Source organism: Triticum aestivum, chromosome 7B (assembly GCF_018294505.1).
Source record: "Triticum aestivum cultivar Chinese Spring chromosome 7B, IWGSC CS RefSeq v2.1, whole genome shotgun sequence".
Classification (NCBI taxonomy): domain Eukaryota; kingdom Viridiplantae; phylum Streptophyta; class Magnoliopsida; order Poales; family Poaceae; genus Triticum; species Triticum aestivum.
This window is the reverse complement of record NC_057813.1, coordinates 741,169,713-741,240,418: the sequence shown is the minus strand read 5'-3', so window position 1 is coordinate 741,240,418 and position 70,706 is coordinate 741,169,713. Positions and strand designations below refer to the sequence as shown.

Genomic DNA, 70,706 nt, shown 5'->3' with positions numbered 1-70,706 from the left:
ACGGAGGGAGTACTTCATTAATACATGGCCCATCTCCCTCTCTCATAAAATGTCTTAGGAGTATGTGCTATAGCTGGCTGTTAGTTAGTAGCCCGCTTCTCTTCTCTCCCCTCTTCTCTCTCTACCAACTCAGCAATAATATATTATTTTAAGTCTTACAGCCCGCTCACGTCATCTTATTATACTTACTTTGAAAGAGAGTGTAGGGAGCAAAATAATTTTAGCCATGTCTTGGCAAACTACGGTAGGACGGGGGATCACACTGTGGTTTGGATTGGCTCCGGTCGGCAAACTACGTTAGGACCGAGGATCGCACTGTGGTTTGGATTGGCTCCGGTCGGCGAACTACATTCACTGGTGGAAAAAGGGCCTTTGGTCGCGGTTCGCAACTGCCATTAGTCGCGGTTGCGCAACCGCGACCGAACGGGCGCGACTAAAGGCCCCCCCCCTTTAGTCGCGGTTGCTTAAGAACCGCGACTAAAGGCCCGTCCACGTGGGCGCCAGGTGGCCGTCGGGGCGGAGGACCTTTAGTCGCGGTTCTTCTGGCCAACCGCGACTAAAGGCCGCCGCAGGTTTAGGGTTTTAGCCCCCCCCCCCCTTAAACCTGTTTTCTGTTTAATTTGTATTGTTTTATTTCTTTTGTGCTTTATTTTAATTTTGAAGGAGTTTCATATATTCTACGGTACTACATACATGCATATGAATGTACAATTTCAAATAAATTTGAAATTAGAACCAAAAAGAATTCAAGAGGAATATACAATATATATTCAATATCATCGGATGACCATATACAATTTTGAACAAGTTTCCATACATGATTTAATGCATATAAAGTTCTACGTCCTCGTAATAGTGTTCTCCTTTAGGATGGAGGACTTCCCTGCTGAACCATCCAGCTAGTTCCTCTTGAAGTGGTCGGAAGCGAGCTTCTGGACTAAGCATCCACCGGAGGTTATTCCTCTGAGCATTGGTATCACTCGGAACCCGCTCAGAGGTGTATCTCCGGATCATCTCACAGACATAGTATCCACATAGATTGGTCTCCGGTGGCTGAATATCCCCAGCATTCTTAGCCTTTAACATTTTGAATTCTAGCTCTTTTTTGAATTCACCGACCTTTGTATCTACGAACCGTCTCCAAACCCTACGAGGCAAAGAAAATTAAATGAACAAGAGAGTTATTAATTAGTTACTTGATATTAGGAAATGAACGAAATAGGCCGATCGATATAGAGCGCAAATGAATGAAAATAATTACTTCTGCAGCATTCTTCTCATGCCGCCCCAAAGCTTTGGATCCATATTCACAGAGTCGTGGACGAGACATTCTGAGGTGTTAACTTTAATTACTAGCAGAATCCAGTGGAACCTGCGGACACGATACATGCACAGTACGTCATGCATAACTCATCGATTAGCCGGCCACATACCATGCATGGAGTAAACAAAAGAGAATGTGCTCAAGACAGAAACACTCACTCAAAATGGTAAGGAAATAGAATATCACTTTTGAGTTCCTGCTTTGTAAGAAACTGCCACAGGTCTGCCTCCACGTCGGCGGGGTAACGCTCCAACACATGTCCATTAACGATGTGTGGGTCAATGAACCCAACATCATGGATGTTCCTTACTCTGCATTCCTTAATCTTCATTCTGCATGTATAATAGCGGACACAACAATATAGTTAGGACATATATATAGTGCAGGCAATATGAACGAGATGGGGTAGAAATTAATAAATCACTTACAGAACGTAGCAACTGATGATAGATTTATCGAGCTCGCGCAGATTGAAAAGCTGGAACAATTCACTCAGTTCAATTTGTACATAGTAATGTTTGAAGTGATGCTCATGTCTAACTTCCGCATAAATATATTCTTTGGCGTTTTTATTTTTTATGTAACCCTTGTACCATTTCAGCAGACCTTTCATTTGTGGAGGTAGATCCTTTTCCTGCGCAGGCTCGACGAGAGGCCCATTCTTGACATATGTAATTACTACCTCCTTCACTGGCGCCTCATCAAGGCCTAACAGTTCACGAAGAGTAATACCTAAGTTGGCCGCTTGTTCTCTGGCACTCGTTACAGTCAATCCCTGTGCTGCCGCAGCTTGTATGATCTCGGGGGCATCCGGACAGAAGGCTTCCACTATAAGCGGGGCAATCGATTGTTTACTTTGTTCCCCGAGCTGGGCAACTTGTTTCCCGCTTTTTTTACTTTCGGCCTTCTCCCGCTCTTTGTTCTCCTTGAACATGAGTGCCTGCCTGCGAAGTTCACGTGCATAGTCGTTAGGCAGATTCTTCGCGGCTTGGGACGGTGTGCTCAAAAATGACTTAGCCCACTTCTTTTGCTCATCAGAAAATACTGGCTTGGGCTCGGGCTCTCTTTTCTTCTTGCAGTCCGCCTTCCATTTCTCCAAATCAGCAGCCGCGGCCGCGTCGACTTCCTCGGCACTACGTTCCCAAGGCCTTGTGGGGAGAGGCTTCAGTGATGGCTCCGGTACCTTTGTGGTCTTAGGTACATAAGGGTCCGGGTTAATAATCCAGGACTGCTTCTGCTTCTTTGCCGGAGGTGGATTGGGGGGCGGCGTCTGATCACCCGCCGGACGAGGACTGGGGGGCGGCGGCTGATCACCCGCCGGACGTTGTGGACTGGGGGGCGGCGTCGGCTGACGTGACGGAGGTGTAGGTGAACCGCCACCACCACCACCACCACCACCACCGCCACCGCCACCACCACCACCGTAGGGGGGTGGACTTGTTGTCCTTGGCGCCTCGCCTGGAAACTTGATAAACTTCTTTTGCCATAGAATGAAATGGCGCTTGACATCTCCAAGTCTTTTCTCCCCTTCAGGTGTAGCAATGTCAATCTCCAGGTCCTCAAACCCTTGGACTATGTCCTCCACCGTGACACGAGCATAGCCATCTTGAATGGGGTTGTTGTGGTGGAGTGCTCCAGGTAAACATGGTAAAGCACTGCCGATGGCTACCTTCATGGACATGTTCCCGATAGGATAATACAGATGACATTCTTTCATCTCCTTTATATCGTCCACGGGGTAGCGAGGAGGCTCCGGTGAAGTAATTTCGACCACCAGAGGCTCCGGTGCAGTAATTTCGACCACCAGAGGCTCCGGTGCAGTAATTTCGATCGTCGGTGCATCTGCACCAGCCGGTGGGGCCTCCGTGGAAGCCACGCTGCTTCTCCGCTGCTGGCTTCCGAGATCCGCTGGATGATCTTCATGCTGCACCCGAGCTGCATCTCTTTCGGCTACTAGTACACTCATGGTTTTCTTCATCACATCCATTTCCGATGCCAACCGCGCCACAACATCTGCTTCCCGATCCATCTTTCTCTTACGGCTTCTGTAACCGTACGGGTCATCGTTCTGGGGGAACCCTATTTTCCACGGAATGTGCCCCATGCCTCGTACACGTCCTCCGTGTTCAGGATTCCCGAGGGCTTTTGTCAGCGCGTCGTTCTCTCTGTTGAACTTGATCTTCCCCTGTTGAGCATCCCTCATTGCGTTAATAAGGGCTTGGGTGGGTTTAATTAATTTGCCCCGGTAAACACACTCCCCTGTCTCCGGGTTCAGCGTTCCCCCATGCCCGTACCACCAGCTTTTGGCCCTTGGGTCCCATCCCTCCGTACCTGGACGGATTCCTCGCGCCCTCAGCTCGTTCTCCATCTTCTCCAACCTAGGCACCCAAATGCGATACCCTCCTGGCCCCATAACATGATTGTACTCCTTCTTAGCCGCATTTTCCTTATTTTTTTCGATATTTGAATGAACTGCTCCGATTTCTTTTGCTTCACAAATTCTGGCCAATCATGTTTCAGTTTCTCATATTGTCCTTTGAAATCCGGAGTCTTGTTCTGCTTGACAAAGTCATGGGCTAGATTTTGCTTGAATTTCCGGAATGCGTCGGCCATCTTATGAAGAGCGAACTGTTTGACTAGCCTCCTCCTCTCCTTGTTTTCCTCAATCTTGTTACCCTCCTCATCGAATTTGTTGTATTCCGGAGGTAGAACGAAATGTTCCATAAGCTTCTTGAAGCAATCTTTTTTTGTTCTCTTATCGACAAAAGTGAAACCATCAATTCGTGCCTTCTTTGGCTCATTCCACTCCTGGACGGTGATCGAGACGTTGTCTCTAACAATGGCTCCGCATTGGCTGACAAACTTGGTGGCGTTCTTGCGGGGCTCCAGCGGCCTGCCGGTTGCACTGTCGACAACCTCGATGGTGCATGTTTCTCCTTGTTTCATCGTCTTGGTTGCGCCACGCTTTGACGACGTACTCGATTGTTTCGACGATCCGGCCGAGGGCTAAAATAAGAAAGAGAGTCGCGCGCGTTAGTACACACATATTTATTCAAATCAGTTAGTTTGTATCACCAGAGGCTCAATGTATATATATACCTCGGCGCCGGAGGTGGTTGCTACTTCCATTTGAAGATCGTCGTTTATCGACGTTTGTTCGGCATCATCTTGCTGACGGCGCCCTTCATCTTCACCGTCAAGGTTCAGATAAGAAGAGATATCATCTTCTTCTTCTCCGGTCGGCACATATAGAATATCGCCGTTTATGATGCCGAACATATGTGCTTCACCGTCCGGATCATAGTTGTCCATAATCGGGTCAGCTCTATCGTCCGCCATTATGTCAGTCCTGAAAACATGTAGTAAAAACAAATTAATTAAGTGAAGAAGGGGGGCGGTGGCGGTGGCGGTGGCGAAAGGGCGGTGGCAAAAGGAGGGGGCGAGGAAGGGGTGGGAGAGGGTGTCGCGGTAGAGCGCGAGACGGGGCGGCAGACGACGGCGTCACGGAGAGGGAGGAAATTCCAATTTGTCATGTCGCGAACCCAAAATGGGCCGGCCCAGGTGAGCTACGTCCTGTGAGACGCGTCGACTTTTTGATGCAAAGAGCGTCACACAGGGCTGGATATGGCCGAGCCTGGGTCTTAGCCGGGCTGCAGTTGCAGCCTCCGCGGCTGTACTGCTGCTAATGCACCGGCCCGTTGTAGCCGACGCCGAAACAGTGATTAGGATACGTTGGAATTTCCTATATGACGATGTCTGCGTCAAACTGTCGAGCGAACGCACCTACGAGGGTTCCCAACCCTTTTTTTATTTTCATTTCTTTTCCTTTCTTTTTCTGTTTCGTTTTTCTTTTCTTTTTTTGTTTATTGTTCTTTTTCTTTTTCTTTTTCTTTTTAAAAAATGTTCTCCTTTGTTTATTTTCTTTTTCTTTTTCTTTTGTTTATTTTCATTTCTTTTCATTTCTTTTCCTTTCTTTTTCTTTTTCTTTTTCTCTCTCTCTCTCTCTCTGCTCTCTCTCTCTCTCTGCTCTCTCTCTCTCTCTGCTCTCTCTCTCTCTCTCACGATCAACGCCGGCGAGGCCGGCCGCCGGCGAGGGCGGCGAGGCCGGCCGCCGGCGTTGAGGGCAGCGAGGCGGCGCGGTGGTGGGCGAGGGAGGCCGTCGGGCGGCGTACTAGGGCGAAAGGGGGCGGCGGGCGCCGTACGTGGGCGAGAGGGGCGGCGGGCGACGGCGGGCGGCGTCGAGGGCGCGAGCGACGGTGGGCGGCGTCGACGGCGGGCGGCGTCGAGGGCGAGGGCGGCAGGCCTTCGGCGCGGCAGAGAACGAGCGGAGAAATGGAGGCGACGGGTCGGGCGCATGTATTTATAGCCCCCCCCCTTTAGTCGCGGTTGGGGAGGCAACCCGCGACTAAAGGGCCTTTAGTCGCGGTCGGGGAGGCGACCCGCGACTAAAGGGTAACCTTTAGTCGCGGTTGGGGAGGCGACCCGCGACTAAAGGACTTTTTCGTTCCCGCGCGCAACCACCTTTAGTCGCGGTTGGGCAGGCCAACCGCGACTAAAAGTATTTTCCAAATACTTTTTCTTTTTCAAAATGTTAAAAATACAAATAATATATCAAAAAATTCAGAAAAATAAAACTAATTCAATTCAAAATTGTAAAAATACAAATAATATATCAAAAAATTCAGAAAAATAAAACTAATTCAATTCAAAATTCTAAAAATACAAATAATATATCAAAAAATTAAGAAAAATAAAACTAATTCAATTCAAAATGTTAAAAATACAAATAATATATCAAAAAATTCAGAAAAATAAAACTAATTCAATTCAAAATTCTAAAAATACAAATAATATATCAAAAAATTCAGAAAAATAAAACTAATTCAATTCAAAATTCTAAAAATACAAATAATATATCAAAAAATTAAGAAAAATAAAACTAATTCAATTCAAAATGTTAAAAATACAAATAATATATCAAAAAATTCAGAAAAATAAAACTAATTCAATTCAAAATAATATACCAGAGGCCGGTCGTCGGCTATGGTGGTACGGCCGGACTCTGCAGAGCGTCATGGACTACATCACTCCAAATTTCATGTATCATTCGAAAATGGACACCAAACACATCACAGGTAATATAATTCACATGATCCATTCAACAAAGTTTGGTACAATAAATTATTACACATCATTTCTTCCCTTGTGTCCCTGCTTGCTTACGATTGTGCCGTATCCATGGAGCATCCTCATCATTTAACTTAATGCTTGGGTCGGTGTTCACTTTGAAGGGCGGAATTTCAGCAAACATATTATAATCTTCTGACATGTCTGTCTTGTCCTCCACTCCCACGATGTTTCTTTTCCCTGAAAGAACAATGTGGCGCTTTGGATCATCGCATGATGTACTGATCGTTTTCTTATCTTTCCGTTTCCTCGGTTTGCTACTCATGTCCTTCACATAGAAAACCTGAGCGACATCTTTCGCTAGGACGAATGGTTCGTTAAGGTAACCAAGATTGTTGAAATCCACCATTGTCATTCCGTATTGCTGGTCCACCTTTACCCCACCTCCTGTTAGCTTGAACCATTTGCACCGGAACAAAGGGACCTTAAAGGAGGGTCCATAGTCAAGTTCCCATATCTCCTCTATGTAACCATAATATGTGACCTTTTGCCCATTCTCGGTTGCTGCATCAAAGCGGACACCACTGTTTTGGTTGGTGCTCTTTTTATCTTGGGCGATCGTGTAAAATGTATTCCCATTTATCTCGTACCCTTGGAAAGTCGTTATAGTCGAAGATGGTGTCTTGGCCAACATGTACAGCTGATCTACAACATCATTGTCATTCATTAAATGTTTTCTCAACCAACTGCCGAAAGTCTCCATGTGGGCCTTCCTAATCCAGGATTCAGGCTTCCCCGGGTTGTCCGAGCGTAAAATATTCTTGTGTTTCTCAAAGTACGGAGCCACCAAGCTGGAATTGGTCAGTACAGTGTGGTGTGCTTCAGTCAGAGAATGGCCGTCCATACATATCGTTGATTTCCTTCCGATCGTGCCTTTTCCACTTAGTCTCCCCTCGTGCCGCGATCGAGGAAGACCAATCGGCTTAAGGTCAGGAACAAAGTCAACACAAAACTCAATTACCTCCTCATTTCCATAGCCCTTGGCGATGCTTCCTTCTGGCCTAGCACGGTTACGAACATATTTCTTTAATACTCCCATGAACCTCTCGAAGGGGAACATATTGTGTAGAAATACAGGACCGAGAACGAAAATCTCTTCGACTAGGTGAACCAGGAGGTGCGTCATAATATTGAAGAAGGATGGCGGGAACACCAACTCGAAACTGACAAGACATTGGATCACATCGTTCTGTAACCGTGGTAGAACTTCTGGATTGATTACCTTCTGAGAGATTGCATTGAGGAATGCACATAGCTTCACAATGGCTACTCGAACATTTTCCGGCAGGAGCCCCCTCAAAGCAATCGGAAGCAATTGCGTCATAATCACGTGGCAGTCGTGAGACTTCAGGTTTTGGAACTTTTTCTCCGCCATGTTTATTATTCCCTTTATATTGGACGAGAATCCAGACGGGACCTTCATACTGCTCAGGCATTCAAAAAAGATGACCTTCTCTTCTTTGGTCAGAGCGTAGCTGGCACGACCTTGAAACCATTCCGGATGCCGGTCATCAGGGTCTTTCAAACGTTGCTGGTCCTGCCGTGCTTCCTTTGTATCATTTGTCTTCCCATACACGCCCAAGAAGCTTAGGAGGTTCACGCAAATATTCTTCGTAACGTGCATCACGTCGATTGCAGAGCGGACATCTAGGACTTTCCAATATTCTAGCTCCCAGAATATAGATTTCTTCTTCCACATGGCTGCGTGCCCGTCAGCTCCCTTCGGAACTGATTGTCCGCCAGGACCCTTTCCAAAGATGACTTTCAAATCCTTGACCATATCAAATACCTCAGCACCAGTGCGTTCCGCAGGCTTCGGCCGGTGATCTGCCTTGCCGTTGTAATGCTTGCCTTTCTTTCTTACTGGATGAATTTTCGGAAGAAATCGACGATGCCCAAGGTACACGTTCTTCTTACAATTTGGCAAATGTACACTTTCAGTCTCATGTAAGCAGTGCGTGCATGCATTGTATCCCTTATTTGACAGTCCCGAAAGGTTACTAAGAGCAGGCCAATCGTTGATGGTTACGAAAAGCAACGCTCGTAGGTCAAATTCCTCTTGTTTGTGCTCATCCCACACACGGACACCACCCCACAGCTGTAAAAGTTCATCAACTAATGGCCTTAGGTACACATCGATGTCGTTGCCGGGTTGCTTCGGACCTTGGATGAGCACTGGCATCATAATGAACTTCCGCTTCATGCACAACCAAGGAGGAAGGTTGTAGATGCATAGAGTCACGGGCCAGGTGCTATGGCTGGAGCTCTGCTCGCCAAAAGGATTCATGCCATCCGTACTTAGAGCAAATCTTATGTTCCTTGCGTCAGCTGCAAAATCTTTGAACCATCTGTCGATCTTTCTCCATTGCGTTCCATCTGCGGTGTGTCTCAACTCCCGTCCGACTTACGGTCCTCTTTGTGCCATCGCAACAACTTGGCATGCTCTTTGTTCCTGAACAGACGTTTCAACCGTGGTATTATAGGAGCATACCACATCACCTTGGCGGGAACCCTCTTCCTGGGTTTCTGGCCCTCAACATCGTCACCAGGGTCATCGCCTCTGATCTTATAACGCAATGCAGTGCATACTGGGCATTCATTCAAATTCTCGTATTCACCGCGGTAGAGGATGCAGTCGTTGATGCATGCATGTATCTTCAGAACCTCTAAACCTAGAGGGCAGACAACCTTCTTTGCTTCGTACGTACTGGCGGGCAACTCGTTATCCTTTGGAAACATATTCTTCAACATTTTCAGCAAGTTTTCAAATGCCGAGTCAGCTACACCTGCCTCTGCCTTCCATTTCAGCAAATCCAGTGTGCAGCCCAGCTTTTTCAGACCATCATCGCATCCGGGGTACAGCGCCTTTCTGTGATCCTCTAACATGCGATCCAAATTCTCCCTCTCCTTTTCAGTTTCGCAACGTCTCCGTGCATCAGCAATGGTCCGACCAAGATCATCAACGGGATCATCACGTGCCTCTTCTTCACCTTCCCCTTCACCTTCAGCATCCTCCATGAAAGTATCACCGAAATGAGCAAGATAGCTTTCATCGATGAAATCATCCCCTTCTTCATCTTCTTCCATTATAACCCCTCTTTCTCCATGCTTGGTCCAACAATTATAGCTTGGCATGAAACCGTGCCGAAGCAGATGCATGTGAACATCTCTTGAGGAAGAGTAACCTTTCTGATTCTTACAGATAACACATGGACAGATAACAAAACCCCCCTGCTTGTTCGCATTAGCCACTACGAGGAAATCTTTCAAACCCGTAGTGAACTCGCCGGAGAGTCGGTTACCGTACATCCATTGCCGATTCATCTGCATTATTATAATATAAAATATATAATTAACCATCATGCATTTGTTAAACTAACTAGCTACAAACAATATAAATTAAACAATGAACTGCACACATGCATATTTTATCAATGACACATCAAAGGTTCATCAAGTTGCTAACCGCGATCGAGGAGTGTGGCTCCAACACTTCATGTCATGTTTGTTTCATACTCTTGGGGCATTTCATCAAACACCTTATGTGCATAAGAGGAACCAAAAGCAAACCTAGCTACACCCACTTGTGAAGAGAATGGCTCCAAATGGCTAAGTGTTGGCTGCTGGATGGGTATATATAGGGGAGGGGCTTTAGTTGCGGTTGGCCTGGCAAACCGCGACTAAAGGTGCCCGAAGGCCTTTAGTCGCGGTTGTCCTGGCCAACCGCGACTAAAGACCCTCACGTGCGCCAGCTAGCCACCGAGCGCCCTGGGCCCAGGCCTTTGGTCGCGGTTCACCTCCAGAACCGCGACTAAAGGTCCCATTAGTCGCGGTTCCTACAGCTTCGCGACTTATGGGGCTGGCCGGAAGCCTGTTTTTCCACCAGTGATTAGGACCGAGGATCGCACTGCGGTTTGGATTTGCTCCGGTCAATGTAATATCCCTAGTCTGTATAGGGAAGAATTCCTTTGCTCTTGAGTAATACAAACTACTTTACACCACAAAAAAAATTATCTGCGGAGGGCTATCTTCTTCCCAAAAGCAAAGACAGGATTTTCTCTACACGTCCGAAGTGTTTGTTTTACTAGTGTTTTATGGTCCACTACTTGACTACACATGTGGAATTTCACATTTTTGCTTGAAAGCTCCTCTCCCCTCACGCATTTCCCATTATTCTATCGGAATTTTCAACACGATGGACATGTGAACCATATGTTCTTACTCGCGATCCTCGGTTTACAAGAAAAAAAACTGTCATCATTTATAAGGCTCGTGCGTGTTCCCATGTCATCAATTTGACCAACGAAATACGAGCTATATGTCACAAAAGGTATGCCTTTAAATTTGTAGTCGAGAGAGGTTTTGAACGACATAGCTTTCATGAAATAACTTGAAGTATTATGTTGGTCAAATTGATAATTTAAAAATACGTGTATGCCTTATAAAGTTGAAGTATTACTATGATTTGTCCTCCATCATGAGTTTATTTGAACTAGTCTCAACCGCGAGTTGGTGAACCTGGATTAGGACGACGCGACACGGTCACAGTTGAGCCGTTTGGTGAGGCCGGAGACTTGTCCTAGGCGACAAGGCTAGTCTATTTATTTGTTTTTCCGTTGATGACCGACAAGGCTGGACAATGACTTTACACTAGTAGAAAAGAGGGCTTTGGTCCAGGCCGGGTTTGCCCATTAGTCCCGGTTCAATCCATAACCGGGACTAATGGGGGCATTAGTCCCGGTTCGTGAGCCTAGGGGGCCGACCGGGCCACGTGGGCCATTTGTCCCGATTCGTCTGGACCTTTTAGTCCCGGTTGGTGCCATGAACCGGGACTAAAGGGTGCGATGCCCATTAGTACCAGTTCGTGGCACCAACCGGGACTAAAGGTTAGACCTTTAGTCCTGGTTCGAGCCACGAACCGGTACTAATGGGGTTTGAGGCATTAGTACCGGTTCATGGCACGAACCGGTACTAAATGTCCCATTTTCAAACTCTACCCCCCTGGATCGCCTTTTCAGTTTTAAAAAAATAAAAAAAATGATGAAAATGTTGAAAAAATAAAAGAAAATAAGTTTTCCATGTGATATGTGGTCTAGTTGTTGGAAAAATTTACAAATATGAATTTCGACTTTATTTGCAAAATCTCTCTAGAATTTAGTAAAATGGGCATAACTTTTGCATACGAACTCGGATTAAAAAGTTTTTTATATAAAAGATCATCTACTCGAAAAGTTACATCCAAATTTAACGGGGGGGGGGGGGGGGGGGGGCGTTTAACGTTTTCAAAATCCTCAAAAGCCTAACAGAAAAAAGTTACGGGGCTTTTAAGATCTAGAGTGGAAAAAATCGAAAAAATTCCAAACTGTGGTCAAACAATGGTCAAACTAATTATTCTAGAATATTAGTGTTACTAAATAATTATTTCAGTTATTTTGAATTTTGGTCAAATCTAGTCAAACTGTGGTCAAACAATTGTCAAACTAATTATTCAAGAAATATTAGTGTTACTAAATAATTATTGTTTTTTAAAACAATAGTTTCAAACTCAAACATTGAAATGTGTCCCTTCATACTCAAGCAAAATTCCTAAGGGTTAACAGAATTGACATCTTACTATTGTCAGGAAAACAACAAGTGCAGACTTGGAAACGAGGGAGAATAGAACCCGTAAGTTAAGCGTACTCAGGCCGAGGGAGTGGGAGGATGGGTGACCGTTCGGGAAGTTAGATGATTTGAAATAATGAGGGGTGATTAGAGATTAGAGGATAAATTAAGCAGTGATGAGGGGTGCCGTCGCATGGAATTAATTGAATTGGGGTGCCGTCGCATGGCATGGACAGATGCAACTTGACAGTAGACGACTGAGGCAACTCGTTCTATCTCTCTCCCGGTAAAAGAAAAAGAAAGACTGGCTGGATCGTTCGGTCGGAGTTCCGCGCGGCACAGCTCGTCTTCGTCGTGGAAAACCCGGCAGCTATGGCCGCATGCACGACGCCGACGGCCGGACACGACGAATTTTAGTAGACCCGCCCAGCCGGCAGCCCGGAAGATCCACCGATGCCGCGACAGAGTCGACGGTTAACATGTTAACCGCATGCGGCATAATGCCAGGCCTTAATCAAGTGATGATTTTCTATTTATAAAATACATATTCATATACTATAAAAGTTCATTGAAAGTACAAGCCACCTCAAACATGACTAAAAATACATTGAGGTTCATGGATCATCGAACAACCACTATGACCATCAGAACGAGCTGCCGACAATAGATCACCCGCAAAAAAGAAAAGAACGAGTTGCCGACGTGTCGTCGCCACTCTCATACCGTAGTTGGCCTGACCTTGTCGACGACATTCGGAAAGTCCTTGTTCACATGCCTCAAGAACCGACGCCCTAGAGTCGTTGAACTCCTTGAATAGTTCTAAAGCGCCTGACAGTAGATCTCGTCGTCATGCACGCATGTACATGCTCCGTCGACTTCGTCCTGATTAAGCGATTTGAGGAGGATCGAAGCTCAGAGGACCAACACAAAGATGAAGCGTCATCATTAGTTCGAGCACCACCTCTGTGAGGACTATAAAACGCTACCTTGAACTACTAGGCAGAGCCGAGGCGCCGAGATTCTCCACCCTGCCACCAGCCTTCGGAGCGGCAGACGGAGTACAGGTGGAGCTTGGAGGGGAGGAGAACTTTGCCCTGGCCTCCTATACATGAGGGAAAAGAAAAGATCATTGATTTGTCCCTATGCAAACGCACCTGGATTGACCATAATATTTGTTTTCGCCCGCTTTTCAATCACTCAAACAGAGAGTCGATCAAGTTGAAAATGTATTTTAGAGACACCCGGAGCACGCGCTTATCCGTTAATCAAAGTGAGAGGTTGAGTTGAAAATTATATATCTTAATTTTTTTAAAAAAATTATGCTACTTCGTATTCTTCACGAGAGAAGAAACAAGAAGGTCGTTGAGCTAGCTTCCATACTGACATGGGTTTTTCAACGAAATCGATCAGCCGGGGGACACTTTTTTTCTTCTTCTTCTAAAAGTGCTAGTTCGGTTCCTTTCTCTTGGTTTTTATCATTTCTCATGACTTCAGCTTGATAATACACCCGGAATTCTACGAAGGTGCATTCAAACTTCTCACACCAACTCTTCTTTTTTCCTTCCTCTTTGACTATCCCCCCCCCCCCCCCCCCCCTCTCGCACATACCACACACTCAACCGCCGACGCACACACATACACACCGCACGTACACATGCACATATGTAGGTGTATCCTATGCTAGGGACCGAGAGCTTTGGCATGTATTGTCTTGGATAGCTTGTTCTTCAATAATTTGGTTGTTTGCATCCTTGAGCGGCGAAGAGGCCCGGAGTGAACTAATTCTTCCTTCACAAGATAACAGATATAACTCCCGAGCAAATGCCTACCAATTTCTTAACCAGTAAATGATGCAATCGAGAATCGAGTTGTGACCGAACTCAACCATGCTGCCTCCACCAGCGAAGAAAACACAAATCAAATCAACCAAACTGTCGTGGACCGCATAGAAATGCAGTTATTCGTTGTCTAGTCTACGAGAAAATACCGTTGAGCCGATAACCTTTTCTGACGAAATCATACGTACCCATGCGTCTCTCCTCCTTACGTCTCTCCTCCTTAGGAAAGGCGGCTAGGGTTTTTGGCCCTCGTTGGCCGCGCCACCGATCTGCCACGTCTCCTATAGCCTTATGTCTATGGGTGTGTGGTGGATCCCGGTCGTTGCCGGAGGGAGGGCTCCATTCTTAGGTACTTCTTCAAGTTTTGTTAGGGGTTGTGTCCTGCTCAGGAAAACGAGACGGTGGCGGCTCCTTGAAGATGCAATAAGGTTCTTCCCGCCTGGCCCATGCCCCGATGGTGCGTCTAGCATCGTCGGAGGGCGTGCGGAGGTGTGTCTTTGGTGGATCTGCTCGGGTTCGGTCTTTGTCCGTCTTTGTTCTTGCGTCTGCATGTTGGATCCTTCAGATCTAAACTTCTCTTCATCGGTGGCGGTTGCTATTCTGGTGCGTTGGTCCTATGGGGCCTTAGCACGACGACTTACCAATTGTCTACTACAACAAGTTGTGCCCGGCCCCGGCGAGGGACGGGCGATGACGGCGGTGCGCCTTCGGCTCACTTCAGTGCTTGTACTGCCATGATTGAAGATGAACACAAAAGTTTCCCGCAAAAAAATGAAAAAAATATTGTTGAATCAACTCCATATAAAACCTCTCGTAACCCCGTCTACAAGGCTATTAGGCTTTCCGCTCCTTCCATCGGCGCCACCATTGGTCCGCCTCTCCTTCGGTGGTCCTATGGGCCTTGGAGGCAGGGTGGAGCCTGATTCTCGCTGGTGGAAGGATTCATATTCCGGTTTTGTTAAGGTTTGTGTCGTGGTCGGGGTGGTGAGACGACGACGACAACCTAAAAGGTCGAAATAATGTCCTACCCGCCTAGTATGCACTTCGACAGAGGGCACATGGATGTTTGGTTCTGGTTAGATCCATCAGTTTCTTTGGGTGCACCGGGCACCGGTGTGCTTCCTCGAGTGGCAGTGATGGCGCTCTAGTTGGTGGTTCTAATATCGTTCTGGACGATGGTGGCTGCTTGGGTGATGATTAAAGTTTGATGTTTTGCCTCCCTTGTTTATCTTCAATGGGGGAGGGTGTTTGATTTGATAGCAGTGCTCGAGTCTCTGGGTCGGCATTCCCCTGTGATTTCGGCAACAACTTCGGTTTTTGGTATGTTGGCCCGGTAGAGCCAAAGTGCCGATAACTCCCTGTACGTGATGAACAAGGTTTGGCCAGCTCCAGTAGGGAACGTCGGGGCGCACCATCAACTCGGTTTGGTGGTCCAAGATGATGGACCCCTCATTTCTATTTTCCCCACAAGGAGGTTGAAACCCCCGGCATCTGCATCATTATGATGCACCTAACATTCTTGTTATTAGTAGAGTGCAAAACAAAGGCAACCGAGCCACTACAAGGTATGAAAAGATGACCAAGTCGACTTCTTTCATGGCAACACCTTCTAGGACTGATAACCACATTACAAGAGCGTGAGATATAAAAACAACGAAATCAACATCGAACAGTGTCGAACAGCAGCGTCCCTATTCTTTTTTTTTTGGCGGGAAATTACTTGTATTACTCACGTAGCCGAGCTACCAGCAGAATTACAGAGTTTGACGACCTCATCGGGTCCAGATCCAAGCCACACCATTGTACGACCTGTAGTTCTACCAAAAGATGCCAACAAATGGCTTAGATTGTTTTGACTACGACAAATGTGAGTAATACAAGAATTTCGTTGATTCATGAGTATTTTGATTTCATGAACCATGAAACTGTTCGCAGATGTATCCATTCTTCAAAAGATTGGTAGCCTCCAAGCAATCAGATTCAATGTCAATAGATAGCTCACTCCATTGTAAAGCAAGTGACAGACCCCGCAAGTTCAGACTCTAAAGCGACGTCCCTATTCATCGCTGAGTTTGCTTTCCTCCATAGCTCGCACCTCGCAACGTGTTTCAACTTGAGGTTTCGCGTGGCAACGGAACGTCACCATATTCATAACATGCTCCCCTGTTTTCCCTTTTCAGATTCATTTTCAAAACTTTCAAACGTGGTTGCCAAACCGTACGGCACTTCCTAGCTCGCCGGAAACCGCGACGGGGTCGGGGTCGTCGTCGCCGGCCGAGTTGCACACGACGAAAAACCGCCACAGTTATAATACGGGGCCGGGGCATACAGACAGCCGGCCGTTGACCCCGTTGACCCAGGAGCTCCCGGGGCCCCACGCGGCAGCGGCGGGGGCGGGCGTGCCCCACTCGTCGTCGCGGGCGCGTATATATTTTTCCCGTCTAATGAAAGTGAAGGGAGAGTCGAAGAAGAAATCAAGAAACCGAGTGGAGCAACTCCCTCCCCCCTCCTCGCTCGCCGGTGCTTCTTCCTCCTCCTCGTCGTCCTCGGGGTCGTCCCAGCACAGCTTCCTCCCGCCTTCCTCGCCGCTTCCCTCCGCCTTCCCTTCTCCTTCCTGGCTTCTTGGCGTCTTCTTCTTGGCTTGCTCTCCCTCGGCCGGATTGGAACTTGTTGGCGCGCTCTGCTCGGCGCGGTTGGTTGCCTGCCGCAGGGTCGCCGGCAGCTTCCCCGTCGCGCAAGGCGACCCTCCCTCCGCGGGCGATGGGGAACTGCGCCAGCGCCATGGAGGGCCTCATCCCGTGGGGCTGGGGCGCCAAGCCCGCAGGTACCGCTCGGATGCTAACCGCCGATTCATTCCCCAATTCATTTTATCTTCCATGTGAGAGGAATATTCTATCCTAGTCTTTGGGCTTGTTGAGGCCTCTACTACCTGAGATCTTCAAAAACCAGTCAAGCATGTGGTCAATTTTTTCATTTTTTTTTTACTTTTTACAGCAATCTCTGTGGCCAACTTGATGCTAGCCTTGACCGACCAATATGCAGTTGGAGATTATTAATTTTTGTTTTGGGATGGCCTTGTGCATTCTTGATGGTTTCTTTCAACTGCAATATTCCATTCATGTGACTACAGAATATACATCTCTGTTCATCATTGATTTGGCCATGTAGTACTACTACTGCTAGTGCTAGTTACCCTCTCCATGCTGCCACTACTGTATTGGGGTGCATACTATACCTTCACCAACTGGGTCAACTTGTGGCTGCAATGAACTGAACCCTGCACTTGATTACTAGCAGCATCAAATTGGCCACTTCATATCTCAATTCAGTTTCCTGAACTTGTTTACTTCAATCTTTTTACTAGCAGCATCAAATGCATCGATAAATCTACAGAGCACAAGGAAAAGCACTGCAATTTAGTTTCCAGTCAACTTACGACCTCACATTTGCTAATTGTTATGCATGTCTAGGGATGTCTGCGTCGAAGAGGACCACGAGCTCCTCCACCACCGCCACAACGGGGAAGCTGTCGACGGTCAGCACCAGCACATTCATGGCGTCGACGGTCAGCGGGGGCAGCACCGACGACTGCTACGAGGAGGAGGGGGGCCACATCCTCGAGTCCCCGAACCTCCGGATCTTCACCTTCGCCGAGCTCAGGGGCGCCTGCAGGAACTTCAAGCCCGAGACGGTGCTCGGCGAGGGCGGCTTCGGGAAGGTCTACAAGGGGTGGATCGACGTGAACCCCGCCAAGGGCAGCACCGCCATGGTCGTCGCCGTCAAGAAGCTCAACCCCGAGAGCGTGCAGGGGATGGAGCAATGGCAGGTGATTGTGATCCTGGTGAATTGGTTGCCTTTATATCTGTTTTTCTACTTCGACGAATTTCAGTGACCCGTTTTTAAGAAAAAACAATGGTGCTTTCAGTTCTTACTTCTTAGGCAGATTTCAGTTTTCCTACTTCGACGAATTTCAGTGACCCGTTTTTAAAAAAAAATAATGGTGCTTTCAGTTCTTACTTCTTACGCAGATTTCAGTTTTCCTACAATCGTTAAAAGTTAGTGATAGTGTTGCCTTGTAGTTTTGCTCAAGTTGCAATTGCCACATTTGCACGCTTTTGGCCAAGTGGAGAATGCTGAACCTTTGCATTATTTTCCCTGGCCACAGTGCTCTGGTTTCTTGTTTTTTGTGTATACTCCAATACTATCATCTCACCAGTCATTGAAAAATATTATATGTATGGCCTTCTTGGCAAGTACTATTACTAATTATTGGCTAAATAGGATTTCCATGTTTCATTTTTTATTGCTATAAGTAGTAAAACCCTCTTAGATTATCCTTGTGTGTTTTTGCGCATATTCCAGTACTCTGCTCTCACTGGTTTTGGCCACTTCATATTTATGCTATTCTTGACAAGTACTGGTACTGCTTACTGGCAGACACTAGGAATTTGTATTGTGGCTGTTGCTTTCATTTTATTTAGTTACCTATTTATTGCTAATTCTGGAAGCAGTACCAGATTTCCAAGATTTCCATTATGCATTTCTCTGAAAAGGAATTACTATATCCTTTTGATGCAGTCTGAAGTGAATTTCCTCGGGAGGATTTCGCACCCCAACCTCGTCAAACTGTTGGGCTACTGCATGGAGGACAACGAGCTACTACTCGTGTACGAGTTCATGGCCAAGGGGAGCTTGGAGAACCACCTCTTCAGAAGTGAGGGCAGACGGCCTTTTTCAAGCGATAAATATCTGAAACAAAGTTCTCCTTTTGTCAAACTGTTTTTCCTCTTTATGCCGACTTGGTCCGCAAAGCAGCACGCCTTGCAGATGCTGGTGAAACTGCAACATCGTTTTCGTCGCATATTATATATCAAGCACCATAGTCCATAGTGCTATACAACTAACGACTAGCACTTTTCAAGGGCACGAGCATCCACTAAATTGTCTGAACCTAGCCAAATTCTTGCTGCTGCTGCTGCCTTCCATCATTCTTGCCAGGTCAATTTGCAAATAGAGGGTCAAAAGTAGGACTCGGATTTTTTCCTCTGCTCTGCTTTTTTGCTTAGCTGTCAAAGATTATTTGTGATCAAACTTACCATTTAGCTCAGTTGTGGTACTAAACTACTAATTCGTTGATGTTTTATCAGGAGGGGCCATCTATGAGCCACTGCCTTGGAGCCTCAGGCTGAAGATTCTCATCGGTGCAGCCCGTGGCCTCGCCTTCCTTCATTCGTCCGAAAGGCAGATTATCTACCGGGACTTCAAAGCTTCCAACATCCTATTAGATTCAGTATGTATTATTCCAAGAGCGATTAATAACAGTGTCTCTGATCTTGGATAATTCTCTTAACACCCTGCAACTATGTTATGTTCAGCACTTCAACGCGAAGCTCTCAGATTTTGGATTGGCCAAGCATGGCCCAGATGATGGGGAGTCTCATGTGACAACACGAGTCATGGGCACGTATGGGTATGCCGCTCCGGAGTATGTTTCTACCGGTATGTTCGTCAGTTAATAGTCACATTACAAATTAACACTGTGCATCATCTGTTCATAGCACTGGTTACATAACACTGAACACCTTTCATGCTAGGCCACCTGTATGTGAAGAGTGACGTGTACGGCTTCGGCGTCGTGCTGCTCGAGATGCTCTGTGGCCTGAGGGCGCTGGACCCGAGCCGCCCCAGCGAGAAGCTCAACCTGGTGAACTGGGCGAAGCCGCTCCTGTCGGACCGGAGGAGGCTGACCCAGCTGATGGACAGCCGGCTCGAGGGGCAGTACCATGCCAGGGGAGCCTTCCGCGCCGCTCAGCTCACCCTCAAGTGCCTGGCCGGTGAGCCCAAGAGCCGGCCGTCCATGAAGGAGGTCGTCGAGGCGCTCGAGCAGATCGAGGCGATGAAGAGCAAGTCCAAGTCGAGGGAGGCCAGGCGAGACAGCCCGTCGATGCCGCGTGGCCGGGGGAACTCGCCGAGGAGCGACGGCGCTAGGACCAACTCTAGGGGCAGATGATCATGATCAGGAGTGTCTGTAGGATATGTATAACCATGTAACCGATATAAATTTGGAGAATGTAAAGGTAGACCACCATACCATTGTTTCCCGTTGTCATGACGAAGTTTGCGCCGATCATGATGATCATTGTAATAGCGTAGCGATATACGGAGATATTATTTAGCTGTTGCCATACTCGCATGCATGAATTCAATGATTTTTTCCACTGAAATGCCATGGGTTGGTTGCACTATTAGAAAAAGGGTCAAATGTGAAGCACAATAGTGCCGGTTTGAATTTCAGCTGGCACTAATGTGTACATTAGTGCCGGTTCGTGGCGGCGATCAATAGCACCGGTTCGTGGCGATCCTTTAGTACCGGTTCATGCCACGAACCGGTACTAGAGAGGCTGTGTCAGCCTGCGGTCAGGCTATGGCCCCACCATCACCATTTAGTGCCGGTTCGTACCACGAACCGATACTAATTAATGTTATGGCAAGCTGTTTTTAGTCCCACCTCGCTCCCCTAACAAGCCTTTTACCACCTTAAATATATTATTTCTCAAACTATTACAAGCACTTGGTTTTCATTGAACTCTATGTGTAGAATTTGTGGCTGCAATATGAGTATTCATCGGTTTATAAATCGTTGATGACTCATATTGACAATTCAGATTGTACACACAAAGATCATTGATGATCAAAGTATTTTTGATGTTATAAGATCATATTGACAATTTAGACTGCAAAGAAATATAAGATCATGATCTAAATGCTCTTATATTTTTTGCATGATGGTCGGCATTTCTTTTTTTTAAACTTTGGTTATAACTCCAGACTTTGACCATCAAGTTTTGCAGAAAAGAAAAAATAGCTGAAAAGAAAAAAAACTATATAAAATGACCGTGAAATTGAAAATCACTACAAAATGAACTCTGAAAATGTTGAATTTTGGCAAACTAGATGAAAAACTACTCAGAAATAAATAGAAAAAAATAATTATAATAGAAAAGAAAAAACTATACAAAAAACTACGCAGAAATAAATAGAAGAAAATAAAGCAAAAAAGAAAAAAACTATAAAAAAAAATTGGGGCGCTGCCCTGTGGGCCTGCTAGGCCACGGCCGTGCAATTACAAGCCTTAAAGGCCCAGCAGACTCACAGGGCAGCGCGCAGAATTTAGGCCCACAAGCCTGCTATATAGAGAAGTTCAAAGAGGTAGCCGCGACTGGGTTTATAAATCAGTGCGGCTGCCCTTCGCCCGGTGAGGTGGGACTAAACTTTGGGGTGGCAGCGCGAGTCCTTTAGTATCGGTTGATGGCTCCAACCGGTACTAAAGATCACCCTTTAGTACCGGTTGGAGCCACCAACCGGTATTAAAGGCCTGCTCTTCCCGCCTCTTGGCCTGGCCAAAGTGGCTCATCCTATATATATAGCACTTACGAAAATTTCAGTTACATCTCCCCACTTCGTCTCCAACCTCTTTACATCGCCGCGCGCCGCTCGATCCCGTCGTCGCCGCCCGTCGCCCGTCGTCCGTCGTCGTCGTCGCTGTCCCCGCCGCCGCCCGTCGTCGTCGTCGTCTCGCGCCGCCGCCCCGAATGCCGCCGCCGTACGTCGTCGTCGCCGCGGTCCCGTACGTCTCTCTCACCCGCGCGCCGACGCCCCCGCCCCGTACGCCCCCGCCCCCGCCCCGTACGCCGGCGCCCCCGCTCGTACGTACGGGGCGACGGCGTACGAGGCGGCGTACACACACATACACACATACACACACTGCACACATATACACACACAGACACACACATTTTTTACTTATTTAATTAGATATTAATTAGCTAGGTATGTGAGATTTGAACTAGTTGAATAATTAATATAACTAGTTTATTTTTAGTAAGAAAATTGTCGAACTAGTTTATTTAGGTATATGAGATTTTGAACTTGTTGAATAATTAATATAACTAGTTTATTTTTAGTAAGAAAATTGTCGTATCTGAGATTTGATTATCTAATTAAAATATTATTTGTTAATGAGTTTTTCTGTTTATTTAATGTTTTTATATATTTTGAGTTTATATAAATGTTAGATTAATGTCGAATGTTAGATGAATTAGATAGAAAAGTTAAATATATAGTAATGTCAATTGTTAGAGATGAATATAGTTAGATATATATTTGAATTGGCTAGATATTAATTAATGTTAGATAGTAATAAGTGTTTAATGTTTCACCTAAGTGGGATAAGTCTGAGAAAGAGATGGATAGAACTAGTTTATTTTTAGTAAATCTTAGTTGAATTAATAGAAATAGTTGAATTAATTGAATTAGTAAGTGTTTAATGTTTTGCCTAATATGAACATAGGAAATGTTGTCTGACGACGGAAAAAATTTCAGTATGTGCACATACTGTGAAGGCGAGCGCGGCCAGTGCGATAGAAATTTCCTTGTTGATGGTAGGCGATTCAGCATCAAGCTAGATGAGACTTTCGAATTCGATACAGTAAGTCACAACGACAAGTCTGTTTTCATAATTAAGCATGATTTATATATGCTTCATTTGCCTGACTTATAATTTTTAATTTTCACTATTCTACTAGCGCATCCTATGCCATGCAAAAATTTTTGTCTTGAATAAGATAGGTTTCAAAGATATGAAAACAATGGAGGTAAAGAGAGCTTATCTGAAAACTGAGCATGATGGTTATACTTTCAACGTCAAAGTATACAATGCACACACGTACACCTATTTTGAATGCAAAACTTGGCAAGCACTATGCAAGGCTTATGCATTTGAGCCTGGTATGGTTATCACCTTTGATATTCGTCCGGAAGATGATATTGAAGGTAATAGAGACATATGAGTCGATGTGCAGACGCCTCCAATTCTACCATTATGTGAGTTCTTCTCAAATATATTTTTGTCTTTGATATTGCTTATTTCAAAAATAACTGACAACTAATTTCTATTGACAGTTTATCTCCATTCAACCAAACATGTCCGACGCTTGGTAGACAGGACATTCCACTGTCCCAGAGCTGAACTAAACTGCGAGGAGATAAGTCATTATGTTTCATGGCTTGAGGATCTTCATACTGTCAAGACAAAAGTTTTTCCTGCACTTGGAAATGTTAGTACTCAAAACGTGCGACCAATAGTGATGGTATTGAACTACGGTCACATCTATTTAGGAATGATGGTAAGATATTTACTATTTGTCCTCAGTGCATATTTTGCATACATATTTTTTTTGCTAAACTTTCATTGTTAAGTATATTAATTAAGTACTATACGATGTTCTTCAACAGGGACTCCCGATGACAATTGTGCCTCAGGGGATCGAGACTAAAGGTCAGATGTCAATTGTTAGCTTAAGGCCAAGATATCCTGCATTGCACATGAATGCATTCAGGATTTCTAGAAGCGATGAATGCTTAATAGTGAAAGATTGGAGGAAATTGTTAATGATCGCAGAGAAGTAGTAGGGGGCAGCAATGAGAAGCGCAGCCCACAATTAGAAGACAGGTTCATCGGCATGCTCCAGTATGATCAATCAGGAGAGCTATACATGTTCTATGCTATTTTACCAGAGAAAGAGTAGCTAGCAGGAGTGATTTAGCTAGTTCTTCATGCTGCTCTTAATTAGAACTTGTCCTTTTATGTCCGTGTTCTTCGTTCTGAACTTAAGTGATTTGCTTTTGTGGTGTTATATATGAACGCTTATAATATCATGACAATCATGTTGAACTCGATGATTGGTTCTACTAGAAATTCTATATATATATATATGCATAACGTTTACAACGTGTAGTATCGTAAAATAACAGCAAATGAAAAAGAATTAAAATGGAAACACAAAATTAAATGAAAAAGAATTCATAAAACTAAAAAAAACCCAAACCTTATAGTACCGGTTGGTGTTACCAACCGGTACTAAAGGGCTCCGGGCCCCCGGAGCTGGCTCGTGCCACGTGGTTGCCCTTTAGCACCGGTTCGTGCTGAACCGGTATTAAAGGGGAGGGGGCCTTTAGTGACCACACTTTAGTGCCGGTTACGGAACCGGCACTAAAGGGCCTTACGAACCGGTGCTATTGCCCGGTTCTGCACTAGTGTTGCATTGCATTAGGTTGCACTAAGAACAGCGTTCAGTCACTATCAGTTATAGAAGTGCTGAAATTCCATACATCTTCTGCTCCGAAGAACGCAAACATTTGACTCGTTACCGGAAAGATTTCACCGATTTATTTTTCCTTTCATTGAACATTTCTGGTTGGATGTTTTAGTTTGGTTGCTGAAAATCATGAGACAGAAAAAGTGATTGTGGACCTTCCAACATGGTTCTGTTGAAGTACCGAAGTTCTGTACATTTACCTGCTCTGAAGAAAGCAAACCTTTGAATCATTACCTGAAAGATCTTAACAATCTAGGTTTAAAGAAAGATCTTAACAATATTGCTTTCACCTTTTTTATCGAAAAGGGGCATTTTAACATTTACCGGCAGGATATTTCTGATGCGGTCAAGATATAGTTTTGTTGCCGAAAAAACGTTTCTTCGAATCATGAGGCAGAAAGTGATGGTGGGCTTACTTTCTGCTAGCTGCTCCAGATTACTCCTGGATGAAGCTGGTTAAAGTGCTAGACTGATCCAAAAGTTCTTCAGAACAATTTAGGCGCCCTTTCACTTTCCCTTTCCCTTTTATTTGTTTAGCTCCTAGTGGGAAGCTCACTAACATTACAAAGCCAATCTTATTATCAAATAAGAAACTTTCTTCGGTGGATAGAAATGATTTGAGGACGCTTAGAGGATCAAATCATGCTTTGATGCCTTCCTTGCAGTAAAATAAAAATGAGAATTTGATGCTGCACTAGGAGAGTGGCTGGTCAAAAAAGCTGGAGCTTTGTTGGAACCATACCTACCAGTGTGTGTCAGCACTGCAAAAAACATTTGTCTATCATCTACTCCCTCCGTCCCAAAATAAGTGACTCAATTTTATACTAACTGTACATCCTGTCTTCTAATAAAACACAGATAGTGCCGCTAAAGTAGAACACGATGTTTATATTCTTTTCAAGAAATTTGCAGGAACACTCTCTTTTAGTTAGGAAACAGAGTTAAATTTACATACTATGAGGTTGTTTTTGGTGAAACAACCACGCCCAAATGGCGCTCTACATACTCTAAGTAAATTTGTTCATCTCCTTAATTTAAGGCAAATATATTTTGCAACCCCCAAATAGATTAACCCAAGGAAGTTGAAGTCATGCATGCTCCTTTCCTTCCACATACTCAACATGACATACACGTTGATTGTGGTCCAAGGATGCATTTAGACTCGCATTCCACCAATCATCGGCCGACGGGAACGAGGGTTGAGGGGAAACTCCACGCGAAACCACTAGTTGACAACAATCCCACACTTTGTACGGTGAAAGAACAATCTTTATGAAGGCGAGCAACCCTTTTTTGAAACGGAAAGACATAAAGTTCCCCCTCTTTTTAGGCAGGTGTGGTCAGCTGTTACAAACTAAAATGATAAAAAAAAGGAGCAATCTTTACAAAGGCGGGCAACCCTCTTTTGAGGCGCAACGTTAAAGGTGGTACAATAGAGTTGTAAGGCCATGCTCAAATTGCGCGGTTGTGCTTGGAGTGTGCCCTCCAAGCCCCTGTCGGCCAAAAAGGCCTATCTTGGTTCCGTCCTTGATCTTTCCGTGAAAGGTCGACATTTTCTTTCATATACAATGCAATTGTGGTTTTACCCGCAGTATTTTTCTCCACCCATGATGATTCTCAACTGCCTTGGGTGTACCAGCACGTGTGGCCGTAACAGTTTCCCCTTCATTCCCGTTGCGATCCCAACGGAAAAACGGCCGCTAGAGCCACCCGGCGATTCGTCCCCCGAAAAACCGCCACCGGCCCCACCACTCCCTCCTCCATGGCGTTCCCCTCCCTGCCCCCCAACCCCTCGTCGGCGGCGGCGGCGTGGCGGCGGCGCTCCGGCCTCCTCGCGCTCCTCCTGCTCCTCCTCTTCCTCTCCTTCCAGGTACCCCTCCCCTCTCCTCCTTACCACCCACCCACCCACACTCCGCACTCCACACCCGCCCCCGCCGGCCGCAACGGCGGAATGCGGCGGCGCGGCACGAGCCGGCGGAAAAAAATGGGTTCTTTCCCTCCTCCCTCCCTCCCTCGCTCCTGACCGTCCCCCCCGCTCCGGCCCCGCAGGTCGTCGTCCACGTCCCCTCCGTCAGATCGGCGGTGTCGCGGCGGCTCTTCTCCGACCACCGCCACCGAGCGTAAGTATCGCCGCCGCCGCCGCCCGCGCCGTGCTTAATAAATAGACGCTCTAACTCTGACGCTGCCGTGAATCCCCGCAGCGCCCGCGAGGCCGGTCACCGGAGCTGCCCTGGGTGCGGCGATCTGCAGGTTCTGCCCCGCTTCCACTTCCCAGCCCAGGAATCTTGGAGCCGTGCGTGTGATTGTGCAGTGTGAAACAATGTGGGGTTGTGTTTGCTTGCGCAGGACGTGGAGGATTTCAACAAGACCGTCGCGTACACCGACCAGGATGGCCGGATCAAGCTGTTCAAGGTCACCGCCAGGGAGTTCGCGTCCTCCTCTATCTGGGAGAACCCTCTGCTGCCCAGAGATAGCCAGCCGCCTGCCGAAATTGTATGTCGTGAACAAGCATGTTCCGCCGTCAAGAGAAGTTGCAAAAACTGATTTTAGGTTCTAACACTCAGCGGTGGTTCTTCTTCTGTTATGGTAGCAAGAGACCGCGGAGGAGCAGCCACTGGACACCGGATCAGAGGCCAACAATCTTTCAAGTGCAGCGGTTTTGGCAGCCCAAAGACCCGATCCGATAAAGCTAAAGCGAGAGGTCAGACATTGTTTGTCTTGCATAGTTGTTTTGTAAGATGGTGGATATGCATTCATCTTTACGTCGCAAGTGTTTCTGGTTCACTCCCTAAATTTTCTAGCTCTTATTCATTGCTGTCGCTTTGTTGTAAACATCACACGGTTCCTGCAGGTATTTCGACGTAGAAGAAAGGAGCAGCGGATTCAAGAGTTGCTTCAGATGGACAAGGAGGCCGAGCTCCAGATGCGAAATGCGGCCACAAACAGCTCGAGGAACTTCGATAATAAAGTGAAAGTCAGTTACAATATATGGAGGCAGGAGTTCCACCACACAAATACAGACTCCACGGTGAAGCTCATGAACGATCAGATAATAATGGCCAAGGTGTACGCCACCATTGCACGTTCCCAGAACGAGACCGACTTGTATGCATCACTCATGAAGTGCATAAAAGAAAGCAAAGCAGCTATCGGGGATGCCAATATGGACAGTGAACTGGATTCAAGGTACTTCATTTAACACCTCTGAAAATTCCAGACTTTTCTTCAGTTTCTTGTTCGCATTGGCATGGAACAATGTATATATTGTCGCCCTCTCTTGTTCTGCAGCGCTTTAGAGAGAGCAAAAGCAATGGGGCATGTGTTGTCTTCAGCTAGAGATGTTCTGTACAACTCTGATGAAGTGTCGAGAAGATTACGTGTTATGCTGCAGTCCGCGGAACTTAATATCGACACTGCGAAAAAGCAAAACACGTTCCTGGTTCAGCATGCTGCAAAGACGGTTCCCATGCCCTTGCACTGCCTACATATGCAGTTGATAACCGATTATCATCTCCGTGATGGTGTGATCAAGGAGTACTTTCAAGCTGCTGCTTTGAAGGACGAAGAAGATAAAGCAAAGCTTGAGGATCGGTCACTCTATCACTATGCTATATTTTCTGATAATGTCCTTGCAGCCTCAGTAGTTGTCAGATCAACCGTGACAAATGCCAAGGAGCCAAATAAGCATGTGTTCCACATCGTCACTGACAAGCTTAATTTTGCAGCTATGAAGATGTGGTTCATCAGTCATTCTCCCCGCCCTGCTACTGTCCATGTGGAGAACATTGACAATTTCAAGTGGCTCAATTCGTCTTATTGTTTGGTTATGCGGCAACTTGACTCAGCTCGTCTCAAGGAATTTTACTTTAAAGCACATGATCCGTCATCACTCTCTGATGGGACTGAAAATCTGAAGTACAGGAACCCAAAATATTTGTCTATGCTCAACCATCTAAGGTTCTACATGCCAGAGATACATCCCAAGCTTGACAAGATCCTGTTTCTTGATGATGATGTTGTTGTGCAGAAGGACTTGACACCCCTCTGGGACGTTGATCTTAAAGGGATGGTAAATGGTGCTGTTGAAACCTGCAAAGAAAGTTTCCATCGCTTCGACACTTATCTCAACTTCTCACATCCTAAGATCTCTGAGAACTTTGATCCACGTGCTTGTGGTTGGGCTTTTGGAATGAACATGTTTGACCTGAAGGAGTGGAGGAAGCGAAACATCACTGGAATATACCATTATTGGCAAAATTTGGTAAGTAATGGAGCGAAAAAATATTGTTATATTGTTGAACTACATTTATCCCACCGTGTATGTTATGTGTACGTCGTCCTCTTACAACAATCGCTTGTCAGTACTCCCTCCGACCCAAAATAAGGTTTTAAACCTTAGTTCAAAACTGCAACACTTATTATGGGTCGGAGGGAGTAGCTTTTATTGGTTTTACTTACTAAGAGAAGCTGTTTTTCAGAATGAGGATCGCAAGTTGTGGAAGCTGGGCACATTACCTCCAGGACTAATTACATTCTACAATTTGACACACCCATTGGATCACACTTGGCATGTCTTGGGCCTTGGCTACGATCCTGCTGTTGACATTGCTGAAATCGAGAATGCAGCGGTAGTTCACTACAATGGGAATTACAAGCCCTGGCTGGACCTTGCCGTTTCCAAGTACAAGGCCTACTGGTCCAAGTATGTCGATGTTGACAGCTCACACATTCAGCGTTGCTACGCAAGCAAACAATGACATATGTATCATTCTGTTTTGGTACTTTTGTACCACGAGTTTTTTTTACCAGGAGCGAGTTAGGTAGAGCAGTGATATGTCTAGCATTGTTCAGCATCATAATCTTGTTATTCTTGTGCTTTAGTAGCTTTTTCTCATGTATCAACTACATGCACAGCGATTTGAAATTCACAGCATAGTAAATATTCTTCTGTTCTCAACCGGCAATGGCAATCTCAACCGCCGCATGATGGGTCGCTTCCGGCGTGCGATCAACGACCTTGTCCTCAAAGAGGTCTACCTCAATGGCCGGCGCTACACGTGGTCCAACGAGTAGTCACCCCCCACCCTGGTGCACCTCGACCGCGTCCTCTGTACCCCCGACTGGGAGGAACTGCATGGGGAGTGCCATCTCCGATGCCTCGCCTCCGTTGTTTCCGATCACATCCCATTGCTGCTTGATTGCAAACCGGTGCCGCCAGGTCATCGCCGTTTCCACTTTGAGGAATTCTGGACACGTTTGGATGGATTCCATGACACTGTGGCGGACGCCTGGCACTCCACCCATTGCAGCGACCCCTTCCGGCGACTCATGCAGCGCATGCGAATCACTGCGCGCAAGCTCACTAGCTGGAGCATGCGAACTGTGGGCAACGTTCGCCTCAAGCTCGCTATCTCCAGAGAGCTCCTTCTCAGGCTGGACACTGCGCAGGAGAGCCGGCCCCTGTCCCCGCACGAAGACTGGCTCCGACGGCAGATCAAGGCCTCCTACCTCGGCCTCGCCTCTCTCGAGCGCACCATCGCCCGACAGCTCGCCCGCATCGCAACTCTAAAGGACGGCGACGCTAACACATCATTCTTTCACCGGCAATGCACGTATCGCCGGCAGAAGAATCGGATTCATTGCCTCACCGTGGACGGCGCCCCAATCTCCGCCCCCCGCGACATGGCGGCCGCGGCCTATGCGCACTTTGACGCCCTGCTCGGCCACGAGACGCCCCGCGACTGCAGCCTCGACCTCTCCGAGCTGATCACGCCCACCAACCTCGACGACCTCGACGCCCCCTTTGACGCCGAGGAAATTTGGAACGCTGTGAAGCGACTCCCCGCTCGCAAGGCTCCGGGCCCGGACGGCTTCACCGCAGAGTTCCTGCGTGCGTGCTGGCCCATTGTTCGACAAGACTTCGTCGACATTTTCCAGCAACTGTACGAGTTGCGCGGTCGAGGTTTCTGCTCCCTCAACCAGGCCCTGCTAACCCTGCTACCGAAGCGCGCGGACGCACGCGGTCTCGGCGACTTTAGGCCTATAAGCCTAATTCACCTCGTCGCCAAGATCTTCGCCAAGGTCCTCTCGCTCCGGCTCGTGCCGAAGCTCTGCAACCTCGTCAGCACTTGCCAGAATGCCTTCATCCCTAGGCGCAGCTTGCACGACAACTTCATCCTCGTGCGCCAGTCTGCACGCCTCCTGCACCAGCTCGGGGCCCCTCGCGCCCTTCTGAAACTGGACCTGGCTCGTGCCTTCGACACCATCAGCTGGCCGTTCCTATTCGAGGTCCTCCGGCAGTACGGCTTCGGCAACCGCTTCCTGGAATGGCTCGCCATCTTGCTCTCCTCGGCCAGCACGAAGGTGCTCATCAACGGAGACCCTGGCCCCACCATTTGGCACCGGTGTGGCCTTCGCCAGGGCGACCCAGTGTCCCCGCAGCTGTTCGTCCTCGCCGTCGACACGCTCGGTCGCCTTCTACGCCGTGCCACGGAGCTGGGCGTCCTGCAGCGATTACACCCCCGACGCCCGATCCCCTCGGTCTCCCTCTACGCCGATGACGTGATCCTTTTCTGCCACCCCACCGTTGCCGACATCACCGCCGTCAAGAGCATCCTGCTGCTCTTCGGCCGAGCCTCAGGCCTCCTCGTCAACTACAACAAAAGCTCGGCCACCTTGATCCGATGCACCGCTGATGATGTCACGGCTGCTGTCAACCTGTTGGGCTGCCCCCTCGCCGAGCTCCCGATCACGTACCTGGGCATCCCTCTGACTCTGCATCGCCCGACGGCCGCACAGCTGCAGCCCGTCGTCGACAAAACGGCCGGCATGCTCCCCACCTGGAAGGCGCATCTCATGAACAAAGCCGGCCGCCTTGCGTACGTCAAAGCCATCCTCAGCGCAATACCGATCCACCAGCTCCTCGCCCTCGCGCCACCCAAGAAGACCATCCGCGCAGTCGAGAAAATTCAGCGCGGCTTCCTGTGGGCTGGGTGCGCGGAGGCAAACGGAGGCCACTGCCATGTCAACTGGCAGCGCGTCGCTAGGCCGCTCTCGCTCGGTGGCCTCGGCGTGCGCGACCTCGGACGGATCAGCCTTGCGCTCCGCACCCGCTGGTTGTGGTTCAGCCGCACGGACAACACCAGAGCATGGGCAGGCCTCGACCTGCAGTTCACCGCTGAGGAGCGCTCATTCTTCTTCGCCTCTACCACCATGCAAATCGGGAACGGCACGGAGGCCCTCTTCTCGGAAGATCGCTGGATCGACGGTCGCTCCGTCTGCGAGATTGTGCCACTCCTCTACGCCTGCACCCCCAAGCGCCGCCGCAAGCTCCGGACCGTCGCCGATGGCCTCCAGGCCAACAAGTGGGCACGGGACATTCACGGCACGATCGGCATACACGAGATCGGGCAGTACCTACAGCTCTGGCAAACTATCAGCGCCACGACACTCTCCGCAGAGCCAGATCGCCTCGTCTGGAAGTGGAGCACAAGCGGCGTCTACTCCGCCAAATCAGCCTACCTCGCCACTTTCAATGGCTCCTTGGGCTGCGATGCATGGAAGCTCACCTGGAAGAATTGGGCGCCGCCGCGCGTCCGCTTCTTCCACTGGCTCGCCCGCCTGGACCGATGCTGGACTGCCGACTGCCTCGCCCGCCGCGGCCTGCAGCACCCTGCACGCTGCCTCCTTTGTGATCAGGCCCCCGAGACCATGCACCACCTCACCCTCGCCTGCCCCTTCACCAGACAGATTTGGCATGAGGTTCTGCACTGGCTCAGGCTCCCCTGCGCCCCGCCCGACAGAGAGCTCTCTCTCAACGACTGGTGGCGCACGGCGCGACATGCCACCCCAACACTCATGCGCAAGGGCCTCGCCTCCGCGACCCTCCTCGTCCCATGGATGATATGGAAGCACCGCAACGACTGCGTCTTCAACAGAGGCCAGCCCTCGACGACCGACCTGCTCACGAAGATCAAAGACGAGGCCACCCTCTGGGCCAGAGCCGGCGCCCTCGGGCTTCGTGCCATCTTGCCCCAAACCTGGGACGTGCACTAACATGCCCTCAGCCTTGTAATTCCCTCCTAGGAGGATTGTAACCGAAACCCTCTTTCCAAAGCAATGAAATGCAAGCTCTTCTTGCGTTTTCTCGAAAAAAAATATTCTTCTGTTCGTTCAAGGATACAAAAATGAATTGAAAGAACAGTAAATGTTCAACAAGATAATAAAGAAACCCAACTGTTTATTGTCTGGTATATGAATTACAGGCCCAATAAGTAGGAGTAATTATGTGTAAGAATGTGGAAAGAAATGGAGTAATTTTTCTATGCCTTCTGTAAGAAGAAAAGAGAAGCTGAGAGTGGAGAATGAACAGGTGGCTGTTTGCGTAGAGCTTGTGCTGGATTTTTTTTTAGGGAAAAAGGAAGGTTGAGTGCTCATTCCCTATGAATACTCCCTCCATTTCTAAATATAAGACCTTTTAGAGATTTTAATACAAACTATATACAGATGTATATAGACGCATTTTAGAGTGTAGATTCACTCATTTTGCTCCGTATGTAGTCTGTATTGGAATCTCTAAAAAGGCTTATGTTTAGGAGCAGAGGGAGTAGAACTGAACCTGACGTTGTTCCCTTTGAAATAGCACTGAACCTGAAGTTGCAGCAAGAAGCTGAGTCAGCGAGGGATAGTGCTTCAACAAAGGTGGCTGGAAATGCAACAAAAGGTAACTCTGGAGAACTGGGTCAGTTATGTCTAGTGATGTGCTCATGTAGAACCTTTTTACAGCACCCATTTTAATTGAATTTTTTCTTTACGTGTAGCACCTTTTTTCACCTCATCTGGTAGTGAAATTTTTTGTTGGTTAATACAGTTCCAGCTCATAGTTTAAATCACAAAATACTACAGATTCAAGAATAAATTCAGAGAAACCTTGCTAATTGGCATATGGTAGTGGTTTGTTCATATGATCTGGCATCAACTAATCACTGATTACTGAGGTAGGCATCTCTGATGGCATGCATCTCTGCAGCAGCATCACTTGTTGACATCCTTTGTCTTGCAATTGCTTTGAGCATAGGATGCCAAGCTGGATTATGGCAGCCAGACATTCCCTGGCTCTGGTTATATGTTCTGCATCAGCGCTATTGTTTGCTTCATCATGCTGCCAGATGTTGGAGTCTGCTATCTCCATGGCATTCCCAGATAGATGTGCTGCATCTGCGAAGTATTGCAGGGTTAAACCCATCTCTGAACATATCATCTGTCGGGCACCTTCCTGTAAACATCTCGATCAAGGTGATCCCGAGGCTGTACACATCACCATAAGGTGCCGTGGCAGCAGCGTACCCCTCCACCACATGGCCTGCTGTGATGTGTTGGTTGTTCGTGTGGTTATTTTCGCTCTCTACTCCTTTCCTTGGTATAATTCATCTGAGGTACAACATGATCTGCTTTTCCAAATGCGGAGTTGGTACGGTGTCCAGAAAGCCTTTCTTCAGAGTAAAATAGTAGCAGCACCAACATTTTCCTGTTAGTGACCTCAGACTGAATTTGACCACTCCTGCACCTTTGTTGACCAGATTAAGTGCTGCTAAATTGACCTGGTCCCATGCATCCATGATGCTGAAATCCATGGAGGTCCCAGTGATCCATCCATCAAGGTAAGCCGCAGTGAATAAAATAATCAGGTAGGAACCAAGGATAAATTTTTCTATGCCCTTCTGTAAGAAGAAAAGAACAGGTGTCTCTTTTTCTAGAGTGTGTTGGATTTATTTTTTTAAGAAAAAGGGACTCCTTTGAATCAGCCCTGAGCCTGAAGCTGCAGCAAGAATCTGAGCCAACGAGGGACAATGATGCTTCAACAAAGCGGGCTGGAAATGCAATGAAAGTAACTTTGAAGAGCCGAGTCATGTAGCAAAAGTTGTGGAAGTTGGGCACATTGCCTCCAGGGCCAATTACCTTCTACAGTTTGACAAATCCATTGGAAAGCACTTGGCATGGCTATATGATCCAGCTGTTGACATTGCTGAAATTGAGAATGCACATACCGTCATTACAAGCCCTGGCTGGACCTTGCCATTTCCGTGTACAAGGTCTGCTGGTCCAAGTATGAAGATGTTGACAGCCGCACATTCGACATTGCTACACAAGCAAACAATGACATATGTATCATTCTTTTTTGGTACTTTTGGACCACGAGTTTTTCACCAGGAGGGAGTTAGGTACAGTAGTGGTATCTTTAACATAGTTCAGCATCATATTTTTTTTTCATTCTTATGCTTAGCAATCTAGCTCTTACTCATTTATCAACTACACGCACAGTGATTTCTAAGTCACAACTTAGTAAATATTCTTTTGCTGACTCAAGAAGGGTGTTATATGGAATATGAACTGACAGGACAATAAATGTTCAACAAGGTAGTAAAGAAACTCAAATGTTTTTGCTCTGCCATACGAATTACAAGCCCAATAAGCATGGAGTTATTATGCATAAGAATGTGGAGGAAAATGGAGCATTCTCAATGTCAGAACTCATAACCATGTAGCCTAGAAACAAAATGCACCCATAAAAAACAAATATTAAATCATGAGCAGTCTCTCACAGTTAGAGGCTGATTGATTCAGGTAAGGGTTGACTGAATAAACTGATGGAGAACATATGTGTCTTATTTACACCCAAGGCCACACGAAATGTTGTCACAAATGTTAATGCATATAGAGTGAACAATACAGTACCAGCTGATATTTTACATCACAATATACTGCAGATTCAAGAATAAATTCAGAGGACCCAATCGGCATGTGGTAGTGGTTTGTTTATATGATTTGACAGCAATTCATCTCTGATTACTGATGTAGGCATCTCTGATAGCATGCATCTCTGCAGCAGCATCACTTGTTGACATCCTTTCTCTTGGCAATTGCTTTGAGCATAGGATGCCAAGCTGGATGATGGCAGCCAAACATTCCTTGGCTCTGGTTATATGTTCTGCGTCAGCGCTATTGTTTGCTTCATCATGCAGCCGGATGTTGGAGTCTGCTATCACCATGACATTCCCAGGAAGACCTGCTGCCTCTGCAAAGCATTGCAGGGTTAGCCCATCTCTGAACATGTCGTCTGTCGGACACCTTCCAGTAAACATCTCGATCAAGGTGATCCCAAGGCTGTACACATCACCATAAGTAGATACCGGAAGCCCTTCTCCATATTCTACAATGGATTGAAACAATTCGGGGTATAAACAGGTATGCACAGAAGTTATTTCATAAACATATACTGTATCTAATTAAGCCTTAAAAAGCATATATCTAATTAAATGTGATCATTTCAAGCATAGGGGGAGCATATTCAGTTACCTGGAGCAACATATCCAATGGATCCTCTTATTCCCATGGAGCTAAGGGAACTTGCAGAAGCTTCGCTTGCAGCTTCTTTTAGAATTCTAGCAATGCCAAAATCCCCAACACGAGCCCTCATGTCCTCTGTGAGAAGAATGTTGCTTGGCTTGAGATCGCAATGGATGATGGAAGGTTGGCAACCATTGTGAAGATAGTCTATAGCATCCACGAGGTCAACGGCGATATTTAACCTCTGTGACAAGCTGAGTGTTCCCATTCTGTTTTGGCTTTCAATATCTGGGTGGATCCAGCGGTCTAAGCTGAAATTGGGCATGAGCTCGAAGACTAGCGCTCTGAAGTCTTGGCCTTGGTGGTTGATGCTTGAACAACATGTGATTATCTTTACAAGGCAACGGTGCCTAACTCTTCTTAGTGCCTCACATTCATCCAGGAAGCTCTTGTAGGATCCAGATTGCTGCAGATTAAACACCTTCACAGCTGCAGCAAAATTTTCTATAGTGCCTTTGTATACAGTACCGTATCTTCCCTTCCCGAGCAGATTGGCTTCTGAAAACCCGTCCGTTGCTTTGAGTATGTCGTTGTATGAAACCATTGGAAGGTCAATCATGATCTTCTGAGGTGACAGTTGTTCTTTCCTCAATCCTGACTTAAATTTTCTGTACAGAAATCCAGCTAAAGCAAGAGCTACAAATAAGACGAGGGTACCAACTGCTGTAGGGACAGCTATTCTCATGGACTTCGGCAAGCCTTTCTTGGAGCTTGGGCATTTTGGCAGTTGAAGCTGTGGTATTCCACCACATAACTCATTGTTTCCAAAAATTGATAGTCCAGTTAAATTCCTGAAAATCCCTTCTTTTGGTACCTCACCTTGTAAACTGTTGAACGATATGTCGAGGTGGAGCAGCGATGTTGAATAACCCAGGAGTTCAGGGATTGACCCTGACAGATCATTATGTGCAAGATACAGTTCCTGCAAGCTGGTAATATTGCTCAGTTCCCCTGGGATGCTGCCGTTCAGTTTGTTGTTTGTCAAATTCAGTACAGTAAGCCCTTTGATGTTCTTCAAAGTGGGAGGGATGTTTCCTTGGAATGAATTGCCATCCATCAAGAGGGTTTCCAGGACTACGCAGCCACCAATGGTTGCAGGTATTTTACCAGACAACTGGTTCCCTGATAGAATAAGCTGTTCGAGATTTACCAAATTGCCAATTTCTGAAGGTAGAGGTCCCTCCAGCAAGTTGTAAGACAAGGCCAAATAAATTGAGATGGATGATAGTTGCGTAATTTCCTTTGGAATTGAGCTAGAAAGATGGTTCGTCGATATATCTAATGATGAAAGTTTGGTCAAATTTCCAATGCTTGATGGAATCGGTCCCTCCAAGCTGTTGAAGCTTGCACCAAGCCTATAAAGACCAGTGAGGTTTCCGATGGAAGAGGGGATGAATCCTGATAAGTTGTTGGAACTCAGATGTAGCTTCTTCAATCGTATAAGCTTCCCTATGGTCTCAGGAATGGCCCCAGTGAGCAAGTTGCCAGCAAGAATAAGCACCTCAAGACCTATCAAATTTCCAATATCCGATGGAATAGTACCAGATATATTGTTGTTAAAAATATCTAGCTCTCGGATGTTTGTGGACAAGTTAGACAATGAGGTTGGTAATTGCCCCGAGAACCTGTTTTGTTCTATATTTAACAGCTGCAACCTGCTACAGTTTGTCAAAGAAGTAAAGAAGCGCCATTCTTGTTCATTGTTTGCCTCAAACTTGTTTCCAACCAGATTAAACCATCTAAGATACTGCAAATTTCCCAAGTCTGAAGGGACAACCCCACTGAATCCGTTATTTGCAACATCAAAAAGCTCGAGTCTGGAGATATTAGTCAGTGATGGAGGCACAACTCCAGTGAATCGGTTATTCCCAAATCCAAACTGTTGTAAGCTAGGAAGGCTTCTTCCCAGATCAGCTGGTAGACGGCCGTGCAGGTAGTTGTCCGTCACAAAAAACATGTACAGAGATGACTGATTGTACAGCGAAAGAGGAAGCAAACCTGAGAAGTTATTCATGGCCAGCTGAAGGAACTTGAGATGTGCATTGTTCCCGATGCCCTCGGGGATTGATCCCTCGAGATGGTTCGCTGCCAGGGACAAGATGGTCACCTGTGAGAGGTTCCCAAGTGATGAGGGGATGGTCCCAGTGAGGCTGTTGTTGTATAGGTGTACAACACGCAGCGATTGCATCATGTTGCCGATCTCAGAAGGTATGCTTCCTTGCAACCCCTTGTTGTCAGCAATTATCATCACCCTGAGGTTGGTGCAGCGGCTAATGTTGCTTGGGATCGCACCAGTGAGCATGTTCCCTCGCAGTCCAAGGTACTTGAGGCGGCGGAGGGAGCCGATGCTGGGAGGAATCTTGCCGTGCAAGGGATTCAGGCTCAAGTTGAGCCTCCGGAGGAAAGTGAGGTTGCCGATGGAGGGGGAGATGGTGCCGGCGAGCCCCTGGGAGTTGAGGTCCAGAGCGACCACCCTCGACCCGTGCCGCCGGCTGCACGTGACGCCCTCCCAGGTGCAGTAGCTGATGCTCCGGTTCCAGGAGGCCAGCGCCCCGGAATGGTCTGAAATCCTTTCCTTGAAAGCTTGGAGAGCTCTCTCATCGCTGTCGTGTGCGCGCGTCGCCCCCATGGTGGAGAGCAGGAGAAGCACAAGCCATCTGATTCCGACGAGGCACCGTGGCAGCGCCGTACCCCTCCACCGCATGGTCTGCTGCCCTGTGTTGAGTCTTTGCAGACGGTTCTTTTCGCTCTCTCCTCCTTTGCTTGGCACAGATCATCGGAGCTGCATATCTGCCCTTCCAAATACGGAGTCCGCACGCGCACGGTGTCCGCAAGATCTTTTATCCAGATTAAAATAATAGCAACACCGACATCTTCCTGTTGGTGACCCCAGACCTTTGATGAAACCGTGGTGTGCTGGACTGGTTGGCCCTGATTAATTTGCTGCCGAGCTGCACCTGGCCCCAGACTCGCATGCATCCATGATGCTGAAATCCAAGAGGTCCCAGCGATTCATCAAGGCGCGGCGCAATGTATAAACAATCAAAACTGCCTGATGGGAACCAAGGGTAAGTTTTTATATGCCTTATGTAAGAAGAAAACGGAAGTTCAGGATGAAGAAGGAAGGAACAGGATGGCTGTTTTGTAGGCTGTGTGTTTGAATTTTTTTTTTTTAGGAAGAAGGGAAGTTCAGTGCTCATTCATCCCCTTTGAATCAGCAGTGAGCCTGAAGCTGAGCCAAGGAGGGATAGCGCTTCAAGAGAGGGGGCTGGGAGTGCAGCGAAATAACTTTGAAGATTAGCGGCGCGGAATACTCCATGTGCTCCGACAGCACCAATAATGAGGCCACCTTCAGCAAATGATTTCGCCAACTACTTGAAGATCATCTATCCACATTTGGTGAGTTCTGTGAGTGTCAGCTCCATTACTGAATTATTGACTGTTATTATCTGCACCCCCTAAGTTTCAGGCTTCTACAGAAATAGCGACGCTGTTTAGGAAGGAAGAAGGCAGTTGGCTCGCAGCACGCCGCTTCACTGGAAAATCTAGTTGTGCAAGAGAACACCAGATTTCCAGGTAATCTGATGTCAATTCTGTGACCGTCCGGTTCCGGGAGGGCCAGCAGATTGAAATTGCAGCGCCAACCTTTTCCTGTTTGTGACAGCAGACCGAATTCTGACTTGCTGACCCTGATTAATTGGAGCTGCACCTGGTCCCATGCTCCCACAACCCACATGCATCCATGATGTTGAAACCCCAAGGAGGTCCGGTCCCGGCGATCCATCAAGGCGCGGTGGCACGTAATGAATGGACAGCCATAACTGCCTGATGGGAGCCAAGGATAAGCCTTTTCTACGCCTTGTGCAGCGAAAGTCAAGTTCAGAATGGAGGAGAGAGAGAGAGCAGGTTGTACAGCGAAAGAGGAAGCAGATCTGAGAGGTTGTTCATGGCCAGGAAGGAACTCGAGATGTGCATTGTTCCCGATGCCCTCGGGGATTGATCCGTCGAGGTGGTTAGCTGCCAGGGACAAGGTGGTCATCCAGGAGAGGTTCCCGAGTGACGACGGGATGGTCCTCCTGGTGAGGCTGTTGTTGTAGAGCTGTATAACACGCAGCGACGGCATGTCGCCGATCTCAGAAGGTGTCCTTCCTTGCAACCCGTTGTCAGAAATTTTCACCCTCCTGAGGCTGGTGCGGCGGCTAATGTTGCTTGGGATTGTATCGGTGATCATGTTCCCTTTCAGGGCAAGGTACCTGAGGCGGCGGAGGAAGCCAATGCTGGGAGGTATCTCACCGTACAAGGAATTTTCCAAGGGAAAGTGATGCTCAGTGCTCATCCCCTTTGAATCAGCCAGAGTGTGAGCCTGAAGGCGCGGCAAGAATCTGAGCCAAGGAGGGATGATGATGCTTCACCAATTAAAGTGGGCTGCAAATGCAACAGAAGTACTCCCTCGTCCCATAATGTAAGACTTATATTATGGGACGGAGGGAGTAGCTCTGAGTGCTGTCATATATCACCTTTTTCCCTTTTCTTGATTATGCATGAAACTCATTTTTCTTGAGTTTTTTCTTCTAGTGTAGCACCTTTTTTTGCCACTCATCTGGCAGTGTACTGGCCACTTTTTAAATTTATTATTATTATTAATAACTGTAAGGATTTTTCCTTGGACCAGTTTTAATTGCATTTCTGAAAATGCTACATGGGCAGTACGTTTGTAAGTAATGGTTGGGTGTTGTTATTTACCATGTTCCTCTCGGAGTAAAGAAAAATAGTAGTACGAACTAGCAAAATAAACGAGTACTGAAAAGAAGAAGTAGATTCTCAGGTATTCCCGCAAAAAAAAAAATCATTTCTTGGATACATTTTTTCTCAACTCGGCTGGCCACTAACATTCTTTTATTAGTTTATTTTTAGTTTTCATTTTTTAGTTTAGACTTTACATGTGCATCTACTGCACAACGTGCAAAACATTAGAGTATGAGCCTTAGAGTGGTAAAAACGGAAAAAAGATTAGGATAGTGAAAATACTAATAAAAGAAAAAGAAAAATGTTAGGAAATGGTAAAAATTTAGTTTATCTTTAGTTTAGACTTTACATGTTCACCTGTTGCACAACCTGCAAAATTTAAAAGAAAATACAAAAAGAGGGAAAAAAGTCTATTTAACCCGCGTAAGACGTTGCTAGCCGAGCGATGTGGGGCTAAACGTTCCACGCGTTGCGTCTGTTTATTCCCAGACTGGGCCCGGGTGTTCGTCCGCTGGCCCACGGCCTTAGCCGACGCGCTCGTGAGCCGCCACAGCCGGTGGGCTCGGTATCCAGGCCTGGTCGTACCATGGCGGTGTCACGGTGCAGAGTTTCAGTCATCAATTATGAATGAACACACCAGTTGCCTAATTATTCTAAAAAAACAGTTGCCAAATTCACTCGTCTAGGCTAATGACAGGACCTAAGTAATGAGACCACGAGCAAGGCAGCCGACTTTGGGCTGACGGGGGACGCTCCTAACCAAGCCGGCTCATCCTTGATCAGGGTTTTTCTGCCTCTCGCTAGCGCCTTCGCCGGCCGGCCTCGTCTTCGATGGTCTTAGGCCATGAGGGCGTGGTGGATTCTGACCATTGCCGGTGGGAGGTCTTGGTTTTTAGATGTGTTTTCAAGATTTGTTAGGGCTTGTGTCCTGTTCAGGAAGGCGAGACAGTGGTGGCTCCCTAAAGATGGAACAAGATTCTCTCTGCCTAGCCACCGTTCTGGCGGTGCATCTAGCATCGTCATCATCAGTGGGCGTGTGGAGGTGTGTCTCCGGCAAATCTATTCTTGCTGGATTTATTTGTTCATCGTTCGTCTACATTCGTGTGTTTCAGGTTGAATTCTTCCGATCTACGCTACAATTCATCAACGGCGGTTGCCGTTCTGGTGCGCTAGTCATATGTGGTCTTAGCATGACGACTTCCCGACTGTCTACTACAACAAGTTTTGCCCCAGCTCCGGTGAAGGAGGGCCGATGACGGTGGCGCGCCACCTTCAGCAAGTTTCAGTGCTTGTAGTCGTCGCTAGGTGGTTTATGAATCCGGGTTTAATTTTTATTATTTTTGGTGTTCGTTGTACTCCCATAACTGAAGATGAATAGATCGAATGTTTTTCCGCAAAAGAAAATACATGTTCCAAGTAATATTACAGAAATTCACCACCACTCTTTGCAAAATAATTAGGTTTTTAGGTTCGCGCCGCAACCCAGATAGATTATGTTATTTCAAAACATTATTTCAACGTGTAAGATTGATTACGATAATCAATCGCCATGGAATACTTTTTGACTAGGTATCAGCAATCTAATAGTTTGGACACCACTAGGTATCGGCAATCTAATAGTTTGAACATGGGTTGCTCTCAAAGGCGAGGTAGACCAGCGACCTTTACAAGGGATTTTCTTCCTTCCCCGCGAAGAAAGAAAGAAAGGGCGTCCACATGCAGCCGCCCAGAGCGTCCTCTTTCGCCGTCGTCCTCCGGCGACTCCCCTTCTGTGGTAGGGGGAGGGGGGGGAGAGGGGGGAGGGGCGTCGGATCCACGCTTGTGGATAGTTTTAGTCCAAAGTAGTTTAGTTTTGGATTGTTCATTATCTTGGCTTCGGCAGCGGTGATGACGACCCTGAATAGTCTCTTCAGATCCTACTCTGACGAGGCAACCGGTCCTATGGTTGAGGATGGATTAGGAATCCAGTCTGTTCAAGCAAAGATGGTGCGGCGACGACGGCTGCTCGGGGTAGACCTGTGTCCTCGGGCTCCGTCATTGCGACGACATTTGCTCCAGCGTTGGCGCGGGACTTGGGATGTATTTCAGGAGTGGATGCAGATTATGGTCCGCATCGACGGCATATGGAAGATAATGGATCGTTTGTTGAGTTTATGGTACGTGGATGGTAGGTATGGTTTCCTCCTCCGATGTCTGGAATTCGATGGCGTATCCAGGTGTTGCCCCGGTCTGGCCAGAGGTTAGGGACGACTCGCACTTCAGCCAGATGGGTTGCATAGTGCCAGGCCGCCAAGTTATTTCCCTTTTCCCTTTTTTCTATTTTCTATTTATTTTGCCTCTGTTTTGATTTAGTAAAAATGGTAAACCATTTTTGTTGATTCCACAATTTATTGTGGGCATCAACTGAATTATTTTAGAGGCCCTCAAATAATTGCGAAATATTTGGAGCCATAAAATTATTTATAAATATTATTTGCTCCAACTCAAATAGAATATTCATTAATTCAAAGGCCATAAATGCCATGAAAAAATGTGCATCATCTCTGGTTAAGGTTTTCACATTTTTCCCTAAATCATGAACATTTTTTAAGGGCATTTTGGATTCATTCAAAAATGTTCTAAGTTGAACCTATTTGAAATCCATTTGGTGCTAGGGTTTGATCATCCCCATTTCAAGTTTCATCAAATTTAAACATGAAGGCAGGCAGTAGAGGATCGTTCCTGCCCGTCCAGGGTGGCCCAGAGGTCAATTTTTTTTGCTTCCTTGATGACATTTTAGCTGCAGAAAAATCTCCAGATCTAGTAAAACAACTGCAAATTAGCTGCAGTTTTGATTATGAAAGATTAAACGGTCTATAGCACATCTGAAATTATCGTCTGAACAACGGAACACAGCAAGATTAACCATCACATTTTGCCTTTTATTATCTCTTTTGCAGACCCTCACGAACCCAGCCACACCGGCTCACAACACCCACCATCATCGGTATTACATACGATATTCATTTCACTGTTACACATTTTTATTCATGGCTACACCCACGCAGGACAGATTCAGTTCATGCTGCACCCTCCTTGGCCCGCTCGATCGACACCAACCATGGCTGCACCCTCCTTGCACATCTATATGTTCGGCTTAATCTTGAGCCGGGACGCGTCATACCGCAAACAGCATTGGTAAAAACATTGGTTGGTTCCAGTGTGTGTTCATATGATCCAGGTATACATAAGTACTTCCTCCGTTCGGAATTAATTGTCATAAAAATGAATGTATCTACGACTAAAATACATCTAGGTACATTCATTTCTTCGACGAGTAATTCCGAACAGAGGGAGTACATAGCAGTATGGCAGTGCATGGTCAGTTGCTGCCAACTGGGAATGAATAGAAAAGAGAAGATCAACTGCTTGCCAACTACTTGCGGATCAACTATGTCTATCCACATTTGGTGAGTTATGTGAGTGACAGCTCCATTACTGAATTATTAACTGTACAGAAATAGCGATGCACCTGTTTAATAGCAGCACCAACCTTTTCCTGTGTGTGATATCCATGCATGGTGTTGAAACCCAAGGATAAGCTTGTCTATGCCTTCTGCCCGCGGGGAGAAAAGGCAAGTTGAGAATGGAGAAGGGAAGAGCAGGTGGCTGTTTTTCTAGATTGTCTGTTGGTTTTTTATGCAAGGGTCAGCAAGTTCAGTGATTATTCCCTGATGAACATGCAGCAAGAAGGTGAGGCTGAGCCGAGGTTGGACAATACTTCGAAAATGAGCGCTGGAAATGCAACAAAAGTGCACAACAAAGGTACTCCCTCCGTTCGGAACTACTCGTCCAAGAAATATATGTATCTAGATGTATTTTAGTTGTAGATACATCCATTTTTGTGACAAGTAATTAACGACTTTTCTTTACTTGATTGTGTACGGAACTCTTTTTTTTATTGGATAAATATCTGTGGGATTTTTCCGTGGACGCTTTTAATTGTATTCCAGAAAATGCCGCATGGGTGTTTTCATTATATAATATTTAATAGTAATGGATGAACTAACAAGAAAATACGAGTATATTGCGAAAACAACTTAGTGTTCGCAGGTTGACAAAAAATAAACATCACAGGGAAGAAAAATGAAAAACTGTTTTTTTTAGGTGTAAATGCAAATCTGATGCAACTGCGATACAGGAAAGGAAAAAGAAATTCAAAATCACAGGAAAGAAAAGCCGTACAGGACAAGTATTATCTCACTCAGATGGGCCGCGCCGCGTGTCCTCTTCAGCCCAACCACATGGCCCAGCACCCCACGAGTCCTAAGCTGCGAGCCTGCGACCGAGAGGAGGCGATGCGCTGCGCTGCTGCGCGCTCCTTTACATTAGTCCCACCTCGCTAGTTCGCGGGGAGCGGCACCGGTTTATAAGGCGAGGCGCTGCAGCTCGTAGCACGACCTTACTTGAACAGGATCTGTTCTATAGGCTCGTACCGCTGCATCCTTTACCAATAAGGAGGCAAGCACTTCAGTCTGGTTGATGACCTCTGCCCTCTGGGCCAGAGCGTGATTAACGTCCAGGATTCCTCTGATGGAGGCAATCCGACGGCTGTAGAGGATCGTTCCTGCCTGGCTCACACCTGTGCAGGGTGGCCCAGAGGAGGTTGTCTGACAGACTCCCAAATCTTTTTTTTTTGGCCTTCCTGTTTGAATTTTTTAACAGCAGAAAAATCTCCTGATCTGAAATTACCATATCTGAAATTATGCCACAACAGTGGCAGGAAAGCCAAACAAAATGGATCATCAAAGCTTCTATCAGACTGTCTTTTATTTTCACAGCAAAGATTAACCAACTAACTGTCTTTTATTTTCTCTTTTGCACAGACACAATACGACGGACGAACCCGGCAAACACCGGGTCACAACACCCACCATCATCGTTCATCGGTATTACATACGATATTCATTTCACTGTTACACATTTTTATTCATGGCTACACCCACACAAAGACAGATTCAGTTCATGCCGCACCCTTTCTTCGCTTGATCGACACCAAGCGAGGCGAGTGAGCGACTGGTCCGATCCTCCTTGCCCATCTACATGTTCGGCTTCATCTTGAGCCGCGACGCCAGCTTCTGCCCGAGGGATGCGTCGCACTGCAAACAGAATTGGTAAAAGCATGGTTGGTTTCAGTGTGCTTGAATAATCCCAGATACACGTAGCAGTAGAGCAGTGTGCATGGTCAACTGAAAATAAAGAACAGAAGTGTACCTGTGACCAGTATGAGACCCAGATGCCCTGGATTTCATGGGTAACGCGAGCATCCGTGAGGGCATCAACCCACCGCTGGAGGAAACGGTCTTGCCTGTGTTTTCATATAAGATACAGTTCGGTTAGCAACGCTGCTTGATTTCTTCTATGTGCCTAAAAGACTTGAAACAAATCAAACTGAGTTTGGGATGAACCTGGCAGGGTCGAAGGACCGGTATCTCTCGCCAGCCTGCTTGAAATTGTTCTCCTTCTTGATAATGCACTGCAGTTCCAAAAGTACAAATGTAGCAAACCATTTGTCAAACAAATGGTGGTGGGGGCATTAATCCCTAGAGTATTTTAGTCACAGTTCGAACGGGCTCAAGTTGCATACCTTCTCCCGGCAGCCAGATAGAACACGAGGAGGGATAGGGTACTGTTCAGCATGACGGGTAGGATCAAACCTTGAAGGGAAGTAGTTCACCTGAAAAAAAAAGCCAAATATATGTAATTGCAGTGGACTTGAAACATAACTACATATTATTTCTGTCAATCGGGGGAAATACGGCATCATGCAAGCGGAAGGGGGATGAAAAGTTTTAAAGAACAATGTACCTCCTCATCCCTGTGCATGAAATTCATTAAGCCATCATGATGGTTGTTGTGGTGAGCACATTTCGGGGAATTCACGGGGAGCATCAAGTAGTTTGGGCCAAGACGGTGCCTTTGGGTATCAGCGTAGGAGAAAATCCTTGTCTGGAGCAGCTTATCATCAGAGTAGTGGATTCCAGGGACAGTGACTGCTGGGCAGAAAGCAAGCTGTTCATTTTCTGCGAAGAAATTATCAATGTTCTTGTTCAGGACCATCCGTCCAACTGGTTGCAGTGGGATGATGTCCTCTGGCCAGGTCTTGGTGACATCAAGAGGGTCAAAGTCAAATTTATCCTCATGATCAGCATCAATGGTCTGAATGAAAAGCTTCCATTCTGGGTAATTCCCAGCTGCAATAGCATCAGTCAAGTCCTTTGTGGCATGGGTGTGGCAGGTGCCTCCAACAGTAACGGCTTCATCATCTAAGAGGCATTTCACACCACATGTAGGCTTCCAATGGAACTTAACGAGGTGCGCCTTTCCATCCCTGCTGATTAAGGTGTAGGTGTTGACACCAAAACCGTCCATGTGCCTGTAGTTGAGTGGAATGCCAACATCATCAAAGAGGAAGGTGAACATGTGCAGACTCTCCGGGTGGTGCGAAAAGAAGTCAACTATTCTCCAGTTCTCCTGCATATTGGTCTTTGGACTTGGCTTGAAAGCATGGACCATGTCAGGGAACTTCATCCCATCTCGGATGAAGAACACAGGCATGTTGTTCCCAACAAGGTCAAAGTTACCCTGAAAATGCATGCCGGCGGATTTCAGTTAAACTTACAGGTTGACTGAAAAGGTCTGCAGCAATAATTATCTAAGTGCAGATGATAAACAGTTTATAACATAAGGGAAAATAAGGTAGGACAGAGGACTCAATCCTTATAAACAAGCTAAAGAGTCTTTCACTGTTTAAACGCCTTGGATAAAAAAGGCATTATGGCGAATGACATGCTAACGGAAGATAAACTGCTCAAATGTGATTGTACACAGCATAAACTAGCTGTAATAATAATCTCATCTGAAAAGGACAACATCGAATACAACATTAAGAATGAGCATTAGTACCTCTCTGGTGTAGAACTTCACTGCAAAACCACGCGGATCCCTCAAGGTCTCAGGGCTTCCACGCTCATGCACAACAGTAGAGAACCGGACAATAACTGGGGTCTGAACCCCGGGAGCCCGGAGAAAGTCAGCGCAAGTGAGCTGAGAAACATCATGAGTCACCTCAAAGAACCCCTTGGCACTGGCTCCCCGCGCATGAACAACACGTTCAGGGATACGTTCCCGGTCAAACTGCGCAAGCTTTTCAATCAGATGGTAATCCTCAAGGAGGATAGGTCCTGCGAAATGAAGAATTCATCATCATGCCGAGTAACAAATTAATCACGGGGAGAAGATAATAAAAGCAGAGGCTTCTGGGCATAGCTACAGCCTACAGATACAATAGAGGAAAAATCACACTAGGAAACTTCAGATAGCTTTCGCAATCACTTTTACGAAAATTGGCATTTTGTTACAACAAACAGCCATGTTTGGAGTTTGGAATTCCAATCGCTTTCAAAGTTGGGGAGCTATGCTGAACAATGAAACTTTGACTTTTGAACCGGGTTTGAGCTTGGGCTATGCCGAACATATTGATGAATCGTTGTAAGATTATGTTTTTTCTCGTGGGGTGTAGAACTTGGTCCCTGCATACATCAGGTTAGCGCTAAGAGCTAATCATCTGCGGAAGAGTAACGGACCACCAGACGGCCCAGACAGATCACTATCTATCTAGGAGCCTCCAATCGTGTCGCATGATCGGATGGATAATCGCTGTGACTGGACCGTGACATGCCATGCCGTGTGAAAAAGGTATTGCTTGTTAGCTTCCCCGTTGATTGAGCAACCACTATGAGCATGACAGTGACTGACGAAAATATCAAGCTTCCTATATGTTTGCAACAAAAGTTTTGTCAGGCTGGACCACGGAGCACGGCGTGTTGTTGTGAATGAAGCTACAAGGAGTGCCCACAGAATTCAATCAACCGCTTACAGGAACCAAACCTAGGCCGGTAGGTGAATGTATCGAATACTAGTAGATGTAAACGGCATGTGAATTGACAGCAAGGCCAGGGGACCTCCCGCAGATCCAGAGAGAATCGAGCCGAAGAGCCCCTGAATTTCAGTTTCGCCGACGGAGAAGCAATCTGTAAAGCTAAGCTAAGCGTAGGGTGTAGCTACAGGCGCAAGACGGACGGGAGCAGCAAGAAGCCAAGAATAGCAGATCAGGTAGGTGGGATGGGGGCGGGTGACGGACCTCGCTGGCCGACGGTGAGGGCGTTGTTGTTGTTCCAGACGGGCGCGCCGGAGTTGGTGGTCCAGTAGCCGGCGTTGGCCCCGCTCGTCGGCCGGTGCTGCAGACAAGACAAGAAAGAAAACCAAGAAAACCGAGCGCGTCAGATCAGCGGATCGCGGGGCGACAGCGACAGCCGAACCGGCGATCCGGGCTGGATGCATGGCCGGCGGGACCGGATCGGCGGGGGGAGGGCGGTGTTACCTTGTAGGGATCCATGGCCGGGGCCGGCGACCGTGTCCGGATGGGGGAGGGGGGTGGGCGATGAGGTCGAGAGGGGGTGGAGGAGTTGGGGAGGAAGAAGGAAGAAGGAGAGCTGGTGGGCGAAGGAAGCGGCGGGTCGGGTCGGCCTTTTCTAGTTGGTGGGCCGCCCACTTTTTTTCCGGCGGGCCGGCGGGTGGGGCCCTCGCGCAGTGGGTGAAAGGGGCGTGGGCTGCGCGGATGTGGTCGTACTCCTCCGCTACTGGGCGCATTTTGCTTGCATCATCGCGCCGGATGGGGATGGAGATAGGGGCGTTGGTTAGAGATGGATGGATGGATGGATAGCAGATATATAGAACAAAAAGTCCATGATGATTTGTTTTCTTTTCTTTCGTCGTTACGGCATGTCCAATGATCAGATCGAGATCAGGCGCGGCGCCATCGGTGGCCTGCGGGGAGGCATCGATCTTGTTCACACCACATGGGCCGTTCTGGGCCTTGGCCATCTTCATCGGCCTAGCAACAAGCACCGTCAAGGGGAGTCCTGAAACCACTAATCAAGGGGCATTTGCCTCAAAATAATAATAATATCAACGGACAAGGTGTGTCCTTTGTAAATGTCATTTTGTTTGAAAACCTGTCAATACCATTTTTTTATCGTGTGTGTCGGCGGTCATTGATTATAGGATTCATGAATTGGTGGCGTGTGATAAATGTTCACGAAGATTTCATGTAATGTTAATAAATTCGGTAAATGCTCTCAGATTTCAAAAAGTGTTAGAATAAATAAAAATCACGAGTTCAAACAGGTGGATGATGCGGATGAGATCAAGGTCAGGCGTCGTTGGTGGCGTGCGAGGAGGCATCAATCTTGTTCATGGTGCATGCATGGGCCGTTCGTTGGTCTCGCAAGCACACCGATGAAGGGCAGTGTCCGTTTTTTCTAAAACAAAATCATGCGTATATTAGCACATTCTTTTTATTAATCTAATGCACAAGTAATAAACATGCCATTAACGCATGCAACTCAAACCGACAGCTAAACAAGTGAGCATGTACATAACATAGAACCGAGACATTTATGAGCACAACATATACAGTTAGCACATGAACAAGTAAATAGGGGATGAATAAATCATACCCTTCAGTAGGGCAGGCTAGGGCTGATGTGGTGGCGGCGGCTTGGCTTCCTCTGCAGCCTTCTTCTTGCCGGCGACGTCTTCGTCCATGGTGTCGGTGTCGGGAAAAGTAGTCGAAGCAGATGGAGGAGATGAAGACGAACATGGAGCAGTCACGTTGGGACGGTCCCTAAAACTCTTATCAAACTTGCTTCAGACATGAAACTTTGGGTATCCAGGAAAGCCCTTGTTATTCCCAATAAGATTGCCCGATAATAGACAAATTAACCGTTAGGTTTATTCCGCATTTGTTCAAGCCTAAATCGTAATTATTTTAAAGCGCCTATTCACCCCCCCCCTCTAGGCGACATCCTCGATCTTTCAGAAGGTGAAGCGCGTGTGTACCACTCCTCTTGTCAACCTTCAAATGGCAAGTGGTAGAGCAACCCTTATAAAAGGGGTCTCAACTCTCAACTTCTGAGGGTTTTTTAGGGAATCCGTAACTTGTGAGGTGGTACTAAACTTTTCGTCACTTATCATGCACCTACATGGGGTTTTAGAGATTAACAAAAATTATTGTTTACATGGGCCCATGGCCAATCTATAATTCAACACAACATGTGTCATGAAGCGTGCATCCATATTACAAATTGTTTTTGCCGTTGATTCCTCGCATCGAGATTTTTAAAACTATTCAAGCAAAAAAAAGAGCTCCCGAAGTAAACAAATTTATGCTCCCGTGGGGTGAAGCAGACATCCACTTTCAAGCACAATTGTGCTCCCCCAAAACCAAGAGATACTAATGAATGGAAGAAAAATGAGGAAAAATTGGTTTGTGAACGCGCATGGCTCCTGCGCACTTCCTTGAAATGTCGCCCTATGTCTGGAGAGCTCCTGCCTGACGCTCGTTAGCGTCAGGCAGAGTAGCTTTCGCTAATGGTAGATACAGATGGGCCAGCCCATTTAAAGGTCAGTAGCTCGAGCGCGTAAAAAAACCCGCCAAAAATACCCCGCTCTAGCGAGAATCGAACACGCAACTTCCCGCTCGGGAATTTTATAACCAAACCAGTCGAGCTGAAACGTTGTACTGGTTTGTAAACAGCGCAAGTGCTTAAAGTACACGACAACATTTGTTAATTTACGAACAATTCAAGAAAATCGAGAACAAAAAGTTGAAAATTCTGAACAAAATTTGACAAACGCGAAACCCTTTTTCAAACCATGAACATTCAAATTCGAACAAACTTTTCAAACGTGAATAATTGTTAAAAAGTTGAACAAAAATTTCTACATTCCAAAAAGATGATCAATTTTTTTAATATACATTGAACATTTTTGTATTATATGCTGAACAATTATAAATACATACTGAACATTTTTGTGATATACACAGAACAAAATTTAAAAAATACATTGAACATTTCTGTAATGTATGTTGAACAAATTTTGAATTGTGAACAAAATTTAAAAAACATAAATTTTTGTGAAATCATGAAGAAAATACGAAATTTAAAACTTTTTTGGAACAAAGGACGAAAAAGGATAAAATAAGAAGAGGAGTAAAAAGGAAAACGAAACATAATATATAATCTGAAGAAGAAAAGAATAAAGAAACAGAAGTACAAAAAACCGGCAAAAGATAAAAAAAAGAAATAAACCGGCTGGGACTGCATTAACTAGCGAAGTGGGCCGGCCCATCGCGCGCATCTACTCCCGCGCTTCAGCGAAGCCACGTGTCCTTGACGCACGCGAGCGTCAAATAGAAACCACCCTATGTCTGGCCAGGTTCCCCACAAGTTACCCGTGGGCGCGCTGCGGGAGACAACAAACGTGCGCTCGCATGATATGGACTGGCCCATGTTTGGGCGAGGTGCCCCTATTTATTTTCATTTTATTTCTTTCTTTCAGTTTTGGGTTTCTTGCTTGTTTTTAACATTAAGAATGTTCACAAATTTGAGAAAATATTTGTGGTTTCAATTTTATTTTTCAATTTCAAAAACGATGTTCGTGAATTGGAAAAATGGTCCTGGATTTCAAATAATGTTCATGAATTCAAAAAATGTTACCGGATTTGAAAAAGTATCCCAAAATTCAATAAAAACAAGAAATTAAATAACGTTTATGGATTTGAAAAATATTCTCAAATTTTTAAAAATCGTCCAACTTAAAAATATTCACCAATTTAGAATAAAATCTGGATTTCACAAAATGTTACTGTATTTGAAAATGAGCACGGATTTAAAAATACATTCTGAATTGCACAAAATCTTCATGGTTTCAATTTTTTCGAATAAAAAATATTCATGAATTTGTAAAATTTTCTTAGTTTTCAAGTTTGTTCCAAATTTCTTAAATATGCATGAATTTGAAAAATTGCTGGCATTTATAATTTTTTTTTCCAAATTTTAAAATAATTTACGAAGTTCGAAAACCGGTTCACGGGAGATTCAAGAACCTTCCTATTTCCCAAAACCAATTGGAAGGTAAACCGGAAAATGGGTCTACCCAAGTAGTAGCGCACCTCTCACCAGGTGCACGCTTGTGTGCTATTCCCCCATGTTACACGGGGAATAGGATCCACCACTGAAGGGTGTCAGCGGTCGATAGAGGACGAAGGATGACATGGGTCATCTACAAATGAAGAAGGGTGTCAGCAAAGACTCACTTGCTGTGAGAGATCGATCGGCCTCGCCTACAAATCAACGAGAGTGAGTTGGCCTAAATAAATGTGATACAACGCTTTTGTGAAATTCCTAACACCTGTTCGGTGAACCTCTATCCCGCTTTTGGAAATGTCCCACACACTTTTTCCTTTTTCTTTTTTTCTTTTTTTCTTTATCAGTTGTTCTTCGTGTTTTTTATTTCCACCTTTTTCATCTGTTTATTTGTTTTTCTTGTTATTCCAAACACATGTTGACTTTTTTAATACACATTGAACATATTCTGTGTACATGCTAAATAGTTTTCAGTACATGTTGAACAATTTTTAAGTACATGATGAACATTTATTCGAATATATGTTGAATGTTTGTCAAATGCACATTGAAGGTTCGTTAAAGAATGGCGAAAATATTCAAACACATGGTGAATATTTTTCAAAATGTAATGAAATTTTTAATGTGTGAAACTGTTTTTACTGTTATGACATTTTTTCTAGTTATAATCTTTTTCAAAGTTACATGAACAATTTTCATTTCTCGAACAATTTGCTGAAATGTAATTAACATATTTTAAACGCGTGAAACATGTTTAGATGTCTGGATTTTTAGATGTTTTTAGTGTTTTTTGCACTTCATGAGCATTTTGAAAAATGTCATAAGTAAATTATTTAACATATGTACATTATCTGGAATGTGCGAACATTTTCTAGAACTTGTTAGAACAAAACTGTATATTGTATGGACATTTCTTAACAATGTAGTCAATATATATTTTAAACACATGCGGATTTTTAAAATGCAATGAACAGTTATTGAATGTCTTGCACATTTTTACAAATTAGACAATTATATTTACATTACATAATTTTTTTAATGCACGGTGACTTTATTTTAAAAAAAGGTAAATCAATATCATGGGGCCCGCTGTCAAAAATGAGACGGTTCGTGTAGCCTATTATGTTTTGATGGAAAAAACTCGACATTTTTTCATAAAAGCCTCTTACTTTTTTTTTACGGAAAACCTCCTTGGTATATTTTCTATCAGAAAAAAGCCGAGGGTAGTTTTCACAGAAAAAACATGCCACATGCCCTGTGTCACGCTGACAGTGGGCCTCTTGCCACAACCCGAGGCAAGTTGTTGCATCAGTTTGATGTATGCCACAAGTTTTAATACTAACTAGTAAGATACCCGTGCTACGCTACGGGGTCACACAAGATTAAATAGATTTAAGTTATAGTCAGGAACCCCTACAGAAAAGAATACATACCGAGACATGATCATGAACCTGTATGTTGCTATGGTAATGAAGAAGTATATATACCGAGACATAGTTAGGAACCTGTATGATCTTATGAATAATAAAAATGTACCGAGACACTGCCTTTACATGATCAAAGTGATGTTAAATTTCTGACAGATACACATCAAGCACAACCCTAGGCGACACAGGGGGGAGGGGGGCGACCACGGCGCCTGCCTCCGGCCCTACCACCCCTCGTCCCCTCCCTCCCGCCGACGCCAGGGGTCTTGTCGGGCGAAGCCCGGGCGGTGACGGCAACGGTGGGGCCTTCTCCATCGCGTGGCGATGGCGAGCTCCCCGGTGGCGGCGACGCGTGGACCGGCGAAGATTCGGCAGGGAGGAGCGGCGGGATCCCGACGACGAGAGCGAGCCAACGGTGACATTGGAGGCACAACCTCCCCGTGACGGAGGCACCCCTGTTGTGGTGGCTGGGAGCTTGGGTCTCGCGTGGCCCAGATGGGCTTGGGCGGGCTGGTGGTTTGGGGCCGCGACTACAGGCAAGTGCGGTGGGCCTGACGACGCCGATTGCTAGGCACTGTGGTGGTGTCGGCGGCTGGCTGGATCCTCACCGTCCAACCCCCCCCCCCCCCCCCCCCCCCAATGATTGGTGGTGGCCCATGTGCACGGTTTTTGATGGAGGTTCTTCGAGCAGATCCGGATGAAAACCTTGATCTCGGCTAGTTGTGCAGATAAATGGCAGAAACTAATATATCTAAATAACATACATACTATAGTTTGAACACACAATTATGAATGGTTCCAGGGAAAACAAGAATGAAGTAGAAGTGTTTAACAGAATGATTTGCTAAATATGCAAGAAAAATGAATCTGCCTACAACACTACAATGAAGAAAAGAAATATTCTGGACATAACTCACCCAGCTAGTTCCACTTAATTAGTTATATACATTAGTCATCTACCAGGATCAGGCCATATAATCATTTGTCAAGAATAGTAATACCCTTCTTGCTCAAATATATATATGCCAACAATATTAGTTATGGGGTTTTCTCTTCATTTATCTGCTCACCTAAAAAGACATTAGACAACCACTATTGTTGGCGTCGGCGATGTCGTATGTTGCTGAAGATGTGGTCGCAGCAGATCATGGTGCAGCAGCTCGACTGGATCAAGGCACACTGGTAGGCGCTATCTTCAAGGAGATTCACGCCCTCGCCGTGGTGCACGAGTTAAACGGCGCTCTCGTCCAAGATACAAGATCTCGTATCTCCTGTTGTGCACTCAAGAGGAGATGAACCAGCAGGTTCTCACCAACGTAGCTCTCTCTATGCCAAGGTTCAGATGTATGTGGAGGAACACCAGATGAGATTGATGCAGAGGACCTACCATACATGGCTTTATATATAGACCTATCCTTAACAAGAAGATCTTATCTCTTGGCCAGCAAGTTTCAAAGCTATCAAAAGCTCAATTCGTTGGCTAAAATATTAGGACATATTTGAGTCAAAGCAAAGCGATTCAAACAACCAAAGCCATAACAAAAAAATGAATAGAGGATCATGTTGAGAGGCGTCCCATCAGAACAATCGCAGAAGATATACCTGTCCAGCTAGCCAAATAAAAACAGAGGATACAATCTCAACGAATAACAACCAAAATTTACAAGTTCCTTTGTAACTTTCTTCAGAAAAAGGAACACTGAAAGCCTGAAGAAAACTAACACTGGAACAAGCCTGAACATTACTGAATTCCAACAACTATTGCATACAAATCGTCTGTGTTATATTCAGAAAAAGGAAAATAAGCTGAGTCTGTAGAGGGTATGTAGTATATTTAAACAAAGCAAAAAAGAACATCCCTTGCAATATATTTTGTACCAAGCAAAGAAACAGAATGTGCATACACACACATAAAAATTGTACAGTACTGGACCTCTTGTAACTTTCTTACATCAACCAGGTTTCTGCCAGAAAAAGATGCCGATCACACACAACAAGGAAATAAATATTTGGGGTCTGACCTGAAATTTGGATGTGGAGCTACCAAACAAAGGAGAGGCGTCGATGACAAAGAGACCTGTTATAGGTGTCATCCAGAAAAAATAGTAGAGGGAGTAAGAAAGAGAATTACCAAAAAATAATTCAAACACACATATACATTTTCTTTATAAAAATATCATAAACACTAAAGTAAGTATCTAAGTTATTTCCCTCAAAGCCATACATGGGAAGCAATTTTACATGACTGACCCTAGTTAGATATATTGTATTTTTACAGCCACCAAACAGTACTTGATTCATACCTTGGACTGCACAATGAGAACTTTTTTGTAGACCATTTCTTTGTAAATTTTGTAATGGAGTTGGAGTGGTCTTCCTTTTGCTTATTCGGGACAGTAAGAAGCTTTATATTACACTTCTAATGGTAGCTCTAGAAAGAGAAACATAGAGCTGCTCATGTGAAAATACCGGTTCAGAGAGGTATACACCAACATTTTCAATACTCAAAATTTCACTCCACAAGAAGATTTTGGATAATTAATTGAAATCAAACATTGTTACAATGGATACTGCTTATGGATACAATATAAGGCTGTTCCATCTGTTACCACAGTCACATATCAAATTGCACAAGTAAGGATTGTATAACAGAGATGAAGCAAGGGGTTCATGAGAAGTAGAGAAGATTCCACTATTCATCCACACCCAAACCATGGTCCTTGAAAAAGTAGATTAGATGGAGAATGACAGTGACTCATGCCTCCTCACACTCCGTTCGAGCTAAAGATTACGTGGCTTCTTGGGGATGTAGTTTGAGCAGCGTGAGTCCCATATTCAACTACTCCCTCTGTAAACTAATATAAGAACATTTAGATCACTCCTTTAAACTAATATAAAAGCATTTAGATCACTACTTTAGTATTCTAAACATTCTTATATTAGTTTACGGAGGGAGTAAATGACATGAGTGGTTTGTAGACAGTATGAGATAGGCGTGTCGATTTGAACTTCTGGGTGACGGAAATTTTTGACTTGGGACTGGGAAGGAGAGGGACTATCAGAGCACAGTACCTTCACGTAAATTTTCACACCAGATTTTGCCATCTCCATCTTCAAGACGGAAGGAGGAGGATGCGGGTCTGGACTGTGGAGCTCGTGGGTGGTGCTCCTGTTGCAAACGGCATAGAGGTCCTGGGGAGCAGCTCAAACTCGAATTAGACGGACGTGGATCGCGTCGATGGGAAGGAGGTGAAGCTTGTGGGCGCTGGCGCTGCTGCATGAGAGCCATTGCTGAATCAGGGGGCGGACGATGCCGGTGACGTACTTGCCGATGTCAGCGCCGATGAGATGCGGTAGGGGGAGATGGCGGGCGGAGGGGCTTCTGCATCAAAGAATGAGACAGAAGAGGTTTCGGCGCCGGCGGCAGTTGGACAGACGGCGCCGGCGGCGTACATGCCGACATCGGCATCGAAGGAGACAGGGTAGGGGAAGAAGAGATAACAGGTAGGAGGGGGAAGGAGGAGGGGGAGGTGACATGAGTGGTGGGGCTGCTGCCGAAGAGGAATTGGGAGCGGCCGGCGCCGGCGGCGTGTGAGCGACAGCGGCAGTTGGCCAGTTTGGTTCCACTGTGTTCTCCCCTTTTCGAGAAGGATCGAATGCCTCTATAGTTTCCTGGTTGGGTGAGTTGGGGATCGATGGAGCAGGACACAGAGCACAAGGGCAGATCCTGTATCCGATGGTCGAAAATTGTAGATGGTAGGCACACCATCACCACCAACTCGTATTTTATAGGAGTAGAGAAATGACTGTTTTCGCAACGTTTAAGCACCAGTAAAATAATTGAATTTAAACGGAAAAACGCAGAGAAACCCACGAATGGAAGAAAACAAAATGAGGAAAACTTGTTGTATACACGTGTCAGGCTCATGTTCCCTCACTTTAAATACCGCCACATGTGACCCTACGCGGGGTTACCCGTCAACTAGTTACCCTAAGAATCCTTCTAACGCACGCAACAGGTTGTTGGGCTTGGAGCCCATGGCAAAGGAAAGGGTCGGTCCTGCTGGAAAGCGTAGAGCGGGTTGTTATGTCTCGGTAACAAGCAAGAAGAGGCCTGATGTCACCTCTGCCGTCCTTGAAAGGAAGGCCCACAAGCCTTTGGGGCATCTGCGCTGTGGCAAATGTTCCCCAGCCGTAGCACAGTCGCCCAGTAGTTGTTGTGTGCTCGGGGTGCCTGGGGTTCGCTCACTTCAACCCCATCTACCAACTCTTTTTATTACATGAAAATATTTTGAAAGTTCACTCTCACCTTATTGTATTTTTGGAAAAAAGAACGAAAACCTTTCATCATGGTTTTCTTTCTTATATTTTTTTCATGTGTCGCTTGTAAATTTTGCATGGTCTTCAAGACAAAAATTTAGTTGTTGCTGTCCGTATAAAGTTCCAACCTTAAAAAAAATATATAAATGCTAGTATTATGGACAGAAAAAGTGTTGCAAAAAAATTGTTGCTTTCTCTGTTTGCCAATAAGTAGGCATGTCATTGACATGTGCGGTCTCCAATGTGCATATCCACGGATTACATATTTATAGACATGTATTAGTACACCATTGTAAGTTGTATTTTGTGAAAGGGTCCTGATAACACTCACACGTGTGGGTGTTAAGGGGTCTAGCCACATGTTTTGTGTGGTATCTAAAGAACCAGTCCACATGTCTACGTGTGGACAAAACAAGTAATGTTTATACTCCGTACTTACGGTCCCGACGCTCCGCGTGACAATCACCACACATCCCCGCAGTTGCCATGATCCGACCATGTTGCCGAACTACAGTTGCCATGTCTGACAACTACAGTTGCCATGGTTGCTCAATTGCAGTTGCCATCTCAGGTCAAGTGCCAGATGCCATTTTTGAAGTTGTAGCCATGTATGGTCTGGTCTACTACAGTTGCCATGATTTAAAAACGTTAGAAGTTGCCACCTACTAACACTAGGCAGTTGCCATGTAGCACTACAAAAAGGCATGGCAAAAAAAACATGTTCGGGTAACGAGAGAGTTGCCATCTGCTTACAAGCATGCTAGGGCAGTTGCCATGTACCCTGCAAAACACATGGCAACTTGGGTAAAGAGAGAGTTACCATCTGCTTATAAGCATGGTAGGGCAGTTGCCATGTACCCTACAAAACACATGGCAACTGACAACTTTGGGTGTGGGAGAGGAGACGGGCGTGTGGGCGAACTGATAAACGCCCACACACCAGCTCCTCTGCGTGCGTGAAAACTCGTGTGTGGGCAGTGGCGGAGCGAGCGCCCAGCGACCCTGGGCAGTTGCCCGGGCTCACTGGCACTCCGACGGCAACAGTGGTCGTACCACAATGCTCGATACGGAGTGGATTTACCCGGGCAAAACTGGATTAGGCCTCCTTCACAGCCCAGCCCAGTTGTTTACTTCAACGTCCCGATCACTCCAGCCCACTAGAAAAAAAAGAATACCAATCGATTGCTTCGCTCCAGCCCACGAGGCAATAGGGAAGACCATCGATCGCTCCAGAGTCCAGACAGTTCTCGCCTTCTCGGCTTCTCGCGTACCCGCGTCTCTTTGGTTTCTCCCAAGTGCGGCAGGGACTTGAAGGCGAGGCGGCGAGGCGGCGATCTGGGGCTGGGCGAGCGGCAGGCCGACGGCGAGCCGGCAGTGGCCACGGTCGTCCCCTCCTTTGGCCCTTCCTCTCCTGAAGGCTGAGGCAGTTCCTTTCCTTCGACTTCCGGTAAGATCGTGTACTTAATAACAGATTTGGGTTGAGATAATGAGATTGATGTACTTAGGGCTCATTTAGGAACTTTTGATTGGGGATGATTATGAGTTTATGACCAAAGTCCAAAGAAAAAATCTATTTGTTAGCTGTTGGAAACTACAAAAACTGTAAGTTAATTAGACTAACAAACTAGTATTCATGTTGCACACTCTTTCCTCTAGTAATTTTAAGAAGTATGTCACCGATTTCACTTTAGTTTGGCAACATCAAGAAATACTTGATAATCTGATACATGTAGTTGATGCAAGTAGCTTTTTTATTGTACTGTACTATGAACTTGTGATTAATCCATATTCTTATTTGTGTAAAAACTAACTTCAGATTTTTTTTACTCACTAAATTTCAGAGATGAGGAGGTTTTTGGTTAAGAGAGCAAGGACTGAAAATATGAATGGTGTGCAACCTGAAGTAGAAGTAGAGCAAAGGACTGAAAATGTGAATGATGCGCAGCCTGAAATAGAAGTAGAGCCACCAGCGCCAAACGTTGCCAATGAATTTAATCCAAATGTGATTGAGCGCGATCCGGGAAAGAGGAAACAAATTTGTGAGTATCCTCCTGATATTCAAGACCAAGTGAGGAGAGCATATATATTGAAGGGTCCAATGCAACCAGATTTGAATAAATACCATCGTACTGAATTTGGAAGTTCGCGTTCCTCAAGAGCATTTTCCAAATCTTGGTATAAAAGGTACGACTGGATAGAATACAATGAGTGGAAGAATGCAACTTATTGTTTTTATTGTTTTCTCTTTAAGCAACCCGGAAGGCCTGAGCACTTTGGTTATGAAGTCTTCACCAAAGAAGGATTTACAGATTGGAAGCATGCATCTAAAGGCTTCAAAGATCATATTGGTGGTCATGGTAGTAAGCACAACTCTTCCGTCAAGCATTATGATGATTATAATAATCAAAGACAAAGTGTGGCAAGTAACTTTGCTAGATCAAGCAAGGAATCAGAAGAAATGTATAAGATTCGTTTAACTTGTTCTGTAAGTTGTTCAAGATATCTTATTGCACAAGACTTGGCATTTCATGGACATGATGAATCAGCTACTTCTCTAAACAAGGGAAACTTTAGAGAGATGATAGATTTGGAAAAAAACTAAGAATGAACAAGTCAGAGATGCCTTTAACCGTGGTGGCAGAAATTGCACAATGACATCTGGTGACATTCAAAAGGAGCTTGCAATGTGTTGTGCACATGAAGTTAGAAAGAAGATCATGTCAGAGCTTGGTGACAAACAATTCTCGGTGCTTATTGATGAATCACGTGATATATCTGTGAAAGAGCAAATGGCTGTGATGTTGAGGTTAGTAATTTCACTTTTAGTTTGCTGTCTGTTTGTCATTTATTCTCTATGCAACCAACTGACATTATTGTGTTTTTCTATAGGTTTTTGAATGACAAAGGGAGGGTTGTGGAAAGATTCCTTGCTTTGCATCATGTCAAAGATACGACGTCTGAGTCACTAAAGGATGCTCTTTATGGCATTCTTGATCATTATAAGTTATCAATTTCAAGGATATGGGGTCAAGGATATGATGGGGCTTCAAATATGAGAGGTGAATTTAATGGTTTGCAGAAAAAGATCATAGATGAAAGCCCCTATGCTTTCTATGTTCATTGCTATGCTCACCGCCTGCAATTGGTGGTTGTGTCTGTTGCTAGTAGTTGCTCATCTATTCATGATTTCTTTGAGTACATCTCCTTGATTGTGACTACAACAACAACATCTTGCAAGAGAAGGGATGCATTGACCGAGGCACAACACCAAGATATTCTGGATAGACTTGAGAGTGGTGAGATATCTACTGGAAGGGGCTTGCACCAATCATCTACTCTTGCTAGACCGGGGGATACAAGATGGGGTTCACATCATACTACCTTACTCCGTTTGGATCAAATGTGGTCCTCCGTGTTAAAGGTGCTTAGTACAGTTGATGAATATGGACGTGGACCATCTCAAGCAGCAGGTTCAATAGAAAAAATGGAGAGCTTTAAATTTGTTTTCATTCTGAAGCTTATGTTGAAGTTATTTGGCATCACAAATGAGCTTTCAAAAGTCTTGCAAAGAAAAGATCTCAATATTGTTCTTGCCATGGAATTAGTTAATGATGTGAAGGATCGGTTGGCAACGTTCAGAGAGAGTGGTTGGGATAATTTATTTGGTGATGTCCAAGAATTTTGTGGTGCTAATAGTATTCTAGTACCAAATATGGACGAAGTAATACCAGTTCGTGGTCGTTCAAGGAGAGAAGGGAGAACTGTTACTAATCTTCACCATTACCGTGCAGAGATTTTTTATGTTGCTATTGACAAAATTTGTGTGGAGATGGATCACCGCTTTAGTGAAGGAGCAAATTGTGTGCTTGATTGCTTCTCATGTCTTGACCCCAAGGACTCTTTCTCCAAGTTCAATGTTGATAAACTTGCTCGTCTTGCTGAAATTTATCATGAAGACTTCTCTAATGATGATCGTGGAACAATAAGAGAGCAGCTCCTCACTTATATAAGTCAAGTGAAAAGGCATGCTTCTTTTTCTACTTGTGATGATGTTCAAAGTTTGGCCATGAAGATGGTTGAAACTAAGAAAAATCTGGTATTTCCATTGGTATACAAACTTATTGAGTTGGCTTTGATATTGCCGGTGTCAACTGCATTTGTTGAGAGAGCATTTTCAGCAATGAAGATTATCAAGAATAAATTGCGTAGCAAGATCAACAACGAATGGTTCAACGACTTGATGATATGTTACATTGAGCGCGAGTTATTCAAGTCAGTTGATGATAAGGATATTATTCGAACATTTACAGCAATGAAGTCTCGGAAAGGACATTTGCCTCGTGATTTTCTTTAGCATACTATTGGTACTTTCCATTTAACCTTTTCTATTGTTACAAGCTCTCTGTTTTGAATAAATAAACAAATCACAACACTGAATTTTTGTGAATAACAAATCCATTTTCTTATCCTGTAGTGTCTTCTAGGATATACTGATGGTGTCATGGTGATTTAGACGGCTACACTTTTGTTGGCAAGATGGCTAGTTTGGCTGATTGGCTCTATGCTTCGGTTTGATTTCGTGTCTTTTGTTGTCAAGCCACAACTTCATTTGCTCTCTGAAATGGAATATTGATATATTAGTTCGCTTAAATATTACATTTGTATGACTGTTATGTCCGTATTTTCACTTCAATATTAATGTGGATTTGTGCTTTGCAAGTTTGATGCATAGTATATATTGTCTACCCGGTACGGAATTTTTTATTCGCATGTTAGACATTCAGGCTTAAGTTTGCCCGGGCTTCGCAAAAGTTCTGGCTCCGCCCCTGTGTGTGGGCGAACTGCTAAACGCCCACACACCAACCCCTCCGCGTGGTGAAACGGACGTGTGAGCGACCGGATGAATGCCCATACATCAGCCCAGTCTACGTGGCATAAAAAATCTGACAAAACATGCCAAGATTCATGCAAACATAAACGGACGTTAATCCATCCGTGTAGGCGAGATGCAAACGCTCACACGTGTGGGTGTTAGTATTTTCGTTTGTGAAATAGTTTTCATAGATCCATTACCATCAATAATTTTTTATATATCACTACTCAAATTTAGAGAATCTTTTTTCTAAAAATTCAACATGTTCTTTATTTATTCAAACCCGGCATGAATCTCTGCCGCAATAACCTGCAGAATATAGTCGGGAGGTTCATGCAACCAAATCTTACAGGAATTATTCAAAACACCCTCCTTAGCTAACAAATGTGCTGCACTATTTGCAGTCCTCCTAACCCAAGAAACTTTCCACCTTTCCCTACTGTCCAGCATTTGCTTGACTTCCTCTATGATTGGTCCCAGAGTAGACAGGCCCTTCTCTTTGCTCCATAACTTGCTAACTATCTCCTTGCAGTCCATCTCAATGTGCAAGCTACTGGCATTAAACTAATGTGCTAACTGAACCACACGCTTGACTGGAAGATCTCTATAAAGTTATCTATTTACATATATAGGTGGTTCTGCTGTTGTTTGACCAAACTAAAAATTAGTAGCCATTGTTAGAAGATTTTGAGTGGACGTACTTTTCCATATATGTTTTTATGATTTGTTATTGCTATAGGTAATTGGAGAGGGAAAACCAAAGTCTCATTGTTATGCCTTTTAAGACTCTTTTCATAATTTGGAGTGGTGATTTAAATTTAAATATTGATGTGTCATGCATATCTAAACACCTTGCCAGTCTAATGTAACATATCTGCATACTCAATAGTGAATGGCAAATCTTTCTCTATCGCATGACAAAGACTCAAATGACCCAACATCCGAGAAATATTCATAAGGAAAATAAAATCAATTAAAAAGAAAAAATCACATATGAAATTTTTAAAAAAAATTAATGGATAATGGGGTTTAAGGACAGACCTTGTGCTAGAACCTTCCACACTAGGTGGGGTTTCGGGAAGAATTATACAAGCCATGCCTTATCCTAACACAATGCAATGCATAGAGGGCACGTCGAACACATGACCTTGGCATAAGTGAAGATTATTGCACCACTGGGTCAGGACTGTTCTTCAAGCCCAATAAAAAACCCGACTAACCATAAAACAAGGGCACTCAAAAATCCAGATCGTAGGAGTTTGGCAGTATATATATATATATATATATATATATATATATATATATATATATATATATATATATATATATATATATATATATATATCCCTAATAATAAAGCACGGATTGGGTCTCCGGGTTCACCGTTATAATACGCTTTCTTCTCATGTCATAATACACTTTTACAATTTGTATAGACAAAATCATAATATAAACGAGGTGGTACTAATTTGAGGTCCGCACATTGTCGATCATAAATTCATTAGTTTCGCGTTGCTGGGCCTGGGCCTGCGTAGACGCGATTCGTTGCTAGCAGAAGCGGCCTGCACATATACGGGCGAACAGATTTTTTTTCATTAAAAAAAGAACACACGCGTACGGTCCTCTTTTTCCGTCCGCTTCGTCCGTTGTCTATGGCAACCCGCCGGTCTCTCATATGGAGTCCAACTCGAGGTCGCTCTCTGCCTTCTCTAGCCTCTCTACAAATACCCGCCCAGAGGAGGCGGAGAAGCCACGAACGGAGTCGCCGGATGAGGAATTGAGGAGGCGAAAGCTGAAACCGATCCACGGACAATTCAAATCGAATCGAAAGGAATTGAACAACTTGAGATCTGCATTGGCCGGAGCTGCTGCAGCGCATCCTAGCGGCTGGTGGACAGGAGCATGCTCTCCTCCAGCGCATCCGAGTTGTGTCCTACAACGAATCTCCAACGGCGTATTAAGCGGCGTGGACTAAAGCTAATGTACGATTGCCTCCTGCATGAGCAGGAGCCTGCTCTTCACGAGCCGGGAATTTTCGTGACCGGTCAATGGGGTGCTCGGGTCACACGGCGAGGCAGAGCTGCAAAAGGGAGAGGTCCAAGGAAGGCGGCGAGGCCGCGGGGGCTCGACCTTGTCCGCAAAGAGACTAATAGGCAGCAGCGGGGGCGGCGACTGGGTAGGCGAGCAGATGCCGTGAGGAGGTCGGCGTAGTTGGACTCGACGGCAGCTGCACCAGAGGATGCCATGGTCGTTGCATTGTGTGTGGTTGGGCTGCTGCGTTCGTCGACAGCCAGATGACGACATATGATCGAGAGGCATGCAGCGGCGCATCATGGTTGCCGGACGAGACGAGGGACTGTACGTTTGTACTTGAGGCGCAGCTGCGATTGGGCTGAGAAGGAGGCAAGCAGCACGACTGCGGCGGCTATGACACCGGGCAATGGTCGACTCAGCTTTGATGCTTGATCATGGCGGCGATGCACACGACTCTGCGTCTCTGTCCAAGCTTGCATGGCGGCTGGCTTGGGTAGAAAGGAGTGCACCCTCGATAATATTGTTGATAGGTTGTTCAGTTTGAAAAGTGGGAATGGTATTATGAGCAGATAATGCAAACTATGTTGCAGTGAAAAAACACGCTTGCTCAAATAATTCAAGCTCACTGTCAGGTGTTGATTAAGCATCAGATATCCTCGGCCGTGATTCAGTCCTGTGCGTGCTCGGCTTGGAGATCCAGCTAGCTGTTTTATGGGTCTTCCACACGTACACGCGAACGCCCTTGCCGCATCTCCCTTTCTCCTTTATTATGCAATCGCTCATATTTATGATCATACACTCATCAATATGATCGCACCTATATGACTACCTCCAAAAGACCGAGCCGACACATCATCTTAAGATTGACAAAGTCATCATAAATATCTTCGTAGTCGACATAAATGTCTCATACCAGTTTAAAGCATTTTCAACAAATCCTATTAAAAAATTCCCATGACAGTGGTTTTATGGGTGTCCATAAATTTTAGGGAAAGTTGACGAGTGAGTTGTTTTCTTAGTTTTCGTAAAAACTTCCTCTAAAATTGGTTCTGGCTGTGGCATAACATCCGCGGTGAACTTGGCCAGCGGCTAATAGTGGTCGCCGGCGGCAGGTGGGTGATGTGGCATCATTATTGGCAATGCTCTTACTTTGGGTTTTACAATCTCATTGATAAATTTCAGCGCACCGGCTGATATGTTCTCTTCACATTCATTCTAGCGGCACGCACATCTTTGTCATGCATTGTGTTATGGACATAAGATTCTTTTTTCTCCCGTCGCAACGCACGGGCCCTTTTTGCTAGTGTGTATATATATATATATATATATAGACCCAAAGGGGCAGATCCAACTAATCTCGACCATCAAATCATGTCAATCCAACTCCAACGACCTAGACTGCTTCAATGTCGAGCGCTCAACACGTTTAGCGTATAGTTAATTTCATGCCAAATATAGTGCTAATCACATAATAACATACAAATAATATCCTACTTAATATTCACATGCATTTAATATACTTCCAAATTAACGTGCATTGCACGTACACATTGACTAGTTATAAGAAAATGATGAGAAAAGAGGAAAAGAAGCTCCCTGTCTTATTCTTATAGGGGAAATGAGTCTTGGGTCGGCCACAGCTCCAACCAAGGTGTCTACCACTAGACCACATGAGAGTTCAGTATTGTAATGGAGAATCAAAGAGAGAGGGGAGGGCTCCGAGAGAAGAAGAAAAATGCGTGTGGGGGAGGATCATACTAGTACATTATATCATGAGCACTGCTATACATATGATGGATTCATACACGTTCCATAGACGACGAGTGATCTCCTCCACCATTGAATTGCCTCGTTTTTCTAATTTGTGTGGCTTCAGATCGTGCCGTGCGCACATCATACGTGAAGGGATCGTGGGCATAGCACTTTCGGGCACGCAATGATTGGTTGGGCCTCTCGTCTGATTCCAGTGAGCACACAATCCAGCCTACAAGCAGGTTACGTACATGCAAAATAGGAAATTCCCCACCTCCCTTAGTTTCTAGGGTTCCACCCTTCCTCTGGCGATCTGAGCCAGAGTCCACGTCAAACCTCGCCGGCTGTCGATCTCCTTCGGCCGCCGGTGAGATCTACCATATCCCGCCGTGTTCACTAGCTTGCATGGCGGATCCAACGCGACAGGAGCCAGGGGGTCAGGGAGAGGAGATGGCGGCGGAAGTAGGGCTAGGTTTAGGGAGGCCGAGTGGATCTGGTGCAACGGGGGTATCGAGGGGGGAGCGAAGCCAAGAAAGATTCATGGAGGAGGATAGGGGGAGGAACAACTCACAGGCAAGAGGGAACGAGGCGGAGGGAGGGGTGGATGAGCATGAGGCGTATTTTGGATCGGGACCAGATCTTGAAGATCAGTTTGCTGGTATGAAGTTACACGGGAGGGAAGAGGAAGATCTCGATTTCTCGGAGGAAGTGGAGGACCTGATCAAGGATGTACGTTGGTTAGCACTGTTTCGAGTCCATACAACTAAGCCATTCAGCCATGCGGCGCTCTTATCGCAAATGCGCAATGCCTGGTCGGCGGCACAAGGAGTCACCTTCAACATTAAGGGGCCAAATCTGTTTCTTGTCCAATGCCACTGCTTGGAAGATTGGAGGAAGATCATGGAGGGGGGGCCATGGCTGTTTCGGAGGGCGCCCGTTGTGTTGCAGGAGTATGATGGTTTTTCTAATGTTAATGGGTATAGACTAAATAAGATTCCGCTATGGGCCCGAGTCAAGGGCTTGCCGGATGGCCTCACAAGAAGAAGGGAGTTGGCGGAGAAGGTAGCTGCAAAGGTCGGGGACCCTCCATTTACAATGGTGGTTAATGAGGGCAGGATAAACCCAGCAAGCACACTAGGTGCCAGGGTTTTTGTTGATGTCAACGAGCCGCTGGTTAGGTTTGTTCCAATTACTTTGAAGGAGCAAAAAAAATTCAGTGTTTTCTATGAGAAGCTTCCGGATTTTTGCTTTGCTTGTGGCTGGATGGGTCACTTGGCGGATGAGTGTGGCGATGGGATACATGACCCGAGCTCCTTTGGATGGGGTGACTGGCTGTTGTGGGAGCCGGAGATGCCGGCGGCCCAACCGTATGGGGGTGGAGGCAGGGGAGATAGTTTCAGTAGAGGGAGGGGAGGCGAGGGGGGAAGAGGAACTGGCAGCCAAGGTGGGAGAGGCCCGGCAAGGGAACGAAGAAGGGGGGAGGGTGGAAGTGACAACTATCACGGGCCGCAACAGATGGATGTGGAGGTCAGGAGGGAGATCCAGGGCGAGGAAGTCGAGAGGGGAGCACGGAAAAGATTGGTGGCCGCGGATGGCTCTATAAATATTAGAGGACAATCACTTCCTCATCTGGAAGGCAAGGTTGCAGGAACTGTTTTGCTGATTGAAGGTGCTTCTTCTTCTGATCCAAGAACTGCAGCGGTTACGACGCCGGAGAAGGTGCACGTCGGTAAGAAGAGGAGACAGGAAGGAGAAGTGGATGAAGAGGGGGAGCTGATGAACAGGGCGGCCTCCCTAGAGGAGGACCGCCAAGCTTAATGAGGACCTTATGCTGGAACTGCCGTGGGATTGGCGACCCCGCGACAGTTAACGAGCTCTGTGCTCTCGTGGTGGACAGTGCGCCGTCGGTCCTTTGTATCGTGGATACACAAATTGCAAGGAATCGAGTGGAGGGTTTGGCGGTGTCTTTAGGTTTCCATAGTAGTTTTGCAGTAGCTAGTAGTGGTAGGAGTGGAGGTCTTTGTATTTTTTGGAAGTCAGAGGTTAATCTCGTAATAAAGAATTTTTCGCAGTATCACATTGACTCCTGGATTTCGAGTTCTGGTTCGGACCAATGGCGCCTAACATGCTTCTATGGGGAGGCAACCAGAAGCTTGAGGTACAAGACGTGGGAGACGATGAAAAGGTTGAGGGGGGAAAGTACGCTGCCGTGGTTATGTATTGGCGATTTCAACGAAATACTTCGACAGGAGGAACAGTTGGGTCCTAATACTCGGGACAGTGCTCAAATGGAAGGATTCAGAGATGCGGTGGATGTATGTGGCCTGGCAGACATTGGTTATATGGGCCTTGATTGGACGTTCGAAAAACGAGTGGTTGGGGGACATTTCTGCAGAGTTCGGCTAGATCGGGCTTTGGCTTCTCTAAGCTGGTCCAGCTTGTTTCCTTTTGCAACCCTGGAACATCTAACAGCTGCCAAGAGTGATCATAGCCCGATCCTGCTCAAGACTGATATGGAGGCAGGTAGTCAACGATCGTTTGGGAATAAACCTTTCCGCTATGAATGTGCATGGGAAATGGACGAGAGGTTCAGAGAGGTGGTTAACGAAGCATGGGGTGGGAGAGGACCGACGAGGACACTAACTGAATTGGCCAGCAAGTTGCATGATATCTCGACCTCTATGTCATGGTGGAGCAGAAGGACATTTGGTTCGGTGCGCCAGGAGATGAGGGGCTTGCGTCGGCAGCTTGAGGATCTCCGCGGTGACCCTTTGCGGACTAGACCGGGGGAAGAAGAGAAAGGTGTGATGGATCGCCTGATTGAGCTTGCATACAGGGAGGAAGTCATGGCAAAACAACGCTCCCGCATCACATGGCTAGCGGAAGGGGACAGTAATACAAGGTTTTTTCAGCGGAAAGCCAGTGCCCGTCGGGCTAAGAACAGGATCGCTAAACTGAACCGTGCTGATGGCTCGGTGTGCACGGACCCGAGCGAGCTGGCTGCTATGTCTACAAAAACCTCTATGCTTCCGAAGGAACTATTGGCATGGAGGAGGTATTGTCTCACATACCTACACGTGGGTAGATGGAGACATGAATGCTCGTCTCAATGCTGAGTACAGTAGAGACGAAGTTAAGGAGGCCCTCTTTCAGATGTTTCCAACCAAGGCACCGGGCCCAGATGGCTTTCCCGCGCATTTTTTCCAGAAACACTGGGACTTATGTGGTGACGAGGTTACAAGGATGATCATCCGAGTGCTTGATGGAGCTGATTCACCGGAGGAGATCAACAACACGTTCATTGTTTTAATCCCCAAGATCTCAAGTCCAAAAGTTTTAGGACAGTTTCGTCCTATAAGCCTTTGTAATGTAATCTATAAGATTGCATCGAAGGTCTTAGCCAACAGGCTAAAGCAGATTCTCCCCGATATCATCTCCGAAGAGCAGTCCGCTTTTGTCCCTGGACGCCTTATCACAGATAATTTTATCACGGCTTATGAGTGTTTGCACTATATGAAAACCAGGAGGGTGAAGGGAAACAGGTTTTGAGCACTTAAGCTAGATATGATGAAGGCATATGATCGCCTCGAGTGGCCGTATTTGAAAGCGGTCATGATTAAGTTGGGCTTCAGCCCCAGATTTACAGAGACCATTATGAGGTGCGTTTCTTCGGTTTCTTTCTCCGTTCTATTTAACGGTGGCAGTTTGGAAGGTTTCAGGCCTACACGTGGACTTTGGCAGGGGGATCCGATCTCGCCTTACCTTTTCCTGCTAGCTGCGGAGGGATTATCGTGCCTGTTGAAGTCCAATATTGGGGTTCAGGGAATGGCAGTGGCGCCTGAAGCCCCTTTGGTTAATCACCTACTCTTTGCTGACAACAGTCTACTCTTTTTCGAGGCAAACGATGAGGCTGCTACTAGGGTTAACGGACTGCTGAGAGTATACTGCGATGCTTCGGGACAGAGAATAAATGTGGAAAAATCATCAATCTTTTTTAGTAAGGGGG

At 45.9% G+C, this 70,706-nt stretch overlaps 4 protein-coding genes, 1 long non-coding RNA gene and 1 other non-coding gene across 7 annotated transcripts; 4 read left to right on the top strand and 2 right to left on the bottom strand.

The window, feature by feature from the left end:
• The first annotated feature begins 16,401 nt into the window (after positions 1-16,401).
• LOC123156767 (probable serine/threonine-protein kinase PIX13) lies at positions 16,402-20,140 on the top strand. Its single transcript, XM_044574946.1, has 6 exons — positions 16,402-16,777; positions 17,424-17,779; positions 18,532-18,667; positions 19,101-19,243; positions 19,329-19,452; positions 19,548-20,140. The coding sequence occupies exons 1-6, from the start codon at positions 16,714-16,716 to the stop codon at positions 19,961-19,963; spliced, it is 1,239 nt and encodes a 412-aa protein (XP_044430881.1). The 5' UTR covers positions 16,402-16,713; the 3' UTR covers positions 19,964-20,140.
• A 5,639-nt stretch (positions 20,141-25,779) lies between these two features.
• Positions 25,780-29,074, top strand: LOC123156766 (probable galacturonosyltransferase 3). The gene is made up of 8 exons (XM_044574945.1): positions 25,780-25,980; positions 26,160-26,230; positions 26,312-26,360; positions 26,457-26,603; positions 26,701-26,811; positions 26,962-27,296; positions 27,399-28,371; positions 28,589-29,074. The coding sequence occupies exons 1-8, from the start codon at positions 25,873-25,875 to the stop codon at positions 28,865-28,867; spliced, it is 2,073 nt and encodes a 690-aa protein (XP_044430880.1). The 5' UTR covers positions 25,780-25,872; the 3' UTR covers positions 28,868-29,074.
• Positions 29,075-34,745: 5,671 nt separating this feature from the next.
• LOC123161506 (probable LRR receptor-like serine/threonine-protein kinase At3g47570) lies at positions 34,746-38,512 on the bottom strand. The gene is made up of 2 exons (XM_044579330.1): positions 35,466-38,512; positions 34,746-35,319 (listed from the first exon to the last, which is right to left on the bottom strand). The coding sequence occupies exons 1-2, from the start codon at positions 38,218-38,220 to the stop codon at positions 34,946-34,948; spliced, it is 3,129 nt and encodes a 1,042-aa protein (XP_044435265.1). The 5' UTR covers positions 38,221-38,512; the 3' UTR covers positions 34,746-34,945.
• On the top strand, positions 38,305-40,182 carry LOC123161509 (uncharacterized). 2 transcript variants are annotated; one of them, XR_006480730.1, is made up of 4 exons: positions 38,305-38,584; positions 38,738-38,915; positions 38,996-39,656; positions 39,760-40,182. It is a non-coding gene; the product is annotated as an uncharacterized lncRNA (long non-coding RNA). The 2 variants fall into 2 exon arrangements; XR_006480729.1 differs by having other exon boundaries at positions 38,339-38,584; positions 38,693-38,915.
• A 4,515-nt stretch (positions 40,183-44,697) lies between these two features.
• LOC123163475 (small nucleolar RNA U3) lies at positions 44,698-44,921 on the top strand. Its single transcript, XR_006481926.1, has one exon. It is a non-coding gene; the product is annotated as a small nucleolar RNA U3 (small nucleolar RNA).
• Positions 44,922-45,088: 167 nt separating this feature from the next.
• On the bottom strand, positions 45,089-48,898 carry LOC123161507 (catalase isozyme 1). The gene is made up of 8 exons (XM_044579331.1): positions 48,685-48,898; positions 48,445-48,541; positions 47,208-47,485; positions 46,110-46,886; positions 45,889-45,978; positions 45,710-45,777; positions 45,516-45,609; positions 45,089-45,400 (listed from the first exon to the last, which is right to left on the bottom strand). Exons 1-8 carry the CDS (start codon positions 48,697-48,699, stop codon positions 45,341-45,343), a joined length of 1,479 nt encoding a protein of 492 aa, XP_044435266.1. The 5' UTR covers positions 48,700-48,898; the 3' UTR covers positions 45,089-45,340.
• Positions 48,899-70,706: the final 21,808 nt, after the last annotated feature.

Bases quoted from the DNA above. Each gene is read 5' to 3' on its own strand.
- LOC123156767 (XM_044574946.1), top strand. From the start codon at position 16,714: ATGGGGAACTGCGCCAGCGCCATGGAGGGCCTCATCCCGTGGGGCTGG. The intron at 16,778-17,423 runs GTACCGCTCGGA...ATGCATGTCTAG, and splicing joins CTGGGGCGCCAAGCCCGCAG to GGATGTCTGCGTCGAAGAGG. The intron at 19,244-19,328 runs GTATGTATTATT...TGTTATGTTCAG, and splicing joins CCAACATCCTATTAGATTCA to CACTTCAACGCGAAGCTCTC.
- LOC123156766 (XM_044574945.1), top strand. From the start codon at position 25,873: ATGGCGTTCCCCTCCCTGCCCCCCAACCCCTCGTCGGCGGCGGCGGCG. The intron at 26,231-26,311 runs GTAAGTATCGCC...GAATCCCCGCAG, and splicing joins TCCGACCACCGCCACCGAGC to CGCCCGCGAGGCCGGTCACC. The intron at 26,812-26,961 runs GTCAGACATTGT...CGGTTCCTGCAG, and splicing joins CGATAAAGCTAAAGCGAGAG to GTATTTCGACGTAGAAGAAA.
- LOC123161506 (XM_044579330.1), bottom strand. From the start codon at position 38,220: ATGCGGTGGAGGGGTACGGCGCTGCCACGGTGCCTCGTCGGAATCAGA. The intron at 35,320-35,465 runs GTAACTGAATAT...AATCCATTGTAG, and splicing joins CATTGGATATGTTGCTCCAG to AATATGGAGAAGGGCTTCCG.
- LOC123161507 (XM_044579331.1), bottom strand. The intron at 46,887-47,207 runs GTACTAATGCTC...ATGCATTTTCAG, and splicing joins TGAAGTTCTACACCAGAGAG to GGTAACTTTGACCTTGTTGG. The intron at 45,401-45,515 runs GTACACTTCTGT...TTCTGTTTGCAG, and splicing joins GGGTCTCATACTGGTCACAG to TGCGACGCATCCCTCGGGCA.